This window comes from Neltuma alba, unplaced genomic scaffold (genome assembly GCF_004799145.2).
Source record: "Neltuma alba isolate B1F8T4 unplaced genomic scaffold, ASM479914v2 tig00007080_pilon, whole genome shotgun sequence".
NCBI lineage: Eukaryota > Viridiplantae > Streptophyta > Magnoliopsida > Fabales > Fabaceae > Neltuma > Neltuma alba.
Window position 1 is genome coordinate 17,148 of NW_021634663.1, and position 71,368 is coordinate 88,515.

Here is a 71,368-nt window from a genome sequence, read left to right on the forward strand (position 1 = left end):
TGATCTTTCATCTAAACTTTTATAAAAATAAATATTATCTTTTCTAATCTTAAATATAAAATCTATTTTGTAATACAAGTCTTATATTTAGAATCAGAAGTTAATATAATTTTAGACAAAAAATGATAAATAATTCACAACTATAGACCACTATTATAAAGTGGATTTTTTTAAAAAATTTTCACTACAGTTATAAACTATTATTTATTAATTTTAAATTTTTATAAAAACTTAAATCTAATTTGATGTACTAGTGTGAAAGGAAGAAAAGCGTGAGAATGAGGATAAGATCTATTACTGCGGGCGCGTCAAGTGTCGTTTCCTATCCGTACGATCTCTGGAAGGTTCGAGCCGCCGTGTCATTTCCTTGGAGGCTAAGTAGCTCTTCAAGAAATCAAGGCCGACCAACAAGGCACCAACAGAAAGCGAAAACAAATCTCTTACCGTTGGACAAAGCAGCCTGATTCGGGCAAACTAGAAATTGCGTTCATGTGTCCATGATCCATGCAACGCCGTCGTTTTTGTAACTATAACGGACAAGATGACGTATTGAGTGTGACATGCGTAAACATACGTCACTTCCTGCACTTTTAACTAATTTAAAGAGACTAGATAAATAAGTTAAATTAATTATTTATAATAACTAGATGTAATCTTTTTTAAAATATCTTTGTGAATATAGAACTACTATTATTATGAGGATTATCTTAAAAAAAATATAAATATAAGAAAAAAATGGATTAAAGTCTTATATTTAGAATCAAAATAAAAATTAAATAAGATCTTATATTACACCGGAGATAGTATTCCACTCTTTTAATATTATCAAGTGAGCCAGATATTAAACTGATGAGGAAAAAAAATATAAATTATTTATAGAGTTATTATGAATTATTTTTTAATTTTATTCTTATTTAATTTTTATTGAAAAGAGAGAAAGAGCAAAAAAAGATGAGAATAATTTGTAAATATTGGAAAAAGATAATGATGGCAATTTTTTTTACAGTTTAACTAATTCCTTGATATGCAAGAATAATTTACAAATGATTTAAATAGGAACCGAGGTGCTGTGGTCTTCATGCTAATTTATTTACTGAACTTATGAATTGGTACTATATAATAAAATGTGAGGATGTGACATAAGTTTGTTTTAGAGAGGCCAAGAAGAGATAATCTAGTTAGTAAAAAGTCAGGTCATAACTCATAAAGTCTTGAATTTGAATCTCATTATCAATATGAGGGCTTCATTGATAAATAGTTTGTAAGTATTTTTGTAAGAGCTCTTTGAGCTTGAAAGCATATCATGACTTTCGTGAGTTCTTGAAACCCAACTGATCTAAAATTTATATATATATATATATATATATATAACAAAAAAATATGTTTAAAGAGATCAAGCCATATCATAATTAATTAATTCATTGAATTTTTTTAATTTGTCCAAACAGGATGGGAGAAATTTTTTTCTTTTGGTTGTATTTTTTTAATATATATATAAAGGTTGATACTTATGTTTTTTTCCCGGGTCTACTTATTTCATGTTCAAATACAATTCATCGCGGGTGAAACTTGGAAGATTTTTTTGGCCGAAAAATAAAAAAGAAACTTGGAAGATTTTACGTGAAGTTGATATAAGAAATTACTTCCAATTTGATTATGTAATAATGCTCAAGTTATCGGCTTGATGTTCATTTCCATTTTTTCTCCGCACTCCATTTATTCAACAATAATGATTAATCATATATCATAGAATTATCTCTATTTGTATATAATAAAAAAGGCGTCGAAGATTTATAAATTATAATCCCATGGCTGGCAAACCAGATGCTAGGCAACATGTTTAAGTATTTAACCCTTTTAACTCGATAGTATCCTTCATAATTATTTTTAAATTTAATTTCTAATTATTATTACAAATTTTTCTTTTATTTAAGTTGCAATTATTATTATTGTAAAACCTGTAAGTTAACTCGGAGCTTATTGTTTTTATCTTTTTTTTTTAATGAAACAAGGGTATCATCCAAGTCATATTAGACTTGAGACTAATCCATATCAGTCTTGGAACGGTTAAGGAATAGCTCTCTCAATAAGTGTGCTTTTCGGGATTCGAACTCGTGTTCTTCTTTTACAAGAGTGAAGCCGCTACCATCTCAACTAACAGTTTGTTGGTATTGTTTTTATCTTTCTTAGTGTAATATAAAATGATGTTAACTTGTTCTTAAATTCATGCCAGGAATAAAAGGGGAAACAGGGCAAAAGGCAGATGCTAGCTTTATGGGTTTTGATGTAAAAGGTAAGTTCTTAGCATCTTATAGTTAATTAAGAATAATAATTCTATGTGTAAAATATTTTGCATATGCACTACTAGAAAAAAGACTTTTAACGTCGCAAACTAACAGCGGTTCAGCAGAAAAACGAAGTGGAAAAAAACGCGGTGGCATTTTTTTAAATAAGTTGAAGGGTATGACTTTCCATGGCGGTTTTTAAGAAAACCGCCGTGGAAAGTGTGTCTTCTAACCCCCTCGGCCGCTCGACTCTCCTCACTTTCTTTCTCATTTCTTCAGTGCGCCGTGGTCCCCCTCTGCCCCACCACCGTAAAACTGCCATTACCGGCCATTCCCGCTACTATCCCACCGTTTAAACTCCTCCATTGAGCTCTTGGAGCCTTGCCGCCGTGGTCGACTGCGCCTCCCATTTCCGTTGGTTCTTGCTCAGCCGTGGTCCACCACCGAAAACCGGTCATACCCTCCACTATCTAACCAAAAACCGGTGCGTTGCCGCCGTCCGCCGCCGCCTCACTTCGCGTTTGAAGCTTCTCTGCTCTGTGAGTATCCTTTCTTTCATTCTTTTAATTTTTCTTGGTTTGTTGAATGTTTTAGCCATGAAAATCTGTTATATATGAAATGGGTTGTTAGTTTTACATTGTGGTTGGCTTCTATTGTTCATTTTGCATTTTTATGTGGTTGAACCGTTGATTGGTGTTAATTGGTAGGCATTAGATGTGAGAAAACCTTAATTCCTTTTACATACTGTATTAGAAATATGTTTAAATGTTTGGAGTTGATTAGTTGTGAAGTTTTTAAATTTTTTTATAATTTTTTGATAATTTTTTGTAATAAATATAAGAATTTAGTGATAAATAATCTGTTAGTTATTTTGTGTTTTTTTCATTCGTTATGAATTTTGATTGATAGTAAAGTATTGTTTAAATAATCTGTAGAACAATGGATCGTAGTTGGATGAAAGCTAGGAGAATTAGCAAGGAATATGAGGATGGGGTTGAAAATTTCTTGAGTTTGCTCAGAGAAATGCCCCTAGTAAAGGAGATGGATTGTACTATTGTCCTTGTGTCAAATGTTTAAACAATAGTCGACGGAGTATTTCTGAGATAAAAGAGCATCTTATCTGTGATGGGATAAATTTGAGGTATACAAATTGGATATGGCATGGAGAAATTAGAAAGACTACACTGTCTGCAAATGAGAAGGTTGTGAATGAAGACTTTGGTGATAGAATTTCGGATATGTTTCGTGATATAAGGTCTGAATCCTCTACACAGTTTTCTTCCACCTTTGAAACTTTGTGTAGTGATGCAGAGACACCTTTATACCCGGGGTGCAAAGATGATTACACAAGATTGACAACCGTATTGAAACTGATGAATTTGAAGGCAAGAAATGGTTGGACCGATGCTAGTTTTACGGAATTGCTTGAATTGCTGAGTGATATTCTTCCCAAAGGGAATTCACTTCCGAAACGAATGTATGAGGCAAAAAAGATTTGTGTCCGATGGGTTTGGAATATGAGAAGATACATGCGTGTCCTAATGACTGCATATTATTCAGAAATGATTATGAAGAGTTGAATAAGTGCCCTAAATGTGGGACTTCAAGATACAAAATGAAGAAAGATGATGGTGATTATAATGAGATGACCAAAGGTTCTCCTTTAAAGGTTCTGTGGTATCTTCCAATAATACCACGATTTAAGCGTCTATTTGCTAATGCCACAGATGCAAAGAACTTGAGATGGCATTTTGATGAGAAAATATGTGATGGAAAGCTTCGTCACCCAGCAGATTCTCCTCAATGGAAAACAATAGATCAAAAATTTCCTCAATTTGGTGGCGAGCCAAGAAACCTTCGGCTAGGGCTTTGTACGGATGGAATTAACCCATATGGTAATCTTAGTAGCACACACAGTGCTTGGCCAGTGCTCCTCGTAATTTACAACTTGCCTCCTTGGTTATGTATGAAAAGAAAGTATATCATGCTATCTTTGATGATCTCGGGGCCAAAACAACCGGGAAACAATATTGATGTGTATTTGGCACCTTTGATTGAGGATCTGAAGAAATTATGGGAGGAAGGTGTTGATGTGTTTGATGCATATAAACAAGAGACCTTCAATTTACGTGCCATGATCTTCACCACGATAAATGACTTTCCAGCATATGGAAATTTGTCTGGATACAGTGTTAAGGGGCATAAAGCATGCCCGATATGTGAAGAAGGCACCCACTATATGCAACTTAAACATAGCAGGAAGACAGTATATCTTGGTCACAGAAGGTTTCTTAGTCGGTATCACCCTTACCGTAGATTGAAAAAGGCATTTAATGGCTCACAAGAATATGAAATGGCTCCAAGACCATTAACTGGAAAGAAGTTTATCAGCGGGTGGAGGGAATTAATGTGGTCTTTGGTAAGAAGAAGAAGAGAGAAAACTGCCAGTGAGAGAAATATATGGAAAAAAAAGATCTGTCTTTTTTGATCTTCCATATTGGCGAAGTCTTGATGTGAGGCATAGTCTAGACGTGATGCATGTGGAGAAGAATGTATGTGAGAGTCTTGTTGGTACACTTTTGCATATAAGTGGAAAGACTAAAGATGGAATCAATACAAGACGAGACTTAGTCGAAATTGGAATAAGAAATGTCCTTCACCCACAAGAAAGAGATGGTAAGAGGCTTATTTACATCCAGCTGCGCACACATTATCAAAAGAAGAGAAAAGAAGTTTCTGTGGTTTTGTCAATACTATTAAGGTGCCACAAGGTTATTCTTCTAATTTAAGCAAACTTGTTTCAATGCAAGATTTGAAGATAACGGGAATGAAGTCTCATGATTGTCATGTGTTGATGCAACAATTACTTCCACTTGCTATTCGAGACATTATGAAAACCGATGTGAGAAATACTATTACAAGAATTTGTATGTTTTTTAGTGCCATTTGCAGCAAAGTCATTGATCCTGCTGAGTTGGATGAATTAGAAAATGAAGGTTATGTGATCCTCTCTCAATTGGAAATGCATTTTCCTCCATCATTTTTTGATATTATGGTCCACTTGATAGCTCATCTTATGCGAGAGATAAGATTTTGTGGCCCTGTGTGTTTAAGATGGATGTACCCTTTTGAGAGATACATGAAAATCCTAAAAGGGTACTCTAAGAATCCTTATCGGCCTGAGGCATCAATTGTTGAGATATATGTAGCTGAGGAGGCAGTTGAGTTTTGTAACGCATATCTTGATAGGGTAAAGGCAGTTGGTCTTCCTCAATCTCGATATGATCAAGGGAGAAGAAGCAAGGGAACACGGGGTGTCATAGTGAGGTCTATGTCAAGAGAAGTTGTAATGCAGGCACATCTATACATTTTAAACAACACGGATGAAGTTTTGCCGTACTTAAATGCTCACAAGAATATGCTGAGGAACTTGAATCCAAGAAAGAGTGACATGCAATTAGCTAATGAACATAATAAGTCATTTGCAGAGTGGTTCAAGCGAGAAGTGTTAAAAGATGGCAATCCTTCTGAGACAATACAGAGGCTAGCTGCAGGGCCTTCTTTTGAGGTTTTGTGTTGGGGTGGATATGATATAAATGGTTATTCTTTTTACACAAAAACCCAAGACGATAAGAGTACTATGCAGAATAGTGGGGTGATGGTAGTAGCGGAAGCCATGCATTTTGCTAGTTCTAAAGACAGAAACCCAATGTTGGCGGCAATGTCCTATTATGGAATAATAGAAGAGATATGGGAGGTTAGTTATACCAAGTTTAAAGTTCCCGTCTTCAAATGTAAGTGGGTTAATAGTAATGCTGTGCAAGTGGATGAAGAATTTGGATTTGTTTCGGTCGATCTTGAGAGGTTTGGATACGGAGACGAGCCATTTATTTTGGCAAGTCAAGCAAAACAAGTGTTCTTCGTTCCCGATCTAGCAAAAAAGAAATTGTCTATCGTGCTTCAAGGTAAAAGGCAAGGAGTTGTGGAGATGATGGTGACTTAGAGCTTAATCTTGATGAAACCCCGCCTTTCACAGCTACTCGACCTAAAGCAGTTGAATTAGATTTGGTAGATGATGACTATGCTGTTAGAGATGATCATTGTGAAGGAATTTGGGAGGATAATCGTTGTAAGCCTCAAATGAATTTTTTGATATTTTTTTTGCTAAATATACTTAATAATATAGTTTTTTATATTAATTTGATATTTTTTATTCTTACATTTATTAATTCCTTGTTCTTTAAACAGGAAATGGACGGATCCGGTCAACAGGGTTCTGGTGATGACAACTCTTTTACTAGCCGGAGAAAGGGTAGAGGGCCAACCCATATGAGGCATTTAGCTTTACGTGATGAGAGCACACAGCCTATGAGGATTACAGTGGAGTTTGATGATGATCTGAAGCCTATAGGAAAGGATGGGGCTCAATTTACTAGTTATGTGGGTTATCTCGCACGCAGTAAAATTAGCATTGACATTCCTAACTGGAAGAAGGTGGACAAAGATTTGAAGAAACCCTTTGGGAGGATATATTGGTATATTGTGCATTGTTTTCTCTACTTGTTTCAATTATAGTTGTTTATTTACTTTATAACTCTATGCTATTATTGTATTGCATGCAGCTGACATTTGATATTCCTGCCACTAAACAAATGAGAGACCGTCTGTTGAAGCAAATTGCTGAACGGTGGAGGGATTTTAAGTCCATGCTTACAACACATTATATTAATGGAAAAAGAAAGGGTGAGCATCCTAAGAAACGATACCAGTTTATTAGTGACGAGGCATGGGAGAATTTTGTGAAGCAACGTGAAGACCCTGCATTTCAGGTTTGGTTTCTTCAAACTTAATTTTTAATCAGGTCATATTTTATTTAACTAAACTAATTTTGTCGATTTGGTTTCATTGTCATAGGCATTGAGTCAGAAGAACAAACAAATATCTGAGCAGAATGTATACCCACATACCATGTCTCGTGCAGGGTATGGTGGGTTGGAAAGAAGTATGATGGAGGAACGACTGAAGAATGCACAGATGGCTGCTGCTTCAGATCCTACTGGCTACATGCCATCTATTGAGCGTCCTTCTCGCCAAGAAAAATGGAAGGCGGCGAGGATTAAAAAGGGTCAATACATTACTCCACAGTCTGCTACTGTTGCTGAGAGGATTGTAAGTAATATTTAAGAATTATGCTTCATTAATTGTTTTTTTCAATTATCTTAAATTGAATTTGTTGTTTTAAATGATATAGGATACACTTGAGGAGCAATTATCTCAAGGTACATTCATCCCTCAAGGACGGATGGATATCTTGGCCACTGCTATTAGAAAGGCTGACCATCCCGGAAGAGTCCGAGGGGCCCCTAAAGGGATTGGTATTAAAGAATTTTTTGGCTCTGCTTCACGAAGAAGCACCAGATCATCCTCCGCTAACATGGTATCTAAAGAGGAGCTCGACCAACGACTACAAGAAGAAACAGAGAGAGTTCGAGCTGAACTAAGTCAACAACACATGGCAGAGATGCAAAAGATACGTGATGAATTCGATGCCAAGTTTCAACAGACTTTGATGATGATGGGTACGAGCGGATTCCAGATGCCCCGAGTATCTGAACCTTCCCAGGTAATAATCACACATCTTTTTAAATCTTCTAAAGATTCATTTGATCCATTTAAACTTATTTAATGTTTCTTAACTAATTTCATATTATGTTTCAGGTTCACCTGTGATAAAAAGCGGAAAGGGCAGTAATAATCAGACACAGCCACTGACAGTGTCTGACCCTGACCCTAGCCCTGACCCTGTCGAAGACAATGGGATGCCGTGTTCTCTCTATGTGGATTATGAAAATTCACCTGTTCATGTTGCTAGTGGTCGAGCATTCATGGGCACAACGATTCACGGCAACAAAATTCCGAGCAATCAAGCAAGGGTGACAGTAGAGAGGATTGTTCGTGGTCAGGGGGTACACCAGTGCCTAATCCTACTGATGAGGTTCGACTCTTGGCCCAAGCTAAAGGACATTTCATTTTGTGGCCAAAGAGACTTATTACAAAGCCAATGGTGAAGAAGGCGGCAGCAGAGAAGGCCACAACGAGCGCATCATCTGATCCTGTACTCTTGCCTCTTCCTAGTGATGTTGCGCTTATGTATTCCAGTTTGGAGGTTCTTCATTCCATGGTGCCAAACATGGATAAGCCTGTGACTTTCAAGATGCCGTTGGGGGTTGTGGGTTCAGATATAACATACGACTTCACCATTGACAAGAGGGACCTCGTTCAGTTCCTCAACTTTGAGGAGCTTGATATAGCCTTCATGCAGCTTGCTATTTTGTAAGTTACATATCATTTTCTTATTACATATTATATTTCATGCATGTCCTAATGTTTTTTACTTGAACAACAGGCATTTTAATCAAATCTGTCGAAACGGAGGACTTGAAAAAACATATGGCTTTATGTGTCCTCAAAGGGTGCAGAAAGAATTTAATACTGTGAAAGCAAGGTCAATCTACATTATGACCGCAATGAGTCAGACCAAAAAGCTAATATATTTTGCACCTTACGTGGAAGGGTAAGTGTATTATTGTATTTGAGATATACAAGTTGTATGTGTCGGGTTATAATTAACATGGTTTGCCTTTTGCAGTTATCATTGGACTCTAATTGTTTGTGCCCCTTTTGACAACAAAGTTTACTGGTTCGATTCACTCTGTGGAAGTCCATCCGAAGAAACCAAAGATGTCATCGACACGTTAGTTTTTATTTATATATTTATTACTTGTGAAGTTTATACAAGCATGCTCTAATATCATTTTCTCTTATAATGTTGATAGGGCTTTTCATACTTTTAATGTCGTGGTGATTAAACAAAATAGACAAGCACCAACATGGATTCTTCCACAGGTATATGTTGTTTTGAACTAACTTTTAAACATTTTTGGATGAATTAAAGTTAATGTTTATAATCAATAATGTCTAATATTCAATTTTATATCTTATTTTTTTAGTACCGTTGTCAACAAGGACATGTTGAGTGTGGATATTATGTCATCCGCTACATGAATGACATAATTGAGACAGGAACGACTGAGAAATTAGACGAGGTAAAGATGAGTTACATTGCATGACGTTCTTCAATTTATTTCACATTTTTGACTAAGTTTACTATGTTATTTTTGATTAACAGATATTTCAAAATACTGCGTCATATCTCATGGATGACATCAACTTGATGAGGGACACTTTGTCAACAACATTGGTAGAAAAAATTGAAATTTAGCTTTCAAATAGATAGGTTATTTCTCAAAAAATTCATTGTTAGATGCTTTCTCTCGGTTCCCTCTTATATTGTTCATGATTTCCATTGTACAGAGAAGTAGTTACTTCTATTTCAGAATTGTTGGACCTAGCCAATACGTGTTCCTTGGTAACCACTTAGTTCTATTATATTGGCCGGTTTCCCTATTTTCGAATTGTGTAAAAAAAAATTCATTGCTGTATATTAACTAGCTAATTGATCTTGTTCTGCGTGATCTGCACTGCCTACATTTGTTTGGAGCTGTAAACTGCAGGGTGGTAAACACGAAAATAAAGCAGAATTTAAAAAAAAAAACATTTTTAACGGCGGTTATACATATAACCGCCGTTAAAACCCTTTTCCACGGCGTTTTATTTATAAACCGCCGTGGAAAGTAAAATTTCCACGGCGGTTAAATATAAAACCGCCGTGGAAAAGCGGACTTTCCACGGCGGTTAAATATAAAACCGCCGTGGAAAGTCCACTTTTCACGGCGGTTAAAAACCGCCGTGTTTTCCTTACCTTTCAACGTCGCCTTTAACAACTACGCCTTCAAAACCGCCGTTAAAAGCCACTTTTAACCGCCGTTAAAAGCCTTTTTTCTGGTAGTGATGATATGTGGATCTATCATTCAATATGTACACACCTTATTGACCAAAAAAAAAAAATCATCTACACGCTTTGTATGTAACAATTAGAAAAATTAATTGAATTGTTAGACCAGTCATATTGTTTTGATCGTGCATGTTTTTTTTTTTGGCCAAAAGATCGTGCATGTTTTGAATAAGAGTATTTTGATGAATTAGGAAATCACTACAAAAGTAAATATAAAAAATGAGTGTGAATGATCAATGCTACTGCAGCTTGGGTAATGTTGCGGCAGACAAGTCTCAGATCTCCGCTTATAATTTGGGAATGGAAAATATAATTGCTTCTCTACTTTATCATCATTCTGCCTGTTTGATGAGGCAATTTTGTGGGAGATAAAGGAGCTTATCGGTGTAACAGGTCAGTTTGTAAATTTGAGAGGTGTTTGTCCTAACTTTTAACTAATCTGATTTATGAGTCAAAAACTGTTTTTTTAAGTACGATTGTAAAAACACCTAAAACTTACTTACAACTTATGCAAAAGTAGTTTTCAAAATTAAAAGACATATTTGTCTTTATATTTATGCTGTTTTATGCTTCTATTTATATATTCTTTATGCTTTATAATCAGTTTTTAGTTATTTATTTTTAATTCTTTTTAAGTGAAAATAACTTTTAATAGTTTTTATAATATTTTTAATTTTTAATATTATTTTTATTTTATATTTATATAAGTTATGCAGAGTATATCATCTAATTAATTATATAATATTATTTGGTTCAAAAAATTTCACACTATTATAATTTCCTATTTAAGTATATTTTATTCATTAAATATAAATTTTTGCTATTATAATAGTTTAAAATTATTATATTTTTTACATTCATAATTTTAATGCTTTTTTTATTATTTAATGAAATTTATATCCATTTCGGTCATTCTATGAAAGAAACTTATTTATTCAATCATAATTCAAACAACTTTTTTATTTTACAAATTAATTTTTATAAAAATCAATCTAAACACAAATTACATTACCGAATTTAATTTTTATGCAATCTCATTTTTTTAATTGTCAGGTTGTAAATAAATTATCTTTTATAGCGTTAATTTAAACAGACCCATTAGACCCATTTCAGAAACGTCCTCTTCGGGGAGCCAGTATGAAAGAATTATTTCCGGCCCGTTCTTTCAGGGTGACGAGTTCATCAATTCCCCAACCTTGAATGTTTAGTTCGAGCATATTTAAGTTTTGGGTCTCTTATCTCAAAACATGGAGCTGCATTTTTTTAAAAAATATTTTCGTTATGTTTTGTTCAACAGTTTCTTTGTTTTTTTTTTTTAACTAAAGCATAGACATCCTCCTATTCAAGACAATCCTATTCAAAACACTATTATATATAATGTGTGCCAACTTTTTCGCTGGGTTGTTTGGACTCTATTCAAATGGACCATATGCTTTTTAAATGTAATTGTTGTATTGGATTTTGAATAAAATTGACTTATAATAAACAAAAAAGAAGAAGAAAGCCTCCATCTTTATTTTTTTTATTACTTTATAATTCTATGTTTAAACTTTAAATTATATAATTATGATTATGGTATAAAACTAATTAATTTCATAATTTAAGCTCATTTAATTCACCTAACTTTAAAAACTAAAAATTCTCTTGCAACTAATTATGATGTGCTATTTTAAATTCGGAAAAAAATACACTTTGATAGAATTTCGATTTTCATTTTTACAGTTTCAAATCATAATTTTTTGTATCCATAATTTTATAAAGATTTGAACATAGTAATGAGTTTTGATTATGAATAATAAAATAGATAAAAAAAAAGGGGATTATAATATTAAAATCCAACATACCATATTTTACATGCTTATTTTGTTTGGACAGCAAGCACATTATTAGATATATTTTGAAATACACTTAATATGAAGCCTTCAGACAACTCCAATGCAAGGAACGAGAGTCTTGACTTTTCTTCAGGCTTTAGAGCACACTTCCTTCCCCATCACAAACCCGCCCCTCTTGCTTGTTCTCTTCTTTAGGTTTCTCTTCTTCCAAAGCACATTTTGGATGCAGATCAAAGTCACACTGGTCACAACAGTATGACCATGCGTGACCCTCCTCGTTGCAACCATCACAAATATAAATCCCCCGGCGAGTCAACACAAGTTCATGCTCATGAGACTTCTGTGCCACCTTCTCAGGCCACCCCTTTGGCATCTCCTCAGATGTAGCCTCAAGTTCTTTCACCCTTTCCTCAGTGAAAGGATAAGCTTCAGCACCATAAAGCGCAACAAGATTTCTAGCATCTTTCGTCAGGATCTGGCCGCCGGGTCCGATTGCCACCAACATGGGGATGCCTTGCGCCTTGAATTTGCGGCTCAGGAATGACTTCCTGGAGTCACCAAAGGGAAGAGCCAGCCATGGCATTCCAGCAAAGAAGTCATTGAACGAGGCTAGGTCTCTGTCACTGGAGATGAAGACGACTTCAACAGCACTGTCCTGCTTGGCCTTGATCTTGTGATATGATTCAATAAGCTTTGGTAGAAATGCACGACATGGTGGGCACCAGTGAGCTGAGAAGTACAGCAGTATGGTCTTCCCCACTAAATCTGACACTGGAATCTGAAAAAGAAGGAAAAGGACTGTCATTATCACAGAATGGTGACAGCAGAGGGATAAGGGAGAAGCAGCAAAATTGTAGCATGGTTCAGATGAAAATCAGTTCCAAGTGTCGTGGTCTACTTAAAATTTTCCCCTTCTGGAATGGCAAAACATAGTGAATCCTTTATTAGGAGAATAAACTAAAACTTCAAAGATATAACTTCTCATAGTTATTTCTATTCCAAGTGATATCAAAACATACGTGTACCTTGCAAGCAAGAATCTTAAATGCTTTAAGACAGCCAAGACATGAGGACGAAGATGAGCAATTACAAGATATTCAACATATCTAAGAAGCAACGGAGAAAAACAAGAGGTTCAATTATTTCCAAGAATCACACCTTGATTCCATCTTTCCCTATGAGAAAATCTAGATCCCCAGAAATCAGAATAGACTCAAGTGTTTGAGCTGCCTCTTTGGCCTTCTCTATCTCAGAGAGCTCTGCAAACTTTTCAGGAGTAAAAGGGTATGCAGCAGCCCCGTGCTTTTCAATGGCATCAGCCACATTGGAATGAAGGGTTTTTCCATCTGGTCCGATAACAACCAAAGCGGGAAAGTTCGATAGCTCGAAGTGACGAGCAAGCTTCTCACAGCTCTTGTCATTGAATGGCAATGCCAACAGGGGCAGACTTTTCAGTCCCTGTTTGAATGATTCTTCATCATCACGGACGGATATGAACACAATCTCAAAGTCCTCCCCCTTTCCTTTCAGCTTCTCATAAACCTCCACAACCTTTGGGGTAAGCTCGGCAAATGCTCTGAATGAAAAAGATGAGAAATACAGACCTACTGTCTTCCCTTCAAGTTGAGACACAGGTACCTGCAAGTAAATGGAAGGTAGAATTCAAACTCTATATATCCCACACGTGTCCAAAATTAATATAGGATTTACACGAAAAGGGAAACATTCTAAATATATATTTCGATGATTAGCTTCAGCCTTTAATTTCAAAAAACAGAAACTTACTTGCTTTCCATCAGAAGATATAACATAGTCACGTGACTTGAAGACCAAAAGAGACCTCAAGGACTGGTTCCTCTTGCCTTCCTCTTCTTGGTCTTTCAACTCTTTGATCTTTTCTAGCGTGAAAGGGTATGCTTCAGCTCCGCATTCACTTACAATTTCTGTTCCATTCTCCGTTGCCACTTTCCCATTCTCATCAAGGATCACAAGGAGCGGAATCCTCCGCATCTTGAACAATCCATTGAGGTGATTGCGTGTGTCGGAATCAGAAAATGGGATGGCAAGCCATGGCATCTTGGAAAAGTAACCTTTGAAGGCATCTTCGTCTTTATCAATTGACAAAAAGACTATCTCGAAATCACCTTTGGCAGAGACTTGATTGTACAACTCCACCAAAGTAGGGGTGAATCGTCTGCAGGGACCGCACCAAGATGCTGAAAAATATAAGCCAACTTTCTTCCCCTTCAAGCTCTCAATTTTGACCTGAAAAAACAAAGACTTCTTCGATACTCCATGAATGCGAGCATAATCATGTAAAATAACACCTATGAGCTACCATTCAGAATGAAACATTATATCTGTAAGCAGAGTTTTACCAGAGTTGACACTGAAAAAATCATTTCGCATATTATTTGTTTGATTTAACAGCCAGAGTATTGCATGGTCAAGAACTCTCAAGAGCAAGCTGGTCTATCACAATTCACATGTTTCGAAACTAAAAGAAATTCGTGAATCAAACATGGTTGGAGATACAGAAAGACAGTGATCGAATCTTACGCGAGGAAAGTATAGGCCGGAAAATAGAAAATTATATACCCTGGTCAATCAGAAGACTAGAAATCTAGTGTGAAAGCCGTTGATCAAAATTTCAGATATTACTGGAGTCTTGTTGACCTGTGATAGGTTAGTGAAGAAGCACAAACTTCGAGTTTTCCAAAGTCTTGTTGATCTATGAAAAGCACAGATTGCTTCAATTGATTAAAATCAGAGAACCACATAAGTACCTGATCGCCGTTGTTCCGAACCAGATAGTTTCTCTCCGAAGAAGAGAGTATAGATTGAATATCGTGGGCGACATTATCAACGCAAGCCATTTTTCTCACTTCGAAACCTCAGACCTTACAGCACCGGATTGGAAGTAACATTGGAGAAGGAGATTCGCACACAATGGCGCTATTTAAAGGGAAAAATAATCTGAGTACAAAAATGAGGCACCCTGTTCGGCATTTGTCGAATAAAGAAGGAGAGAAATTCTCCTTTCTTTCTTGTTTTCTTCATCACTCTTGGATTTCTGAATCGTTCGAGTCTTCAAGTTGATTTCCTTGGCGACTAAGTAAGTAGTTAGGCATTTTGTCTGGTCCAAGAAAATAATTAAGCATTTCTCTCTTCACATATTTTGAAAGTTTAGTAGGATTAAGGAAGGATTTGATATTATGTTTTCATGATTAATTGATAAATACTCTGTTTGGAATGACTTATGAATAACTTTTTAATCGAGATTTATGAAATACGAAGTAAGTATGTAAGAAAAGTTGTCTTAGTTTGTATGAAATGTGCTTATAAGTTATTCTAAATATGATTCCAAATGAGCCTTAAACTCATTTGAGATTGTGATTGAATCCTTTAAAATGACTTTTCAATTATAATTTATAAAATACAAAATAAGAAAAAAAATTTTATCTCAACTTATGTAAAAATACTCATAAAAACTTATCAGAAGCATTTACAAACAACTTCTATGGCTTCTAACTCAACTTATACCAAGCATTTTGGGTAAGATACTTTAAAATATAAAATTGTGTAAGTTTGAATTATGCATTTAGCATCAAAGGAAATAACATCCTTTTCAGTCTACCAAGGAAATTTTGTCAATAAATTTTATTACGTAAAAGATGTTTTTTATAACCTCCTATAGTCATATATATATTTGTCAAAATAGTAGGTGAACATGTCATTTCACTAATGCTTACTCGTCAATTTACTCAAAAGAACTTGTCAACAAGCTGCAATATGTAAAATGTGAGTCTTAGTAACTGAAAATACAAAATATAAAATTAAACTTATCATTTTTAATAACATTGACTTATCTCAACTCACTAGAGAATACTTATGAACAAGGTTCAATATAAAAAAAAAAATACCAGTCTTTAAAATAAAGTGATAGGTACACCCATTAAAACGACAAGCTTAAAGTTATAACAGGCACAGGGTGAAATTTTTTAATTAATAAAAAGCATTTTGATAATTGAGTATAAAAACATAATGTCAAATAAGTCTCAGTCTTGCAGTGAAATTTAAAAAAAAAAAAGATTTAAGTTGTAAATATGTTTCTTAGTGTTTTTTTCAATTGAAATTCTTCCTAGCTAAATACAGCAATGAGGATGACAGCTATTGGCGCCAATGTTTCGTCCTCTAGAATCTGCTGGCTGACAAGCTAGATGAAATAACACCGTTTCAGTTTGACCCGACAGTGCCCCTTCATATGTTATTGGGAAAATTCTAATAGGATCTAATGGAAGAGAAAATATAGCCAAAAAGTCCCCGGAAACTTAGCAATTGCTTAGAAGTCACGATATGAGACTTGATTGCAATAATGAAAAAGGTGAATAAACCCATTTGTCCCTAGTAATGCATATAGAAAAACGATGAAGAGAAAGAGGGAGAACTGATTTCCTGCATCTTTGAGCTCCTAAGCATGAGAAAGAAGAGATTGACAACAAATGAATCAAAGTCCAAGCGCCTTTTGTTTTCATCGTCTTGGCCGATTTGGAGGATTGAAACTTCCTTTTCTCTCCTTTCCAAAGAGATTTTGGTTGACAGATTGAGTTTGGGTATGGTTATATAAAAAATCATTCTGCCATTTAATTGTTGCAAAGCTTTTGTTTTTGGTCCACTACAAACAAATTAAGCAATGCAAAGCTTGTGTCTTTGATTTAGCGTGTATTAGTAATTTAAGTTGGGGTTTAATTATGAATGGGTAGGATAATAATGAGTGCTCTGTTTTTTGATATATTATGGGTGGGTTCATAGTGGGTTTGTTCTTTTGAGCATGATTGAGTAGGAATGAATGAAAAGGATGAAGGTTGGTGCGGATAGAAACTTTTATTACAAAATAGGAAAATATATTGTCAATGTAAGCTGCGATAATTACCAATATTACTGTTTGACTTGTTAATGACAATTGTCATGCAGCTTTTTAAGGACCAATAGGAGAAAATCTCAGTTTCAAAACAAAAAGGTTTATTATTGCAGGAGATACGATGAGGTTGGACAAATTGCTAAGATATGCAAGAACTCAAATCCTAGCTATGAACATGTTGTGGAAACCTTTTTTTTTTAAATAGATGTGGAGAGAATTTTTTGCAAACAGGACGTACCCACCAACTATTAGTTCAATATTAGATACATGTCCATGTGTTTTTTTTTTTGGCTAGATTATGAAATTAGTGTAATTACATGCATGTGAAGCTATGGAATGATAGTTCGCTATAAAATAGTATATTAAATTTTGATATGTAATTAGTTGTAATTATTTGTATTCTTTATTGTCAATAAATCTTTCATCACTTGTTACTCTTGGCAATATCACTTATCAATTTATTTATTGATATAAGTTTAAAAAAAGTTATTCAACGTTACATAATATCATATAATGTGCTAATATCTTGTGGACTAATGCTTTATTTTTTTGGTAAATGGACTAATACATTTTGATGACACTATGATATACTATCATTATTAAAAGCCAGTTATCACTAATATGAAATTATAAAACCCCTTGTTATTAAATGCATTTTCACTTGTCATTGGTGATAATGTAACTTGTTAGTGGTTGTACTATCATTTATCAATTTATCTATTGACATAAATTTAGAGAACTATGATTGCAAGTTAAATAATGCCATATAATGTAATATGATATCATCAAATTCTCTGCACTAATACATCCTGATTATAATGTGATTTGAAATTACTATTATTATTAACACACTTATTATCACTGATATAAAATTATAAAATCACTCATCATCAACCACATGTTCACTTGTTAATGGTTGTAATGTGACTCATCAATAGTAGCATTATCACTTGTCAATTTATTTGTTAGTATAAGATTAGTTATAATGCGATCTAAAATCATTATTAACAGTTATTATCACTAATATGAATTTAGAAAATTACTTGTCATCAGTTACACCTTCACTTGGTGGCATTGTCTTTTATCAATCTATATGCTCATATGAATCTTTAAGTTTTGACAAAATATCATTTAATTAAAATAAATTTCAATAATACATTCCGATTATAATTTGTCATGATATGACATAATATTTTTACTTTAAATCAAATATAACTGTATTGCAAATTTTAAATAAACAACACTGTTAGTTGCCAATGTTCCATGTATCACTTGTTAATATCTACACTGTGACTTGTTAATAAGGGTATTATAACCTCTTAAATTTTTTGTAGATAAATGTCATTTTCAAAATTATTCTCTATTTTTTTCCTTTGAATAACTAAACAACATAAAAATAAGGCATATATTAATATAATACAATAAAATAATACCAAATGTATTTTCAATCTGAGCTTGCTTTTTTCAAGAGCTTACTTCTAGTTGTATCATTATAACTCATTATGAGTTAGAGTTATATTCTAAAGAATAAAAGAATAACATCTCAAAGTAAGATGAGTTGTCACTTTAAATAACTTTATATGACATTATGTAATTTTAAATCATTTTTTTCAAATTTATATCAACTGACAAATTGGCATGTGATATTACCATGAGTAACAAGTGATGAAGGTTTATTGACAATGAAAAGTGCAAATAATTACAATTAATTACACATCATAATACAACATAATATTTCATGGCCCACTGTCATTCCATAGCTTGATATACATGTAATTACATTAATTTCACAACCCATCCCAAAAAAACATATGGGTTACATGTATCTAATACCGAACTAACTATTGGTGGGTACTATCTTGTCTACAAAAAAATTTCTTTACTTCCATTTACAAATAATAGGTTTTCATGACATTTCTCCGCTAAGATTTAGGCTTTTTCATGTCTTAACAGTATGTCCAACCTCTTTGCATCTCCCACAATAATAAATCTTCTTGTTTTGGTAGTAAGATTCCCTCTTGTTAGTCCTTGAAAACCTACATGACAGTTGTCATTAGTAACTCAAGCAGCAATATTACACTCTCCTATTTCGCAGTAATGATTTCTATCCACATCAACCTTCATCTTTTTCATCCATTTCTACTAAACCATGCCTAAATAAAGCAAAAACTACAAACCCACTTATAATATACTAAAAAACAGAGCACTCATCATCATCTTGTCCACTCATAATGAAAATTGAAACCCCAACCTAAATCATCAATACATGCCAAATTAGAGACACAAGCTTTGCATTGCTTAATTTGTTCATAATGGACCAAAAACAAAAGCTTTGCAATAGTTAAATGGCAATGTAGTTTTCTGCATATTTATACCCAAACCAAATTTGTCGGCCAAAATCTTTTTGGAGAGAAGAGGAAAGAAAGTTTTGAACCTCGAAATTGGTCAGGGCAATAGAGACAGAAGACGCTTGGACTTGGTTCCTTTGTTATCAATCTCTTCTTTCTCATGCTTACGAGCTCAAACATGTAGGAATAAGTCTTCCCTCTTTCGCTTCATCATTCTTCCTGTTTGCATTACCAGGGGCAAATGGGTCTATTCACATTTTTCCAGGGACTTTTTTTGTTGTATTTTCTTTTCCATGAGATCCCAATGCAATTTTTCCTTTGAATTTTTTTTTTATTAAATATCAGCCTGACAGTATAAAGAAAAGTAATGTAATCCTAAAGATTAAAAAAATAATGTTGAATGATAATATTTTTAACAAAAAAACAATATTACTATTTTTTAAATATTTTTGGATTGATATTAAATAAAAATTTTCAAATACTTACAGTTTCTTTGCGAATATTGTTAGGATAAAAATGATCCTTAATCCCGAAAATTGCCAACCACAAGACTTTCGCCACTTTTTCGTTTCATCATTCTAGCTTTTCTTGCAAAGAAAAGAAAATTGTTAATTTCACAAGTACTTTCTAATGGGTTAATGTTGATCCAACACTTCCAGATATTTTTGTCAGTGCATCTTATATCTAAAATATTTGTGTTATAAGTTTGTCTTTAAAGTATTTCAATGTTCAAAAAAATCGGACCAAACCGGCCAGTTTAGATCAGAAACTAGTGAATTGGCTAGTGGTCCAGTCTGGTTTAGCAACAAAACCAGAGGTAGATCGAATCGGAATGAATTGGATTAAACCGTTGCAAACCGGCCACAACGCGGTTAACCCATCGACTGAAGTGAGTTATCCAATTACAACTTTTTTCAGATTTGGATGATTCTTTTGGGGAAAAAAAAGAAAGAAAGAATGGAAGGTAGAAAAGAAACTCCATGACTCACTGGATTGCTTTTTCCTGTCAGTCTTCCTCTTTCAAGAACCCACTCATCTGCGTCAAACTCATTTGAGTGCTATCGTGATCTCAATCATCCTCCTCTAAAATTTAACTCGTGCTGCTTATGGAAGTTCAGGCGGAAGAGAAGAGAGAAGAAAGAGATCCACGCAAAGAAGAAGAGAGGAAGGAGTGAGAGAAGAAAGAGTGAAAAAGTAGCGTGCTACTGTCATATTCATGTCATATGAATTGATGGTACCTTACGTGAAGGTGCAGGTGGGGATGAGCATGAGGAAGACTGGGCAGGGTAGAACCCCTGCCTCATGCCAGCTCAACGGATGAGATAGCTGCATCTTCCTAACCCTGCCTAGTAGAAGTCCTAGTTATTTTGGATTAGGCTAATGCGGGTTGAGCAGGGTGGGCTTCTCTTGTCCAAATTTACCATTTGAGTCATGAAGTTTAAAATATTACCATATGTCCTAACAAATATCTATATTTTAACAATTTAACAATATCTATAATTTATTAGAAACAAGACAATAAAAAATTATAATTAAAGCCTTAAGGTTCAAATGATTTGTATCAATCTCCACAAAGTTGAGAAAATAACGAAACATTAAAAAAAAATATAAGCTATATTAACATATTCAATTATATTATTAACTTATAGTTTAATATAATTTATAGAGATCTATATATTACATTCAAATTGTTATAATTAGTATCATTTCATGATATATAAAGTAATATCAACATGAAAAAGTTAAAAACAATTATAGTACACAGCAAGATAATTTAGAAAAGTTAAACAAGGTGGTATACTTAAAAAAAACTAGAACTTTAAAAATATAAAGTCTAATAATATAAGGGAGTAATATTCCTTTTGGGTATTGAAGTATAATAAAATATAGTACATTAATATTACACTGTATATATATAATAATTTTGAAAAAATATATACTATAATATAAATAATTATATATATTTCGGGCAAGACCAAATGGGTAGGGCTACATGCTGTGCCCGTGGCCCTGCCCTACCTGTGATTAGCCCGACCCGAAAATGCCCTCTCTTTTTTTTTTCGGGCTGTGTTTTTTTGGGCTAGGCAGGACATTTTTTAGCAGGCTTAGGCAGGCACAGCAGGCTATTGGGCCTCATGAACGCCCCTAGGTGCAGGGATGAGGAGAGAGGTTGAGAAGTAAAAGTAATATTTGAAAAATATAGAAAAAAATTTTAATGAGTTATGCGAAGGGGTAGGATAAAAAAATAAAAAGGGAAGAAATTAATTAAATATATATAGACACTTGTGATGAGATATCCATTTAAAGATGAAATATTATTTTTTTTCATAATTAAAATATGAATAAATTTACATATTTTAATTAAATTATATTATTTTAATTATTATCGGTTTGACTTTGGTCTGACTCCGATCTAACCCACTAACTCTTGAACCATTCCAAGCGGTTCACTGACCAGGTTTTTTGAACCTTAGTATTTTGTTAAAAGCAATTTTTCTCTTAAAGTATTTTTTTTAGTAACAATTCTAATCTTATTGTTAACTTCACAAAAACTCCGTTAACTGAATGTGTATCTAGTATCTCAAAATATATTTACAATAAATCTCAACATCCTAAAGTAAATTTTTTTGTGTAATTTTGTTCTTAGTGTATTTTCTAAGTTAATTTTTTATCACCCTTTTTTATATTTTCAGTACTCATCTATCATATTTCTCATATTTTTAGTATTTATCTTTAACATTTTTAATAATTATTTTTTTAATTGTTCCACTAGTCATCTTAAATATGGAAATATGGAAGATGAATCCTAAAAATATGAAGAAAAAAAAAAGAGTGACAAAAAATTAACTGAAAAAATATTTTAAGGAAAAATCTTGTAAATACGGGATTAATTTACTTGGATACACAAGCGATACACTCACCCACGCAATAAATACAACAATTTACTAATGCAAAACTATATATACTACCTCTAGTTCATAATATAAGAGGTAGTTACATATTCAACTTGATTCTCAAATCAAAACTCTAATATGTTTTGTCTTTAATATTTATCCACTTTGCCTCTAAGATTCTCTATAGTAATTACACATGCAAGTTAAGGAATTTTTATCAAGATGTAACTTCAATACATATGAATGATGAGGATATTTTAGAAAAGATAATATGATTTTATTACAAATAACTAATTTAACTAATATTTATAAATTAATTATCTAACTTTTCTATTAAAAACCGGACGAGCTATGGTATATTGTAGATATCATGCCCTGATCCTGATACAACTGCTGTTTCCCACTTTTAGCTTCTTTTTTTTTTTTTTCAGTTTGATTCGTAATCTTGTATTAGGCCATACTTTTATCTCCCCATAACGCATAATAAAATAGATAAAAACATATTATAATTAATATTAAAACACAACATACGATATTATACAGCTTTTAACAGCGAGTGCATTAGTTATTGCACGTTACATATTTTGAAATGCACACAATAAGAAGCCTTGAGATAACATTCAGTGCTTGAGGTAAAAAGAAAGAAAGAAAAAGAAAGGAGACAACTTCTTCAATGCAATGAACAGTAATCTTCACTCATTTTCAGGCTTTAGAGCAGACTTTTCCATCACAATCCCACCCATCTTTCTGATTCTCTTCTTCTTCTTCCTTGGTACCTGCCTCTAGGATTTGAGCAGCCTCTTTGGCCTCCTCTATCTCAGAGAGCTCTGCAAACTTCTCAGGAGTAAAAGGGTATGCAGAAACACCATGCTTTTTAATGGTCTTGACCACATTGGAATGAAGGGTCTTTCCATTTGGCCCAATAATGACCAAAGTGGGCAAAGCAGACAGCTCAAAGTAACGAGCCAACTTCACACAGATCTTATCCTTGTACGGCAATGCCAACCAGGGAACACTTTTTAGTGCTTGGTTGAACGATTCTTCTTCTTCATCATCAACAGATATCCAGACGATCTCAAAGTTTTCTCCCTTTGCTTTCAGCTTCTCATAGACCTCCACAAGCTTTGGGGTAAACTCAGCAGATGTTCCGTATGAAAAAGCAGAGAAATACAGACCTATTGTCTTCCCCTCAAGTTCAGACACAGGTACCTGCAAGTAAAAGGAAAGAACAATTCAAACCTTGCCTCACTTGTAGAGTATTAGATTATTGAGAAATAGTTTGTCTATCCTTGAGCTAATTTGATAGGACTTGCCTTCAGAGTATATATACACCTTCAATTTATTCTTGAATAATTTTTCGCATCTTTTATTCTTTTTTTTTGTCCTTTTCTCTATCTTTCATTCAATTTTTTTTGTAATTATTTTTTCAATCTTCATTTTTTTTCTCCTTATTTTTTCCTTTATTTTTGTGTGTCATATTAGATTTTTGAGAAATAACTATATATTTCCTTCGCATTTTAACATAAAAGTTAAATAACTTATTTGCAAACATTAAAATACGATATTTTTATATTTACAATTAATATAATATTACCTCCGATCTTTAATATAAGAGTTTATTAGAGTTTTATTTGATTTTTATTTTAGTTCTAAATATAAGACCTTGATCTACTTTGTCTCTCATAGTTATCTTTTTTTTTAAAGATATTTTTTATAATAATAATAGTTCTAATCAATATACTTGATTAGTAATGATGTTTTAAGAAATGCAACACTTATTTATTACAAATAACTAATTTAACTAGTTTTTTAATATACTTAAATTAGTCAACTAGCTATTATACTAAGGATTAAAATTAATAAGACTTATCTTGAGGCTATATACTTTCAATTCATTATCAGCTTAGTGAATGTGGGATTTTTTCATATGCTAGAGTAAATTAAATAAAGTGACAGAAGAAAAGTTACTTGGTTTCCATCAGAAGATATAACAAAGTCACGTGACTTGAAGGCCAAAATAGACCTCAAGGACTGGTTCCTCCTGGCTTCATCTTCTCGCTCTCTCAACTCTCTGATCTTTTCTGTTGTAAAAGCGTATGCTTCGGCTACATACTCAAGTACAACCGAGATTCCATCTTCAGTGGCCACTTTCCCATTCTCATCAAGGATTATAAGCTGGGGAATCCCTCCCACCTTCAACAATCCATTCAGGCGATTGCGTGTGTCTGAATCAGAAAATGGAATTGCAAGCCATGGCATCTTGGAAAAGTAAGCTTCGAAGCCATCTTCTTCTTTATCAGCTGTCACATACACTATCTCCAGGTCACCTTTTGCAGAAACTTCATTGTACAGCTCTTTCAAAGTAGGAGTGAATCTTCTGCAAGGTGGGCACCAAGATGCTGAAAAATATAACCCAACTTTCTTCCCCTTCAAGCTCTCAATTTTAACCTGAAAAAAGAAGTGATGATGACGACATGAATTTTGTTTCTTAAAAAGCAAAAAACCTTTTTTATGTGCATGATCATGGAGGTTTGCCGAACAAAAAAGAATACGGCCGGCATAAATAAACATGTGAAATAATAATGCCTAGCTATTAGCTATCTTTCACAATGGAACAGTATATTTATGAGAGATTCTGCCAGAGTTCATATATACTCAAAAAATCATTTCGAGCTTTATTTTTTTGATTTAGCAGCAGAGTATAAATCTCATACTTATATCGAAAACCCCAAAGAACAAGCTGATCCATCACAATTCACATGTTTCGTGAATCGAACATGGTTGAAACAACAGAAAAACAGTGATCGAATCATGTTCAATCGGAAGACCGAGTCTAGTATGGGAAGGCTGTTGACCAAAACTTCAGATGTACTAGTATATCATACAGAGTCATGAAGAAACACACACAGACTTCGAGTTTTCCAAAGTGTTTGATAATTTTCCGGGAAAATGAAAGCAGAAATCGCATCAAATGATTAAATGAAAGGACCAAATGAGTTACCTGATCGCCATTGTTTCGAACCAGATAGTCCCTCTCTGAAGAAGACAAGATAGATTGAATATCGTGGGCGACGTTTCAACGCCAGCCATTTTTCTCGGTCTGTAAAACATCGGACGTGGTATTATTAGCATTGGCACGCAACTGAGGAAGTAACTTTTTTTGGACAAGGAGTTTCGCAATCAATAATGGCTATTTATAGGGAAAGAAAATCTATCTTTTTCCCACTCTTTCTGGAATGATTCTTCGTCGGTGTGATTCCAGAAACATAACTAAGCATTTCTCTCTTTTTCCTTTGAACGTCGCAGCTGGCCCACGTTGTTCATATATGTGCGACCATGAAACGCGGCGCCGGTAACAACTAGAAGGGGACAGTTTGAACAGAGGATCACGCGGTGGATATAATTTAAAATCTGATCCAATAATATGTTTCGAAATTTTATAATAGGACCAAATTATCATTGAGGATATGATATTATGTTTTCATAGTCGATTGCTAAATTATCCTTCTATACTTTGAAAAATTTCATCTTTCATTATCATCATCTGTAAGTAAACTTTGTTGCTTTAATAACTTCTGCTTTCAATATGTTACATCCGATCATTAATATAAGAATTAATTAAATGTTTAATTTGATTTTAAGTATAATACTCCAATTCACTTTGTTTTTAATATTTATCTATTTCTCTCCAAATAATCACTATAATGATGGCACATATTAAGAAATTTTTATCAAGGGCATTTTCAATATACATGATATTAATAAAGATATTTTAGAAAAGTCAATGCACATTTCTTACAATTAATCAACTTAATTAATTTTTTTAATTTTTGTAAATCAGTTATCTAGCATTCTAGTTCTTATATTAAGGACTAAAAGTTGTATTAAAGAAAACTTGTCAACAAAATTTAATATATAAATATTAATAAAGATATTTTAGGAAAGTCAACGCTTATTTTTTTTTTATGCAGTGTGCTTATTAAAATAACAAGTTAACTTGTTATTTTACTAATACTTGTCAATTTATTTGAAAGAACTTGTCAATTTAATATGTAGAATGTAGGAAGTCTTTATAATTCAAAGTGTGTTTGTGAAAGTGAAAAGTTCAACATGAAGAGCGTGAGTCTAGTAAAAAAAGAAGTGGTAAGTAAAACTTACTAAAATGAAAATTCTAATTAAAGTTTTAACGGGGCAATCGTGGGGGAGGATGAAAACTAGTAATTAATGAGTTAGTTGATAACTTATATTTAGAATTAAAAACTATTGAAAAAAAGGTATTATGAGATCTCAAAGAGGATATTTAATTATCAAAAAGTCTCAATGACAAGCTAACAGTTTAAAATTTTGTTTTCATTTTTTATGTTGAAACTTGTTATTACATACTTTTTAGTTGTTAACGGAATATTGGGTAATTAAATCCCTTCATTAGTATCTAATAATAAGCCCCACAAAATTATTTCTAGAAGAGGAAACATCTCTCTTTCATCTAAATGCTCCCTAACTGAAATACAATAAAATGAGGACTATTACCATTTTGATCCTAAATGTAAATCATTTTGTAATGCAGATTATAAAATCGCACTTACTTTTGTATTAAGAATGGAAGGAGTAATGCTTTTGGTGAGCACGTTTTAGTGTTTAAAATCTGCTACTTTTGTGCAAGACAAAATAACGGCTTTTCAGTTTCACATGACAATAGTATTTTGATACATATGTTTTTGCCATTTTCGGTTCTTTAATATAAAATCGCACTTATTTTTAAATCCAACTAGCATACTCGTCGTTGAAACTTGGTAATATGTTTACATCAAATCATTAAATATAAATAATCAATGAAATAAAATATAGAAGCGATATGGCACTTATAATTAATTAGTTCCATGGAGGCATCGACAACTTCCATTGGTTGTTCTTAGTTCATCTTTCCATGTTTATCTATTATTAGCTATTAATTTAGGTCAACAATATTTTGAAACGTGCCATTTATTGATTCCCCACTTATTTGTGTTTTGATTAATGTGTAAGTTCAAATTGTTTAAATCTCAGAATATCACGTGCACATAAACGACTTTGCCTTTCTAAATTAATGTTTGTAGTAATCAATTTTGTTCCAATTAATTTTTTCAAACTGAAACTGGAATCCTTGAATAATGAAAGTTAATTAGTGTAATATGATTTATATTTAAATAGGATTTTGTTGGCAAAAATATTTAAATAGAAAAAAAAAAGTTAGTTTATGTTAAACTTATTTGAATGATCTAATTGAAAACTTGCCTTCAAAAGGTTCAACTCTGAAAAAAAAAAAACTAAAAATCAAAAGTGGAAAAAGCTGACATGTTAATTATAAAATAAAATAAATTAATTTCACAGTTTTATCAAGTAATAATAGTTAATATTTTAAACTTGTTGAAAAAAGCATGACTTCTTAATTTTGCCCTTCACTGACATTAATAATTACAATAGAAATGTTGTCTGGAAATTAAAATCATGTTGATGCTATATTTCAAGGCCAAAAATTCTTATAATTACATCTTTACCCTATACCCTATATTTAAAATTAAGTAGGATTTTATTATTATTAACTAACAAAGAGACTAGAAAAAGTTATCAACTAATAAATTGACATACTACAACTTCATATTTAAAATATCCTTGTTTTTCTTTCTTTTTTTCAAGGGATGAAAAGGCAAAACAAGGATATTTAAAATATCCTTACTCCCATGCTGCTGATGGCAATTTTGTATTATTGATCAACCTCTGCCTCTGTGCCTAAGATGATAAGAGAGATCGGGTGCAATCTTTTATTGTTTGAGTAATTTTATCCAACTTTTTTATTAAAAAAATGTTATATATTTGGCAACATTTATTTTGGCTACAAAAGAGAGCTGACACCCAAAATAAACAAAACTAAGTCATAAGAAAGGAGATCCCACGGTGTCCTCAATTGAAATGGCAAGGTCGAAACATAAAAACTGCGGAGTGAAAGAATAATTGGACCTGAGATATTATGAGCCTAAAAATGGGCTTGTCATTTTGCCATTTTAACTTATCCAATGACCCCAATACATTTAGAATCAAAATAAGATCACAAATCTCTCTATTTAGAAAAGCTGGATGTGGGAAATAATCAAAGTGTTAGAAGGAACAGAACAGATTTAAACCAAAAATCTCTCTTGCACGCAGAGACTTTGTCAGCTGTAATTTGATTTCTCCATAACAGATTTAAACCAATAATTTGCCCTCATTTTAATTTTTTTCTTTATAATTTTAAATTATAAGTTTTGATTTCTCAATAAGAAAAATGGTTCTGGTTCTTATTAAAATACAAGAAGCAATCAAAACTTATGATTTGTAATTAAACGCACCAAAATCAAAATAAGCATATACTGTAAAAATGAAATATTGTATTCATCCAATAATTTATTATATATTTTCATTTGTGTGGTTGTTTTCAATACAATTAATTACATAGGACGGAGGAGTAGGAGAAGAGCGTGTGGGTGGGGGAGAGTTATGGAGGATGCAGAAGTAGGTCAAGGATGGGATTAGGATAGTTGCTGCTCTTAAATGCTGATTGTGACCAAGGTAAATCAAATCCCCCCTTCCTCTTCCATCCATCCTCACTGCCCGCCCCCTTCCCTCTTCTCTTCTCTTGTCTTCTCCTGAAAATAACACCGTTCAGAGAGAAGATGTCCTTTCAAGTTCAGCCACAGGCACAGCCACAGCAGCCAGTTCAGGTGTACCCTGCCACTGTCACCACCCAGCCACCTCCCCATCATTCCAATGGTTCCTTTGGGACTGTTTTCATTGTGCTGGCTGTGATTTTGGTCATTTCTCTTCTTGCTTGCTTTCTCGGCCGCCTCCGCAGCCGCCGCCGCCACCCTGAGAGCTACGGTGGTGGTCATCATGGCCATAAACCATACAAGCAGCAAAACATGAACCAGAACCAGAACCCGAACCAGAACTACCAGTTCCGACCCAAAGAAGGTGATGTTGAGCTTGGGTTTGACAAGAGGATCCCAACTACCAAACCCAACGGGCACAGGAACGGGCCTGGTCCTGGACTTGGGCATGGATCCCAAGGATCAAAGCCACCTTACTATGGTGGAAACGAAGGCAACGGTGGTGTTAATGGTGGTGAAGAGAAGGGATTTGAGATGAGGAATGGAAGAGAAAGTAGTATGAGAGAGCAGGGGCATGGGCCTCGGCCTGGACTTGGGTATGGAGGCCGAGGTCCGAGGCCACTTGTCTATGGCGGTTAATAGAGGGGTTTTGAGATGAAGAATGGAGGAGAAAGAAGTATGAGAGAGCAGGGGCAGGGGCATGACGCTCCTTATTAGTTTACCTTGTGAGTATAACACAACCGTTCCTATTATAGTATTGGCTTTCTCTTTAATCATTTTAATTCTCTACTTTTTTCTAGCGTTTTAGATACAGATGGTTTGGATTCTCTTTAAACGAGATGGTCCTAACCTGTTAAAATATACATAAAATAGGGGCCTATTTTATGTATATTTAAAGAGGTTAGGACCAGAAATGTAAAGAGAAACTCAACCAAAGTCTACGAATTATATAATTGTCTATGGTGTGATATGATGACATGATGTATTGAGGGTGTGTTTTGTTGGCTTTGTGTTCTATACATATGAATAGAAATCAATTTTATTGATTCGATAAAGAAGTTGATGTTTAGTTGTTTAGGTAATATTTTGTAGTGTAAATTATATTACAAAATGAGTGTCTTACGTTTACAACAAGAAGAATAATATTTTATGAGACTGTTGATACAGATATATTTAAGAAAAATAATATAATGTGAGGTTTATTATTTAAATTAAAGTGCACGAACAACTTTACTCTTTAAGGAAATTAATGCAAGTATTCTTAATGTCTCTTTCTTTTAGAAGGCATCTGTAGAATAATAAAATGTTATGTAAGATTTGTTTTAATTTGCCTCATTGGCGATGGAGATCTAAATGAGTGTACATTAAAACATAAGATTACCTAAATGATTAAAGTGAAATATGAATAGAGATTCGGAGATCACATAAAGAAAAATATGGTACGTACATGTACACACAAGACTAGTTTAAACGTGCAATATACTCAATTTTTTGTTTTATTTACTTTTTCTTTCAATCATTAACGAAGAACGTTCAAGCATGTTAGGATTTTTCGTACACCATCTTATTATAAGTGTGAGAACTAAATATTTAATTCATATATATATTAAAGAAATTTGTTATTTATAATAAATGTACGGTGATTTTTTAAAGTATTTTTTAATCTCATTAGAAACTAATTTATTGATGAAAACTCCTCCTTTTTTAATGGGGATGATTTGCAGGGAGAAATCATAAATTTAAAAAAGAAAATAGGTTGTTACTACCTTCAGTTCTAAATATAAGATTTAATTAGATATTCTTTAATTTGATTATAAACATAAGACTCTAATTCACTTTGTTTCTCGTGTTTATTTATTTTTTTCTAATAATCTTTAGAGTAAGTGTGAAAATATTTTTAATACATATAATTAACAAAAATATTTAAAAAATATCATTTATTTATTATAAATAACTAATTTTTTTTTAAATATTTACAAATTAGTCACCGCTCAGCTAATTTTGAGGCTTCGAAATGAAGGCGGTATTAATAATAACGAGATGGAACCTCATGCCGCTTAACAATTATTCTCTTTTGCCTGACAAAGATTATAACGGCAGTCCTACGATCCTCACAAGGCATTCACATGACGCTTTGATTTTACGGATTGGACTGACCATGAATTAATATAGACACAAACATATTAATGAAAAGGGTGATTTTTCGAAATTTTGTCATGTTCAAAGGCTTCCACCGACGGTATATCCCAGCTTTTCTCCCTCGCTGCATGAGGGTATCATACAAATAGATTTATTTTCATTGAAAGTGAGGGGGGGGGGGGGAATATGGGAGTGTGAATGATCTTGATCTGTTAAGGGTTGCTTTCGCTGCAGCTTCTCGAGTGAGGAGCATTTTGGACATTAGGAGCAAAAAAAGAGTAAGAGAGTCAAAAACTGCTTTCTGGGTTGCAAGAGTAAGATTCCCGCTGCAAAAGATATGATTCTGATTAGAATGATACAATTACAGCATACCCTTTTCTTTCCCCATCCAAATATTGCAAAGGGCAAATTGGTTAGCCTTGTCGTGTACCATGTGCTTCAAATTGCTCCCACATTACACAAACACTGATCTATATATATATATATATATATATATATATATGTAGAGAGAGAGAGAGAGAGAGAGCACAAAAATGAAGCATCTTTTTCCCTTCTCCATCACAGAACAAAACCTCAAAAAGCTAACTTCACAGAAAGCAAATTTGCAGTATTAAGAGGAGACACAGAAATGCCAGGCTTGGAGGTAGCAGCAGTGGAGGGATTCAGAACCTTTGACTGAGACTAAAGCTTGGGACTATGTTGTAGTATGGAAGTATGGCGATGATCCAACAAGGTAAATAATACTACCAGGAAAAAGGTGAAACAAACCCATTTCTTAAATCATTCTATCAGATGGAAAAATCTGATCTTTCTTCTTCTTCTTCTTGTTCTTCTCTAGATTTATTGAGTGGATGGGCTGCTGTTGTGTTGGGGGATGTAATGGAAGCAAGAACGAAGAGGAAAAGGAGGAAGAATATAGACTGGGTCGTAGATGTAGGGATAGTCACTATCAGCATCCAGTGAGAACCAAGGCTTGTGAGGCCCTTGCTCTGCTTCCTTATACAATGCCACTTTATTCTGGGTATAATAACTATTTCTGAAATTTTGATTCTGGGTTTGCTTATACTTTACACAAAGGAAATTAAAATCACTAACAGGATAGTAATTTGATCCAGTGTTCATGGAGACGTGGCAATATCAAAACAACCTCAATGGCTTTCCCAGGTAATTAAAGTTTATTCCTAAGAGTAAGATGGGGTGTGTTTGGATGACACCCCAAACCATGGTTTGGGGTGTCAATCACCCAAACACTCCCTCTAAAAACCAAAACCATGGTTTTGGGTCAAAACCATGGTTTTGACTCCAAAACCATGGTTTTGGGTCAAAACCATGGTTTTGACTCCAAAACCATGGTTTTGGAAAAAGCAAAATTTTTTTGCTTTTGGAAAAAAAAGGGAGAGTGTGAGAGCTTATATGATATGTATCTTGTTATTTTTTTTATAAACATATTTTTTGATAAACATATTTAATCTTATATTTTATAAATATATATACACATTAATTATTTATTAATTATATTATCTTATGTATTATTAATTATGTTGGTAAAAAATATATTATTAACAATTTTATTCCTTCAAATTAAAATATATCATAAAATCTATTTTTTCTGTAATTATCATATTAACTTATGTCTTTTTTTTAGTAATTTGTATATATAAAAAGTGCTTCTGATAATAACTATCCAAACACTCACTTCTCAGAATCACTTTTTTACAAAATCTATTCTTCACAGAATCTATTCTCTCCAGAATCACTTTTCCAAACCACGGTTTAGTTTCATCCAAACACACCCCAAGAGTAAGATGTTGACCCAAGTAGTAGATCACCTGTTTGATTTTCTTCCTCCGTAAATGACATAAATCTATTCTTTTTCATTTTTCCATTTATATTTCCTCTCAAAATTGCCATACTGGTGAAAGTTAAAGCTTTCTTGGCTTATAAATAGTGAATTTTTTATTGGTTTTATATAATATATATATTCATATATTATATAAAATCTGAAAAAGCAATAAAATGACAGGATTCAACCGGAACGCAAGTTTCGATCCCTATTATTGGTGGTATTATAGAGCTCTTCTCAGCAGAGACTGTAAGATCTATGAATCTTTATACTTACCTTTCATCATCTCTATCTGAAAGTTCCAAGTTTATGCAATTAAACCTTCATGTTTCACAGGTACCAAAAGATTCAAGGATCATAGAGTTGATAACTGCATGTTGCTGTCTCTCTATGAAAAATGAAGCCATTTCTGAACATCCACCGTTAGATTCATGCTACCCACAAAGCTTAATTTCTAGCATACACACATCTGCAGTAGAGCAGTGCATCTCTCACCCAAGCATTGAAGGATCCTCCAGTGGATCATATCCTTCAAATGAAACTCCAAAAGAACATCAAAGAGGTTTGGATTTCCAGTGCGGCACTCTAGAAGAAGATAAACCAGAGTTGCTCACAAGACCTCAAAGGGAATTCTATACATCTAAAAATCTTGTCACAGAGAGGAATAGGAGGAGCAGGATAAAAGATGGGCTTTATGCTCTACGAGCTTTGGTCCCAAAGATAACCAAGGTACAGAGATGATTATGCGACCCTGTGTGTGTGTGTGTGACAGATTATTGAATCTCCTTCATCTTGTTCAGTATTGAATCTGCTGATTTATTTCTGGCAGATGGATAGGGCATCCATTGTTGGAGATGCCATTGATTATATAAAGGAACTGCAAGAACAAGAAAAAGGACTTAGACACAAGATCACGGCTTTGGAAGAAGAGGATTATAGAAAGAACAAACCACAGTGGAGGAGGCCAATATTGAAGGAACAAAGAGGAACCAGAAGTTTGCATCTTGATGAGCCCATCCAAAATTCCTCTGATTCCACAAAAAGGACCCAGATGGAGGTAGAAAAAGAGAGTAATAGAATGAACTCTGCTTCACAATTTTTCAAAGCCATGAATGAAACTACATATTAGAAACTTATATTGCCATGTCTGTGGTTGTCACCTCATCACTAGCTGTCATCTCACATTCTCCTCTCTCCCCCATACCGCCATGTCATCCCCCCATCTATATCATCGCCACGTGTCCATCATTGTGAGCTGCCATATGTCATCAATGGCTGCCACCTCGCCAGCTCCCCTCTCTCCTATATTGCCATGTCATCTCTTCATCCATGTCATTGCCACATGTCCATCATTGTGATCCACCATGTCAATCACCAACCACCACCTCAAACGCTTCCTCTCTCCCATGCCGTCCATGTCACGTGGTCTCTTCATCCATGTTATTGCCACATGTCCATCATTGTGATCTACCATGTCATCACCAACCACCACCTCAACACTTCCTCTCTCCCATGCTGTCCATGTCATCGCCACGTGTCAATCATTTTGAGCCGCCACGGCATTGTCTTGTCCACATCATCGCCACGTCACAAATTGGCTCAATTTGTGAAAGAGTGTTGGTTCAAATCTGAGACCTCGTGCCTACATACTGAAGCTTTTGCCAGTTGAGCTGAGAATTACTTGTGAAATTTTTATGCAAAAATATATATAATATTTCTAATAACAAATACAAATACATATAATAAATATTATATGTATAATTTAATATATATTATATAATTTAATATATTATTATTTATTTGAATTAATTTTTATATTTTAGTAAAAAAATTGCTAACAATTTATATTTTTATTCAAATATTTAACAAAATAATAAAGTATATTATATATTTTTATTTTTATTTTATTTTAATATTTGTATTTTTTAATTTTATATAATATATTATTTAAAAATTATGAAATATTATATTTTTTATTTTATAATAATTTTAAAAAATAATTATTATATATTATATTATATTTTTTGTGACAGATTAGTGATGGAATTGCGATGAAAATTAGTGACGGAAAATTTCCACTATTAATTTCCGTCATAAAATATTTTGTGATAGGAGTTAGTAACAGAATCAGCGACGGAATTGTGACACAATTTAGTGACGAAATTTTATTTCGTCACTAATTCTTCACTAATTTAGTGACAGAATAAAATTTTGTCACTAATATGTCGCTAATTTAGCAACGAAATTTTCTGTCACTAAATTCTGTCGCTAATTTTAGTGATGGAATTTATGAGGAATTAGCGACGGAATCATCACTCGTTCCCTATACAATTTGTTTTATAAAATTCCCCTTTCTTTTCACCATGTCTAATTTTTGCAGCACTACATAAAATATTTTTATTACGAAATAAAACTGAGACCAAATAAATTAATCTTAGATTGTCATTTAAAAGTTTTCGTATGGATAAAGTGAGTTATACATGTCACGTAACTTACAGAAAAAGGACTATAAATGTGGTGGCAAGTAATCAATTTTGCTGGGTTACTCAAAATTCTATAAATTAGGCTCTAAATTTTAGTTTTCAACATTTACAGATTTTATATTTTGATATTTTTATATAATAAAAGTAAGATTATAAAGTTGTATTTCTCGTTTAAGAAATAATTAATTGGAATGTATATATCATGGGGAGAGAAAAAAGAATTAATGGTGGGGAATAGGGCAAGCAAAAAATTCATGGGGAGAGAAAAAAGAATTAATGGTGGGGAATAGGGCAAGCAAAAAATTCATATTTCATACGCTTGTGAGGAATCTTTTGTTCCTTCTTGGGGTGTTTTTAGCATTTGTGCTTTTAGTCGCTTCCCTCTGCTGTTACCAAAATAAAAATATATTCCCAAAAAGTTAACAATAAAATAATAACAATATACGAACAAAATTGAAAAGAGGTATTGCACACGTGTCAATTTAACCTTCTTCTTTTTTGTCTTTCCTCCTTATTCATAGCCTTCTCTTTTTAAAAAATAAAAGTTTCAAATTTCTTAATGAACAATATTTTATAGTTATTAAATGCTGCAATAAAATTTCTTCTTCTTTTTTTCTATTATTTTTGAAAGAGTTAAATTTTTACTAAATATAAACACATATCCTACCAAGATTCTGAGAATTCCAAATTTATCATATTATGAAATATCAGTTTTTTCAGGTAAATTTAACCCCCGAACTTGAGATGTCATCCAAACGTGGCAAGTGGCATTACCATTAAGATAGGTTGTTGTTAACATTTTAAACACATATATGAGTAGTATAAATTAGAATTTTTTGGGGACAAAAGTATAAATTAAATCAAAATGGTTGATGTTTAGTATTTTAAGTGGAGCTAGAACAAGGACAATATTCAAAAACTTTTGAGGAGTCGTAACTCATGAAACACAATTGGGAATCTTTGTTGCTTCTTGGAGTGTTCTTGCATTTGTGCTTTTATTCTTCTTTATCCATCAAAATTGGGAAAAAAAATACAATAAAATAATACAATCAACAAAAATGATTTTAAAAAAACACGTGGGCTTGCACTTGTCAATAATCCACAACGTTTCATGGTCCAGTTGGCATTTAAGAACAAGAAGCTAAACAGTTAGGTCCAAACCCATTAATATTAATTAATGTTATGATTAAATTGTGATTAATCTTTCAAATAATTAACACACGGACAGATACGAACTCATCGCTTCTCTCCCACTTTGCTAAAAGGCAAAAAGAGAACCATTAATAAGTAAACCTGATTAAGAATGCACTAATCCCCATCTTAAATTTAATCATGTTATACACACTTTTCTTTATATCTCTTCCTCAAATTATTCATAAACTAGAAACTTGAACTTTTACACAACACGCATACGGAGATACTATTTCAAATTATATTACTCATCCGGTCCTTAATATAAGATCCATTTAACTAATTTGATTAGATTAAGGAAGTTAGGTAAGTTGGTTAATTATAAGAAAAGTGACACATTTTTCCTAAAACACCATAATCATCTTTCTTAATATCCCATTTCCCTCTTCTATTTGATTATGGTTGAGGGAATATCCATAGGGGTAATTTAAAGAACATTGATAAATATGAGAAATGGGCCTTATATTTAGGACCAAAACCAACTTAACAATTGGATCCTATATTAAAGACCGGAAGAGTATTTAATATAAGAGGTATATAACTAATTTGAAAATGTTAAAAAATTAAAATCAGTTATTTATAATAAATATGTGTTGATTTTTTTAAATTGTGTTCTTTAACCAAGTGCATTATAACTAATTTTTGGTGAAAATATGTCACAATCAGTAAGAATATTTTAGAAAATATTATAAATGTAGGAGACAACGTGGAATGAAATCTTGTACTCCTTCAGTTCTTAATATAAGATTTATTTGACTAATTTGATTAGATTAAGAAAGTTAAGTGAGTTACATAATTATAAGAAATATGGTATATTTTTCTTGAAACACCATAATCATCTTTCTTAATATCTTTCCTCTTTCTTCTACTTAATTATGGCTGAGAGAATATCCACATAGGTAATATAGAAAAAATTGATAAATATGATAAATAAGTCTTATATTTAGAACCAAAATTAACTCAATAATTAAGTTTTATATTAAGGACCAGAGAAGTATTTAGTACCAAATCTAATTCTCAATTAACTTTTATATTAAAAACAAAAAAAATAGTATATGGAAGTAAGAGTTGTCGATAAGTGAAAAAAAATTAGTAAAAAACCATTATCAATGTATGAAGCACAGTAAATGACAAATCCTTTCTAACTATATTTACACTATAAATAAGAGTTGAAAATTAATATACCACCTATATATATATATGTGATATAACAGGATATAAACAGTGGAGTTGATTCTACAATACACACCAGGCCACAGCAAATAAAAGTAGATGCTTAGCAATCTTTTTTAAATGCTTGACCCGAAATTGATGAGTATTCTTGCACGCAGAGACTTTGTCAGCTGAAGCAATATATACCAAACCTATAAACCAAAGACCCTAATCTTTCACTTCCCAATTGATTAAACCAAAAATCTCTCTCTCTCTCTCTCTCTCTCTCTCTCTCTTCTAGACCTCTAAAGTAACAACAAACAGAATATATATCTTTACTTGGGGTTGTCGATCTCTTTACAAAAAGAAAGTGCCTCCCTTTAGGTGTGTATTGGATTAATTATTTGAATCCCACATTTGCATTTAACCTCATCTCACAAGGTAAATCAAATCAATCCCACTGTGCATTGCTTCGCCACTTAACCAAAACCCACGTATTTCCCTTTCTCTATCTGCACTCAAAGAACATATCGCTTCTCTAACTTATTATACTCATCAAATCCCTCCTTCCTCTTCCATCCATCCTCACTACCCACCCCCTTCCCTCTTCTCTTCTCTTGTCTTCTCCTGGAAATAACACCGTTCAGAGAGAAGATGTCCTTTCAAGTTCAGCCACAGGCACAGCCACAGCAGCCAGTTCAGGTGTACCCTGCCACTGTCACCACCCAGCCACCTTCCCATCATTCCAATGGTTCCTTTGGGACTGTTTTCATTGTGCTGGCTGTGATTTTGGTCATTTCTCTTCTTGCTTGCTTTCTCGGCCGCCTCTGCAGCCGCCGCCGCCACCCTGAGAGCTACGGTGGTGGTCATCATGGCCATAAACCATACAAGCAGCAAAACATGAACCAGAACCCGAACCCGAGCCAGAACTACCAGTTCCGACCCCAAGAAGGTGATGTTGAGCTTGGGTTTGACAAGAGGATCCCAACTACCAAACCCAACGGGCACGGTAACGGGCCCGGTCCTGGACTTGGGTATGGATCCCAAGGATCAAAGCCACCTTTCTACGGTGGAAACGGAGGCAACGGTGATGTTAATGGTGAAGAGAAGGGATTTGAGATGAGGAATGGAAGAGAAGGTAGTATGAGAGAGCAGGGGCATGGGCCTCGGCCTGGACTTGGGTATGGAGGCCGAGGTCCGAGGCCACTTGTCTATGGCGGCGGCAGAGGAGGCAACGGTGGTGCTGGTGGCGGTGAAGAGAGGGGTTTTGAGATGAAGAACGGCGGAGAAAGAAGTATGAGAGAGCAGGGGCATGGGCATGACGCTCCTTACAAGTTTACCTTGTGAATACAACATAACCGTTCCTATTATAGTATTGGCTTTCTCTTTTAAGCATTTTAATTCTTTACTTTTTTCTAGTGTTTTAGATACAGATGGTTTGGATTCTCTTTAAATGAAATGGTTCTAACCTGTTAAAATATACATAGAACAGGCCCTTTTTATGTATATTTAAAGAGGTTGGGACCAGAAAATGTAAAGAGAAACTCAATCAAAAGTCTACGAATTATATAATTGTATATGGTGTGATATGATGACATGATGTATTGTGTGTTTTGGCTTTGTATAATATACATATGAATAGAAATCAATTTTATTGATTGGATAAAGAAGATGATGTTTAGTTATTTAGGTAATATTATGGAATATGATACTTTTCTTATCCTAAATGTAAAATTTATTTGGTAGTGTAAATTATATTACAAAATAAGTGTCTTAAATTTACAACCAGAAGAGTAATATTTTATAAGACTGTTGATACAGATACCTTTAATGAAAATAATATAATGTAAGGTTTATTATTTAAATTAAAGTGTATGAACAACTTTACTCTTTAAGGAAATTAATGCAAGTATTCATATTGTCTCTTTCTTTTGGAAGGCATCTGTAGAATAATGAAATGTGATGTAAGATGATTTGTTTTAATTTGCTTCATTGACGATGGAGACCTAAATGAGTTTACATTAAGAAATAAGATTAGCTAAATGATTAAAGTGACATGTGAATTGAGATTCCGAGTTCAGATAAAGAAAAATATGGATACATACATGTACACACAAGACTAGTTTAAACATGCAACATGCCCAATTTTTTATTTTATTTACTTTTTCTTTCAATCATTAACGAAGAACGTTCAAGCATGTTAGGATTTTTCATGCACCATCTTATTATAAGTGTAAGAACTAAATATTTAATTCATATATATATTAAAAAAATTAGTTATTTATAATAAATGTACGGTGATTTTTTAAAATATTTTTAATCTCATTAGAAACTAATTTTATTGATGAAAACTCCCCCTTTTAATTAATGGGGATGGTTTGGAGGGAGAAATCATAAATTTAAAAAAGAAAATAGGTTGATACTACCTCCAGTTCTAAATATAAGATTTAGTTGGATATTAATTTGATTATAAATATAAGATTCCAATTCACTTTATTTTTCATATTTATTTATTTTTTCAATAATCTTTAGAGTAAGTGTAAGAATAGTTTTAATACATATAATTAACAAAATATTTAAAAAAATTTCACTTATTTATTATAAATAACTGATTTTTTTTTAATATTTACAAATCAGTTACAGCTCAGCTAATTTTGAGGTTTCGAAATGAGGGCGGTACTAATAATAACGAGATGAAACCTCACGCCGCTTAACAATTATTCTCTTTTCCCTGACAAAGGTTATATAACGGCAGTCCTACGATCCTCACAAGGCATTCGCTCTGGGGTTTTCGAGAATATATGCCGTACCCTTCCTCCCCTGTACGACCAGCATTCCTCAAAACACAAGTGGAAATCGAAATATGAATCATAAAAGAGGCCAACAGGGAAGGGGGGGGGGGACAAGAACCTGTACACACACATATATGCACAGTGAATTATTCCCTCCAAACAATCAAATCCCATGTGACACATGACGCTTTGATTTACGGATTGGACTAACCATGAATTAATATAGACACAAACATATTAATTAAAAGGGTGATTTTTCTAAATTTTGTCATGTTCAAAGGCTTCCACCGACGGTATATCCCAGCTTTTCCCCCTCGCTTCATGAGGGTATCATACAAATAGATTTATTTTCATTGAAAGTAAAAGGGGCAAAAAAAAAAAAGAAAAAAGAATATGGGAGTGTGAATGATCTTGATCTGTTAAGGGTTGCTTTCGCTGCTGCTTCTGGAGTGAGCAGCATTTTGGACATTAGGAGCAAAAAAAGAGTAAGAGAGTCAAAAACTGCTTTCTGGGTTGTAAGAGTAAGATTCCCGCTGCAAAAGATATGATTCTGATTAGAATGATACAATTACAGCATACCCTTTTCTTTCACCATCCAAATATTGCAAAGGACAAATTGGTTAGCCTTGTCGTGTACCATGTGCTTCAAATTGCTCCCACATTACACAAACACTGATCTATATATATATATATATATATGTAGAGAGAGAGAGAGAGAGCACAAAAATGAAGCATCTTTTTCCCTTCTCCATCACAGAACAAAACCTCAAAAAGCTAACTTCACAGAAAGCAAATTTGCAGTATTAAGAGGAGACACAGAAATGCCAGGCTTGGAGGCAGCAGCAGTGGAGGGATTCAGAACCTTGACTGAGACTAAAGCTTGGGACTATGTTGTAGTATGGAAGTATGGCGATGATCCAACAAGGTAAATAATACTACCAGGAAAAAGGTGAAACAAACCCATTTCTTAAATCAGTCTATCCGATGGAAAAATCTTATCTTTCTTCTTCTTCTTCTTCTTGTTCTTCTCTAGATTTATTGAGTGGATGGGCTGCTGTTGTGTTGGGGGATGTAATGGAGGCAAGAACGAAGAGGAAAAGGAGGAAGAACATAGACTGGGTCGTAGATGTAGGGATAGTCACTATCAGCATCCAGTGAGAACCAAGGCTTGTGAGGCCCTTGCTCTGCTTCCTTATACAATGCCACTTTATTCTGGGTATAATAACTATTTCTGAAATTTTGATTCTGGGTTTGCTTATACTTTACACAAAGGAAATTAAAATCACTAACAGGATAGTAATTTGATCTAGTGTTCATGGAGACGTGGCAATATCAAAACAACCTCAATGGCTTTCCCAGGTAATGAAAGTTTATTCCTAAGAGTAAGATGTTGACCCAAGTAGTAGATCACCTGTTTGATTTTCTTCCTCCGTAAATGACATAAATCTATTCTTTTTCATTTTCCATTTATATTTCCTCTCAAAATTGCCAGACTGGTGAAAGTTAAAACTTTCTTGGCTTATAAATAGTGAATTTTTTATTGGTTTTATATAATATATATATTCATATATCATATAAAATCTGAAAAAGCAATACAATGACAGGATTCAACAGGAACGCAAGTTTTGATCCCTATTATTGGTGGTATTATAGAGCTCTTCTCAGCAGAGACTGTAAGATCTATGAATCTTTATACTTACCTTTCATCATCTCTATCTGAAAGTTCCAAGTTTACGCAATTAAACCTTCATGTTTCACAGGTACCAAAAGATTCAAGGATCATAGAGTTGATAACTGCACGTTGCTGTCTCCCTATGAAAAATGAAGCCATTTCTGAACATCCACCGTTAGATTCATGCTACCCACAAAGCTTAATTTCTAGCATACACACATCTGCAGTAGAGCAGTGCATCTCTCACCCAAGCATTGAAGGATCCTCCAGTGGATCATATCCTTCAAATGAAACTCCAAAAGAACATCAAAGAGGTTTGGATTTCCAGTGCGGCACTCTGGAAGAAGATAAACCAGAGTTGGTCAGAAGACCTCAAAGGGAATTCTATACATCTAAAAATCTTGTCACAGAGAGGAATAGGAGGAGCAGGATAAAAGATGGGCTTTATGCTCTACGAGCTTTGGTCCCAAAGATAACCAAGGTACAGAGATGATTATGCGACCCTGTGTGCGTGTGTGTGTGTGACAGATTATTGAATCTCCTTCATCTTGTTCAGTATTGAATCTGCTGATTTATTTCTGGCAGATGGATAGGGCATCCATTGTTGGAGATGCCATTGATTATATAAAGGAACTGCAAGAACAAGAAAAAGGACTTAGACACAAGATCACAGCTTTGGAAGCAGAGGATCATAGAAAGAACAAACCACAGTGGAGGAGGCCAATATTGAAGGAACAAAGAGGAACCAGAAGTTTGCATCTTGATGAGCCCATCCAAAATTCCTCTGATTCCACAAAAAGGACCCAGATGGAGGTAGAAAAAGAGAGTAATAGAATGAACTCTGCTTCACAATTTTTCAAAGCCATGAATGAAACTACATATTAGAAACTTCAATTTTTTCTAGCATGTTTTCAGGTGCAGGTTGAAGTGAACCAGATTGGGAAGAGAGAGTTTCTTGTGAAGATACAATGTGAGAAGAAGAGAGGAGGGTTTGCAAGATTGATGGAGACTATCCATTTGTTTGGACTGCAGGTAACTGATGCCAATGTGAACACTTTCGGTGGCGAAGTAGTGAATATTCTGACTGTTAAGGTAAGGGTCTAAGAAATCAAAGCCAACAGTAATTAGTAAATATTATGCTTTTTTTATCAAAAGATTGGGTGTTTAGACAGTTAATCACACATTGGGACTTTTTTTGTTCCATACACAGGCAAATAAGCTTGATATTCACCCAGACATTTTGAGAGATTATTTAACTAAGCAAGCTGGTTCTCAAGAAAGAGGAGTTGATGTTGAGTTCACGAAGGCTTAAGAGATCCTTTAAACAATTGTGAAAGTTTAGTTTCAGATAGTTAACAACTAGTTACTTATCTGTAAATCACCGGACATGCTACAGTTTAATGAAAAATGTTGAAATCAAAGCATGTGGAAGCAACTGTGAATTTTGTTATGACGGAGTTGGGTAATAGCTTACAAGTAGTCTATTAGTTTCATGAAGAAAGATCATATGAAACTAACATGACTTCCAGACCTTTCTCTATTTTGGAATATAACAGCAAGATTACAAAATGATTAATCAGCCCGACCTAGCATCATATCATAAGGTCGATGTAATTCAGGAGGTCTCATTAAATGAATGAGATATCTAATGATACAAGTAATAAATAGATAACCTCAACAAGTTTGCCTTTTTACAAGCCTTTGAACATCCCCAGTATTTGATAAAATAAAATAAAAAATGGGGGAAATAAAGTTGATGAAACTGAGGACAGAGGCAAATGATGGTTCGACGGTCAATCTAACGTCCCATTTGGCCACCTTTTTTTTTCTTCTGGGTGAAGAAAATGCTTTTCCAAACCCAAAAATTAAGTGCTCCAGGAGAATGTGAAAACCATGGCATTTGGATAAAGCACAAGAAGAGTTTCAGCATTTTCAGCATTCTGAGTGCTGCTAACATCCGTTTCCTCGTATGAGTATGCCCAGTGTTGCTACTATGCGCTTGCCCTCATATTTGGCCCTACTAACTACTAAGTCCTTCTACTTGCATTGAAAGCCCGGCACTCTGACTCCCCGCTTGAAGTGCCCTTGAGCCATGAATGTTGTTGTCCAGAAAGCTCTACTGAAGAACAGCAATCTCCACTGTCCCTATCAAATTCAGATTCACTACAGCTGTCAATGGCCATCTTCCTGAACTTCATAATAGCGTCTTCACTATAGTGGCCATCATCATAAATGGTGCTCTGACCATATTTAACCCCATTTGATAAATCACATGATTCATCTTGACTATCCAATGCTCTTACCACCTGATAAGAAAATAGATAAGCTTAGTTTGACATAGAAATACTGGACAATTAAGTAATTGTGTCAAAAACAGTTAATGTATACCAAAAGTTTCGGTTTCTTGGTATTACCTGAACCATACGAGGCCGTTTTGGAGCAGAATGGCGAACACATGCTGCAGCAGCTTCAATCATTCTGCACATCTCGCTCTCCACAAATTGCTTGTTAAGCCTTTCGTCCTCTAATTCGCTGAAGTCTCGGGTCTCAATAGCACGATGAAGAAGGGGACGAGCCTGCATATAGTGGCAGGGTATGTTAATCTGGACTAAAAGAAAACACAACTGCTTCCGGAAGTTGAATGTGTTGTATTATAAAAAATAAAATAAAAACTCAAATTGATTCCTTTGGTGCAAGAAACTCCGGAATGATATATTGGGTTAAATGCAATATGGGAAAATTGTAATTTCTAAACAATAGTAAGAATGATGGACACGTCTGTGGGTTGCTAGGCCCTTCCTATTGCTCCTCAAAAGCAAAATTTAAGACGGTACCTAGATTTTTAGTTGGTCTCCTGAATATAAATTCTACAAAAAGGGAAAGATTACTTGGATATATTTCTGATGCCTTAAAATTGAATCAACAGAAATATATATTCTTTTTTTTTTTTACTAATTACGCATGATCTACTTGGAGAGTGGATTTGAAGGTGTTTCCTTGAACATATGTACAAATAATAGCATCAGTTTGTCTCTAGTCATGAACAAAGCATCGCCTACATCGATTTTTTTTTTTTTTGACCAGACGCCTATATCGAAATTGAAACACCGTTCCTAGAGGAAATAAGCTTGTGTTAATGGCCGTATTATGTGTTACTCTTTGCTTCTTCTGTTCACACAACTAATATGCCCTAGAACCAAATAAACACAATTCCAGGACAATAATTTTAAAAAGACATTATTTTATACGTTATTTACGATCCAGAAGATTTCATTTTCATTCAAATGGATAGCAGAGAGACAGGAACAAAGAAGAGGAAAACAAAAATTTCGAAGTTTACTTGATAAATTAAATACAAGGTTCCTGCATACCCACTCAACCAAACTTTCTTCTCCCACGGGCCGCGTCTGATCGACAGGTTTCCTCCCTGTTATGAGTTCAAGGAGGACAACTCCGAAGGAGAAAACATCTGATCTATCGGTCAATTTTCCGCTTGTTGCATACTCTGGAGCCATGTACCTGTGAAGTGAAGGAGAAAACATCAAATCTATCCGGCAACATTCCACTTGTTGCATGTTTTGGTGTTACTAAAGTACATTTTCTATGCATTATATCCCTTCACAGATAAGAAATTTAATCATAAAATACACCTTAAAGGCAGTTTCAAAACCCTTAAAAGACAAGCCAACTTATTGAAGTCTACCTGACTTCTACAGTGAAAGTGATGAATTAATTAATTGTGAATTTGTGATCATAAATCTAACTGTGGCAGATGAATACTGAGTAATGAACATCTCCAGAACCCATGCTAAATAAAGTCCACCAATTGTTTTTCATATCATCATAAATAAGGGGAGCTTTTTCTTTCTATTGTCCTGGAAGGTATTTCCTAATGAAAGCTAGTGCCAGAATTTACAGCTTTATGTTGAGACAAATAAAACCTACCCAAAAGTCCCCATAACCCGAGTTGATACGTGCGTGTTATCATCGTCATGTAGCCTAGCAAGTCCAAAGTCTGCAACCTGTGTTAAAAGAACATCAAACTAGAATACAGAGCAGCACATTTTTGGTAAAAAATAAAGGTATTCACTAACATACCTGTGCCTCAAACGCATTATCCAAAAGTATGTTTGCCGACTTAATATCTCTGTGGATAATTTTTGGGTTGCCTGGAAATAGATCAGATATTTATCAGCTCCAAAAAGCTCGCAGTTGCCATGGGCAAGGAAAAAAATTCACGTAACAGGAAAGATTAGCGATCATTTAACTTGTGCGTGGAATACATATGCATAGCAAAGCCAATTTCTATCTGCTCTTTTTTAATTAAATAAAAGGTTAACGTAATTTTTAATCCATCATGTTTATTCTCATTTTAGTTTTTACTCCTCAAGTTTCAAATCATAGGTTTTGGTTCCTCAGGTTGCTTTTCACTTAAAACATTAGTTCCTATAATTCAATGGAACCAAAAGTTATGATTTGAAACTTGAACAAACTTGAGGGATTAAAAATTATATTAATCCCTTAAATAAACAATGAACACGAAGGTGGTCATATAGTTGATGAAACATATGGAGAGAAGATATAAAGCGATTCAACAATGAACTCCTGAAACGTAAAATGAACTTTTTAAAATACTAAACCTTAAAGGAAAGTCATTTTTGTACGACAGAATACCAGTATAAAATTGCAAATCTATTAATGCTTACATATTTCTGCAAATGTCATCAAACATCGTGCACAACTAAGAGATAATATTGCTGTATTCAAGGTATCAAATTGTTTGCTTTCAGACATTACAAATTCATAAAATTATAATTGTTTACAGTCAGGCACGTGTGTGTGTGTGTGTGTGATTGTTTACAGGGATAAGTTTTTTGTGTTAGTTGACGTCCAGCGGGAAAAAAAAAATCAGCAGATGGAGAGAAGTTTCCCAAGTCTTACAGGCATAAATAGTCGTTATAATGAAATGGCAATGTATAAAAACATCCTTACAGTCTTCATGCAAATATGCTAAGCCTTTTGCAGAGCCAATTGCAATCTTCATCCTCTTCTCCCAATCTAAGACTTTCACTCCTCTGGCTGTCAGTAGATAAAAATAATCCAGAAATGAGAATCAAGCTATAGATAGAAGAAACATAAAAAAGTTCTACGGAGTAGACAAGAAAGAAAAAAGGGAACTCACATTACCATGCAAGTGATATTCAAGAGTTTTATTGGGAAGGAACTCATAGATAAGCACTCTTCGGTGATCAGCTATGCAATAGCCAACTAATGATACCAAATGCCGATGATGAACTCGGCTTATAATTTCAACCTCTGCCCTAAATTCCCGTTCACCCTGGCCGCTGCCAGCCTTAAGCTGCTTCACGGCAACTTCTTTTCCATCTGAAAGCCAACCCTTGTACACACGACCAAATCCCCCCTCCCCTATAATATTTTCACTAGAAAATCTCTGAGTTATCTCCGTGATCTGCTCATAACTAAAAGATATCTGACCATTATTCCAGGGCGAGTCTGGACTCGCAAAATGTTGCACAGCTTCTGCTTGATTCCCACTTTTACTGCTGGGAGAAGTTGGAGCTTGGGAAGTATAAAAACCCTCTTGTGCATAATTCGCTTTCCCAGGCTGCTGGGCATAGTAAAACCCTTCCCTACCTGATGACCAAAACCTTTAGATAATAAGTGCTGAAGAGCGAAGACCATTTCATCTCCAATCTCAAAAGGTGAAGTAAAAGCTTGTGAACAGTGAACAATTTCAAACACCTCTCTTCAAACAAAAAATTAATTGAAACTGAATGTAAACAAAACAAATTTTAACCCAAAATCTGTTAAACAAAAGATCATGAATAATGTTATTATAATCTTCAGGTGTCAAACGAAGCACAGGAGAGTAGTAGCTTGCCGCAAACCTAATACCTGGTTTCTTATATAAGTTTGGCAGCGTCATAATGTGTAGCATGGGCCACTTTTTGTTTTTTCTTCCTCTTTACCACGAAAACAATCAACACCGCGAGCAGGATAAAACCGAGAACTCCGGCCACAGCATAACCAATGTAATTGTCTGAATTACCACTGCTGCTGCTACTTGTTGACGACGAGAGAGACATGGATCCGCTCGAAGAACCGCTTGAGCTTGTGGTGGAAGGTGAGTGCCGCAGCGGAGGAGGGCTCCACGTCCTTGGCGGCGGAGCAGAGCTAGGTGTGTTTGGTGAGCCAGTGGCAACTGAAGGGGAAACAGTACTTGAAGGAGGTGGTGATGCGTTGCCGGTAGCTGATGAATTATTTGGGGGTCCCGGTGTCAGTGGTGCAGACGAGTTCTGCGATAAAGGCGGAGATGAAGGTGGAGTTGGATGTGCGGATGGAGGCGGAGAAGATTGATCAGGTGGAGGTGGGGATTGTGATGGTGGTGGAGGTGACGGTGACGGTGACGGTGACTTTGGGGGAGGAGACGACGGTGGTGGAGACCGTTGAGGAGGAGGAGGAGACGATGGCGGTGGTGACCGAGATGATGGCGGCGGTGACCGTTTAGGAGGAGGAGACGATGGTGGAGGTGGCGAAGATTGTGGTGGTGATGGAGGCGGTGACGATGGAGGGGGCGAAGAAGAGGGTGGCGGTCGTGATGGAGGCGGGCTTGATGAAGGCGGTGGAGAACTCGTCGGAGGAGGCGGAGAACCCGACGGAGGCGAGGTCGATGGAGAAATTTGTGGCGTAGAATCCGTACTATTGGACGAGGAGGGAGAATCAGGCGATGAAGCCGTATTCTCGGTGGACAATTTAAAAGAAAACGATATCCCACTTGATTTCGAGTCAGAATCGACGTTGGAGCTTCGTGAAGCCATTTCTGATTCTGAGATCAGAAATTTCCCAACGCGATTCCGAGAACGACCGGCCAATCTAAACCTACCTCGATTCGGCATTCATTCCAAAGAAAAGCAAACGGGTGTGAAAATAAAGATACCAAAAAACAAAAAAAAACAGAGAAGTGTATTCCAATAAAAACAGTTTCCGGAGAGCCAAACTTTGGTTTTCCAAATGAAAACAGAAAGAACAACAAAAACAGAGCAGAAAACTAACAAGGTGGCTGGAAAAGCAACTGGAATTGTGAAAACGAGAAGCCATCTGGGCAAAGTAATTGAAGCATAGGCCCCGAAAAATTCTCGCGTTTCTAATTATAAGAAGAAGATAGTAAGGCTGTTTGTTTTCATAATTTTGGCGCGTTTTTTAATTTGTTTCTTCTCTTCCAGTCGCTCTGTGAAGTGTGAAGCAAGCCAGGTGGTCGCTCTTGCTTGCTCTGTTTCACTCCTTAACTTTCGGGTTACCGCGCAAAGTGGACCGGGTCGAGCTCCCCCATTGCAAGTTTATAACCGCACAGGATCCGACCCGTCAGATCGCGCTCATAATCGGTGGGAATTAATAACCATGCTTGTGAACTGATTTTTTAAATTTTGAAAAAATTAATTTTTTAGTCCTTCAACTATTTACTCACTTATAACTCATTCCTTTAATTATGATTTAGAACGACTCAATCTCTTAATTTTTAACTTTCTTATGACTCAATTCCTTATCTTTGCCTTTTTTAATATTATGATCCTTGTCATCTCTAACTAATCATGAGTCATCCTATGTGACAAGAATGGGTAAGAAAATCACTTCCAACTCAGCACCATATAAGCAACAAAGAGGGAGGACCGGAGAAGACAGTGAAGAGGGAAAAATAAAAAGAAAACACACTATAAACCCAATACAGGAAACGAAGAAAAATCTGAATTGAGTTAAGCAAGACATATAATCACACCAAATTAAAGAAGAAGAAAAAAAGAACAAACATTCAAATTGCGAACGACCACACATATAGAAGACAGCCCACCTATCATACCTGTCCTCCTCTTGCATCTTCATGTTTTTCGAAATGACGAACCAAATGCCATCTCCTATTATCACGTGTTGTGACACTTTTAACCCATTCATCGTATTACAACTTTGATTTCCCAGATTTTTCTTAAAAACCCAAAAAAGAAGAAGATTGATTTTAAAAAAAAAATCTTCAAAAATGATATTAGACATGCCGGAGCTGATTGTCCTCTCATTTCATGGTAGCGGGTCTTGCTCTTACAAATGAAACCAAAGAAGAGTACTTTGCTGAAAAAAGTCTATAGCATTCGGCCACATATATAGGATGACTGTACTGGGCTCTACAATCTTTTAAAAAGTTTGCAGCATTTTTATGGTGGGTTCTCAGCAGTTCAGATCCTTCTTCATCACCTGTACAGGGTTCGTTGCGTCGTCGTCGTCTTCTTTTTCCCCGTCGCCTTTTTTTCCCTCTTCATCACCTTCTTCGCCGCTCATCCCATCTTCTTTGGTTACGTGGAGCTGAGTTGGAGGTGCCATTCTTGCCACAGAGGATGACTCGTAATTAGTTGGAGATGACAATGACCATAATATAAAAAAAAATACAAAAATTAAGGGACTGAATCATAAACCAGTTAAAAGTTTAGGAATTAAGTTGCACCGAATCATAGTTGAAAAACTGAGTTATAAGTGAGTAAATAGTTGAAAGACCAAAAGAATAATTTTTCCTTTTATTTTTAAGGACTGAAAAATATGTGTTGTTTAAATGGGAAATAGTGTTGACTATTATTTTACTTGTAAATTTCTTTTATGTAACTGATAAATGCTCGTAGTTTGACCGATATGTTTGTGTTACATAGATGATAAATTATTTGAGAGTAGCCTTCTTTTACAAATTAATTTATGAAGTTGGTCTTTTAGTATAATTATTTTTTTCTATTTTTTCCAAATGGGGATAAAATGAAATTTTTTGGGGACTAAATTGTATAGAATTATGAAATTTGTGGGTCAAAGCATAATTAAAAGAATTTAAGAGAAAATAATGGTACAAAATTTATATTTTTACAATTTATGGTCAAGTGCAAATACGAGCTTTATCTTCAGTCGAGAATTTGAGCTGTGCTGATATGTTTTTAATATTTTTAATATGGTTGATCTTGAAAAATAGGAGAAAAATGACTTTTCAAATTCCGGAGGGTTGCCCATTTTTATTTTATTTAATTTTTTAAAAGTCATCCTATCATCTAAATAGTATTTAGATAAAAACCAAATCATAATTTTAAAAATAATTTTTATGATATACGAACTAAATATATAAAAAAAATTTGTTCTGATTTCAAAAAAAAATACTTTTTAAAAGTATTTTTGGAATGTTCCAAATAGCCCTGTCACTGAGTGCTTAGATAGCCTTTTAGTTTAATAGAAACAAAATTTAAAATAAATCTTATTTGCATAAAATCAAATAAATAATATTATAAATGATAATAACAAAGTCTAAACTTATAAATATGTTCTCCACAGTACTGGCCAAATTCTACTTAACAATGGGAAACATAATATATATATATATATATATATATATATAATATTCAGAATACAAGTTTTTCCACTAAAAAATAATGAAACAATTAAAACCCTAACTTAAAGCTTGACTAATGCAAATCCAAGCTGATCATCAAATCTTCTAAACGACCATAATTGAACAACATCACCAACTTGAAAATTATTACACTTCGCAATATCGTACCAATGATGAGTCAGATTATACGTAAAACAGCCAGTCATTGACCATCTTTTCAAAACTAGGTCAAACTCTTCAAGTTTTGGATCCAAAACCAACACAGGAATGCCCTGAAGCTTCTTAGTTTCTGCATCTTTCGTCATTAACAACTCTGATTCTTGAGGTTTGAGAAAATCTTCAGCTTCCATCAAGATCTTGTTCTTTGGAAACGAAAAGCGATCATTGGTTTTACACAAATCACTCTTGTAAAGCTTCTTCTCTATTATCATTCTGATATTATAGCCTCCATTATCGTCGATCCTTTTCTTGAGCTTCCATGGCAGCATCAATGGCGAACGGGTGATCAAGTCCAGCAATTGTGGAGGTTTCGATCGATTCTTCTTGTTTACAGGAAGAAGTTTGAATTCAAATGGTGAGATACGATCATTTGATGATCCTTTAAATGAAGGAGAAGTGTTATTTTCATCAAGAATCTTTCTCTTTTTGTTGGTTCTCCAGCTTTGTTCTTCTTCTTCTTCTTCCACTTCCATCATCGTCTTTCTTGATATCTGATTCTCGGTGATAAGCTCTGTTTGAGACATATCGATCTCTTTAATTATCTCTCTCTCTCTCTCTATGATTCTCTTCTTCTCTATGCTTTTCACGTTATTTCTCAGTTCTCTTTTATCTCTCAGTGAGGGGTGTGAACTTCAAGTATGGGGCTTGTCCCATATATATGTATATGGAGTGAGGGAGATAGAGATGGGAGGAGAGAGAATTTAAGAATCCATTTTCAAACAAATCTTCGGAGGTGATTTGATTGGTTAAAGAAGATTTAGTAGAATTTTTAAAATTTTATCCATACGAATATTTGTTATTAAAAAGATTTATATGCGAAAATTTGATGGTAAAAATTTGAGTTAATGGATATAAGTAAATGGGCTTATATGAGTTTTATGCTTGATTCAATATTAAGAAGAAATTCACTATTTAATATATGCCATTGAGATTTTATTTTAATAACAATAAAAGTATTTAGATAATTTTATATTTAAGATAATTGCATATTATTTTAAAAGTAAATACATAGAAAAACATATTTTAAAACAAAATTAAGCGTTTATTTTTATGTGAGTATAAATTGAAAAGAAATTGAAAATGAGGGTCCTTAAAATATTTCAGGATTAAAATTAATTAATTAAAAATAAAAATTTAAAATAATTTATTAACAATATAAATAATAAACTTAATGCGATAATCAATATTCAATCTCATTTCATTTAAGTATGCGAAATATAGAACAAAATTAAGTGTCTTCCTATTGAAAATATGTTTTTAAATTGTGAAGATATACTATTTGAAAGAATTTTAACTAAGATATATATATTTCGCACATTTGAATAATAGAGCTTATTCTGGTAAAAAGAAAGAAAGAAAATGAAAATATATCATATTTAATATATGCATATGTATAAAACATCGTTTATATTAAAATTCTTTAAATTTCGTGCGAATAATGTTAAAAATAAAAAACCAAATATTTTTAAGAAGTTAATTCGAATTAAATTATTAAGTTTGCTTTATCTACATTTTCAATCAGATAGTTATTTCCATGAATTTGAGGCTAAATGAACATTAAAATCACAAAAAGCTATTTTTTCCCATAAATTTCCCAAGAATTAATCAAAACGATGCTTGAGAAAATTGAAAAATGTTTTTAAAATTTTATTAGATAATTGTAAATAATTTTGAATTATATTTATATTTAAACTAAATCATTTAAATATGAATAAAATCAAACTAAATAAAGGTCAATCGGGCATGCAAATTTTTTAAGGAAAAAAATTAAGTAAAGTTGTTTTTATCCATTATATCAAGTTCTCCCATCATATGTTGTCATGTGTCTTTTTTCCTTTCATACATGTGAATTTATAATTAAATGTCATAAAATACTTATATTTCAAAAATAAGACATGTAGTCATGTGTAATTGAAAAATTTGATATAATTGATATAAAAAACTTGATGTAAATATTAGAAAAAATTACAAATAAAGACCCCCAATATGTAAAATTGTGATTTGGGACTTTGAATTTGGAAAATAGCAAATAAGGACCCGATCCTATTTTTGCAAATATGAAATGTGGGTGAAATGTCTGAAATGCCCTTTAGCCAAATTGTAATTTGGTCTATTGAAATTGTCATTCACTAAAGTGAACTTGTCATTTCTCATAGTCAACTCGTCATTTGGCATACTCTCAGCCAACTTGTGATTTGGTCTACTAAAATTGTTATTCATTATAATGAACTTGTCATTTCTCATAGTCAACTTGTCATTTGGCTGAAGGGCATTTCAGACATTTCACCATGATTTCATATTTGCAAAAATAGGACCAGGTCCTTACTTTCTATTTTTCATATTGATAGCAATTTTACATATTCGAGAGTCTTTATTTGTAATTTTCTCTAAATATTATCCAATTTTCATTGTGATTATGCATTTTAATGATTATTTTATAAAATAATAAATTTCAGCCATTCAAAGTTTTATCTAATAAAATTAAGAAAACTGGTAATATGGGATGAAGTCTAACTAATCAAAAATAGCAGGTTAGGGTTGGCTTGCAAATGACACTTTTCAATTGCACCACCAAACTCACGACCCACGGCTAATTGGCTGGCTAACCTGCATTTATTTTTCATTTGTTTTCAATTTTTTAATTATTATAATTATAGTATTATATTTTATATCCTATCTAAAAAATTACAAAAATCTATATAATTTATTTGCTATTTTTGATTAAGTATTTAACGAAAAAACAAAAATTTCATTATTCTTTACTTATAGTGTATAAAAGAAAAAATTTAAAAAGTAGAATTTTTTTAAAAAATAATTAGAGAACAAACTCAATGCATATAACTCGCATATCTATTACTACTTCCGGTCTTAATTATAAGATCTCATTTATAAATTATAATAGAGGTTTTATAATTATAATTAGAAGTAGTATTTCAATTGCACTCTAAATCAAACTATTTGTCTATATGTACAGATTTTACAAAATATTGATATTTTCTGTATACAAAAATTTACTAAATCCTTCTCACAAATAAAATTTTTTGTAAAAAACTTTTCCTCAATTTTTCCTATTTTTTGGGCTAATAAATTTATCGTTAATAAAAACCATTATCATTCATATTAATGTCCTAAAAATGCTTTTTTTCCCCGGTATGCTATTCTTGACAGGATTAGATGAGCATAATTGAGAAACGGGGCAGCTCGACCTTCCAAAAAGAGCCATTTACAAAGCCTGGACCTTATATTATAGATGGACTTTGGCTGACCCACAGGCTTTTAGGCATTTTTACAAAATTTTATTTTATGGATAAAATTTTGGAGATAATTGATAATTCTTAAAAATTGTTAAATTTGCTTTGTGGTGAGATTTTTATCTGAAAATTTGAGTAATTCTTCTATTATATGGCTTGGATAATACTGACCACTTTTAAAGTTCATTCCAAAAAAACTCTATTTTTCTAACACCAAGTCCTTTTTTTTTTTTTGTCAACAGTATAATCCTATATTTTTTAATTATATTTTCAAATTGAGCTAATAGGGATCTATGGGATTCCTCATCTTTGGAGAAAAATACTAAACAATAGTATCATCATTAACATGATCTTCATCACTAAAAATAATAACGCATGTAATATAAATCAAATTATTATCTAAAGTTCAAAGTAGCCAATTTTTTAAAGTTCAAATGAATAAATCATGGTGCTAAACTAAATAAGTGAAACCGTTTTATGAAATTCAATTTAAAAAATAATAACAACTAAATATTTGCAACATTAGTATTCATATGAATAATTTAAAAAAATAAATTTAAAATGTGCCGACCTTATACAGGACCAATTCGTTTATAATTTAAAGGGGAAAATCTTAAGTCTCATCCTAAAAAAAATTTTGTGGTTACAAGTTACAAGAGCACATACTCATGGAGTTACTCATGCTCTGAAATACTTCCTACACCCAAGTCATAAAGAAAGTGAGAAAGAGAGAAAATGAGATAATACTACCTATTCTCAATATAAAAATAAGATAACTAATTTAAAAATATTTAAAAAAAATAGTAAAATTGTTTACTTGTAACAAATATATGTTAATTTTTTTAAATTATCTTATTTAATTATGTGATTAAAAAATTATAAATTTCAGAACCGAATTGAGGTGATATAACTCTTGAATTAAAATCTAGAGTTTGCAGGATTCTTGACATGACTCCTGAGTTCGGATTATCCCATCATGTCTTTCAATACCTTCAGTGTATCAATCCAATAAGTGTTCAAATGGATAATCCATCTACACAGTAAATAGTTTGTATGGGGTTTAAATTTAACCTTTTCACAATTTCATTTTGATAATAAAGATTCTCCACTCGTTACCGGCAAAATACTGTAAGAGCATCAACCTCAGTTTGATATTCAAAATTCTTGGAAAGACCAATTCCTTGAATCTGGTTATTCAAATAACGAAAACCTCTCTATTATTTTAATCTGCAAACCCCATCCCATTACTATAACCAGCAAAATATTTCGTGGGGTCCTCCAATATTGTCGGCGCATCAATATTCTCAACCTGACATGCGAAATCCCTAGGATGATTACTCTCTTGAGCATCTTCAATTTCACGATCCTCTTGTCCATAATGCAACATATTTTTCTGACCTATTTAAAATGATTTAGAAGTTCGATCATGATTTATGAAAAACGGTATAAATATGTAAAAAGCATTTTATCCTGTCTTGAATAAAACGTGTTTATAAATAATTTCTAGTACTAATCCAAACAAAACTTATGTCTAATTCCCACATATCCATAAAAATAATTAGAAGTATTAAATTTGTCATGAAGTTTAAGTGATGTTAATATTACTCATATAAATTATTCTAAATTTCAATATCATGTTAATTTCTACTTTTTTTTTTTTTACTATCCTTGTTAAATATTGATATATGTGAACAAATATTTAATGGCCGTTAACATTATCAAGACGTTTGATAAAATTATCAAAAGCTTCTTATATACAACAAGAGTACTTCTCAATCTAAAAGATTGTTGGGAAAGAGCAAGAAACTAACTGTTTGACATGAAAAACTGAAAATGAAAAATAAGGATTGTGATTGAGAGTGAAAAATTATATTAAAAGAGTGTTTAATATGAGTAATTGTTTGATATATACCTGGTATTAGACAAATCCATATATGTGGGATTGAAAAATACCATGAAGGAATGTTGTATTTTCCAATCCCATTTATATGAGATTGTCTAATCTCATGTGATAAGAAATTATCTATACTAAACATCTTTTCAATATATGTTTTCAATCCCAATCCCAATCTTCACTTCTCATTTTCAATACCTCGTACTAAACAGAACTTAAATACCAAGTTTGTCTGGGATATACATAAATAGAGAGAGGGTTATTCAGTTCATCAATAATATAAAAAGTCATCAATTCCGATTAGGATTGGTTTATTGGTTTAGTAGATTGATCTTTATGTCAAAAAATAAATAATGTAAAGAGTAATATTTGGTTTCTTATGAAGTTCATGTTTTGCATTGGTTGGTTCTCTTAGCTTAGCTTCTCATCTTTCCGCCCCCCAAAAAAAAAAAAAAACTTTAGCTTCTCACCTGAATTACGGTTTAATTAATATTAATAGGTAGACACGCGCGCGCGCGCACCCCAGTATTTGTGCCTGTTCTGTGAAAGATTTTTCCATTTTGCTGTCATATTCAATTTTTTCACCGTACCCATATTTCCAAATTTAATGCTAAATTGAATCTGCAGTTCACTTGTTAGATAATTCATGATGGTGTTTCCCAATTTTGAAATATTCCCTTCGTATTTTTATTCAATTTAAAATATGATTATTGCGGCATCATTAACTTAATTAAGTACCCGTTACTATTATTATTATTATTATTATTAAATGGATCAATCATTCATGAGGACATCTCAAAATCTCAATTAATCATCAAGTTTAAACACATCTAAATTCTTGATTAAAACTAGAATATTAGGAACACGTGATTTAAAGAAAAGGTAATTAATTCATTAAACTATTTTGAAAATAAAAAATAAATTTAAATTAACATCTCATTAAGTAACTTATAACGCGAATCATTTTTTTAAAAAAAAAAAGGTTACCTTAAAATACCACTTTGTTCCTATTTATAGTAAGTTACTTATACTCCAAACCCGTAAACCAAAAAAATGTATTTAAATAATAATTTTTTTCCACCGGTCCTTATTAAAAAGAGGTATTAAAACTATGTTTTATATTTTCTTCCACTTATTTATTTTATCTTTCTCTTTATGTATTTATTAACTCAACAAAAATAAAATTTTAAAAACTAACTAATTATCCTACAAATGATTTATAAATAAAACGAGAGCGGTAGAGATTCGAAACTAGAGTAGTAATAGTATAAAGATGGTAGCAGTTTTTTTTGTTGGGGATAAAGTAGCAGTAGGTTTTTGCAGTTGCGGCTAACATTGGCGAAGTAATGTGAAAAAGAAGTAAAGAAGAAGCAGTTCAGTTGGGGTGACGAAGCTGCCGCGTGAACAGTTAAACACGTGTTGCGAGTGAACGCATTACAATGCCCTTCCCCTTCCTCCATAAATACCCTTACCCTTTTAAAAACAACCTTAATTTATTTCACTTAGTTAATGATTACCCCATTATTAGTCATCTTAATTACCCTCTTAACCCCCTCACTTCCCAAATCCCAACGACCTCCTTAACTAAAACCCCTCCCAACCAAATTCAAAAAAATCCCCATCCCCCCAACTTTATGTATATAACTCCAACATTCCTCTCTCACTCTTCAATTCAATTCAGGTTAGTTCAATTCAATCTTCACTTTCTCACAAATTACTCACAGAGGCTTTCGGATTTCATATCACGAAGTGAGATTAATCCAAACCTTTTTCAGCAGCAGCAGCAACAACAATGGCTTCCGTGTTGGCCGCCTCTTCTTCTTCTTCTCCTGCAGTCTGTGATTCCCTTGACGTTTCTGCAGAATTTGCGCTCGATTTTAGCGCCAAGCTTCGGATTGAGGAACCGGATTTGAATAATGGGGGTGAACAGGAGGAGTTTAGCTTTGTTTGTGGGGATTTTTCTCATCAGACTCTGGCTTCTGCTGATGAGCTCTTTCACAACGGTCAGATCCGTCCTAAGTTCCCTCTCTTTGTTGAAGAGTGCGGCGGCGCGTCTCCTCCCCGTCCGCCGTTGAAGAAACTCTTTGTAGAGCGGCGGGACGTTTCGTCAACGGCGTTGGTGGCCTCTGAATCCGTCGAATGGAAAAGAGCGCCGCCGGTGGGTTCGTACTGTAGGTGGTCGAACAAGAAGACGACGGAGGTTTTGAACCAGAGGTGCGAGAAGAGCAATTCCACAGGATTCTCGAAGCTATGGAGACTCCGAGACTTGAAGCTCCGGAGCAACAGCGACGGGAAGGACGCTTTCGTGTTCTTGACTGCCAACAGCGGCAAGAAGCGGACTAGCTCCTCCACGACGGAGGCCGAAAAGGCCGCGAACGTTAAGAGGAGCTCCGGCGAGGGGAAAAATGACGCCGTAAGGAAATCGAAGAGCAAAACGGCGTCGTGGGGACTAGAGAAACATTACGTGATGATCAGAACGAGGAAGGAGAGTGATAAAAGAAGATCATACTTACCTTACAAGCAAGATCTGGTAGGGTTCTTCACCAACGTGAACGGATTCAGCAGAAATGTTCATCCTTTCTGAGATTTCGTGGAGCTTAACATGATCGAATCAGGAAAAGAAGAAACTGGAAAACTGATTAGTTTGTAAGTAATTAGTTTTTTTGTTTTTTCTTCAGGTACAGGAATCTAACTTTGATTAGGGGAAGAGCGTTTAGGTGAAGGGATTAAAATCCTTGAGAAGAATTGAGAGGGATTTTTTTTGCTCTTCAAGAAGAAGAGTTTGTAATCTCCTCAATGATTATGTAAATTCAGTGCTTCTGAAATATTATCATGTAGTGATGATGGTATTTTATTACATCAAATCGGGGAAAGACATAAAAAAAATATTAAAAAGTTCATAATTTGTGATGTGTTGTGTTATTTAATTTTTGAAAAATTTTAACTTTTTTACTTGGGTATTTCTTTAATACTTAATTAGTGACATTAGCAAGAAGATGACCGTTGCACTTGAAAGAGTTACAGTACAAATGCATATATGATTAAACTGTAACAACATAATTTAGTAATTTTTAAATATATAAATTCATAAATTTTATAGGATTCTTGGTCAAAAAATTTTAAGAGAAATTATAAAAAAAGACCTTAGAATTGCAAAAACGAGCAGAAAAGGACTTTTGACAATTTCACTTTGGGTTTTGATAACTTCATAACATATTATTATTGTCAAAACCCAAAGTGAAGTTGTCAAGGATCCTTGTCTATGTTTTACAATTCCAAGATTTTTTTTATAATTTTTCCAAAATTTTATAGGATTAAAGTGCAAATCTAGTAATGGAAAAAAAAAACTTTATTTTATTGAAAAGTGCAAAAGTTTTTAAAATAGTACCGAAAGGCTACTACTATTAAATCAACTAATATTAACCGTTTAAAAAAAGATATTAGTTCAAAAAATAATATAAAAATACATATGAAAATTTTAAAATGATACAAAAATATTATAACTATTAAGTTACAACTAATATTGTAGGTTGCCCAGTATTTTTGGTCCCAATGAACTTTGTTTGACATTGTAGATCTTCTTCAAGACACAGTGGCTGCCAGAGACCTTTGTTTTTCTGGTTTCTTCACCGTTGATGGATGTTATCAAAAATTTTGGACGCATTAATTTATAACGGCAATGCTTCTAACTCACAGTTCATTAGTTTAAAAAAAAAAAATCATTAAAGATGAAGAAGCCAAAAAAACAAATGACGGTGGATGAGACAGTTGGGAGGAGGGCAGGTGCAGCCAACTAGCCATTCTGTCGTGCAAAATAAATTTCAAGTAACCGAATCATATTTAGCAAATTAATAGTTAAAATTAGTTAAAAATAATAAATAAATTAAATTTTTTTTAAAAATTTGTCTTTATTTATTAAGATAGTAAAAAAAGAAACAATAAATGAAAAAATGATAAGAGAAAATTAGCAGTTAAAATTAGTTAAAAATAATAAATAAATTAGAAATATTTTTTAAAAAATTTACCCTTATTTATTAAGATAGTAAATAAAAGAGGCAATAAATAAAAAAAATGGTGAGAGAGATAGAGCACTGAATATAGTTAACTAAGAACAAAATAAAAAAAAAGTAATAAATATTTAGACAACTCAAAAATAAAATTTATATTTTAGATTACATCGCTTTCTAAAAATAAGATTACCGGGGGAGTACTCCACAGTGGTGAACAGGGCATTATTATTGTTGGGAGCGAAAACATTGTGTCATGCACATGGGCAGTAGCAGCTAAAGAGCAACGTTGATTGATTTAACGGTGGTGACAATTTGACATCATTTTTAAAATTTTAGGTGTACTTTTTTGGTGAATAATTTTGGATGTAAATTTGTATCAAAATAAAATATACGGTGTTTAGTATCTATAACAAAATATTTCATGGGTATACTTGCGCCTTAATTCAAAATTATACCCTGTCTAGCTTTATTTTATACTCCCTCTGGAGATGTTTGTAGTTTAAAATTATACTACTTCTGGTCCTTAATATAAAATCTTGTTTGGTTTTTATTTTGATTTTAAATATAAGACTCTAATTTATTTTGTCTCTCACATTTATATTTTTGTTCAAAAGAGTCCTAATAATAGTAGTAGTTCTAGCCAATATACTTAATTAGCAAGGACATTTTAGAAAAAATAATACTTATTTATTATAAATAACTAACTTAACTTATTTCTTTAATCTCCTCAAATTAGTCAACTAATTTTTATAATTAAAACAAGAAGTAGTACAATCGGATAGATAAAGTTCCAAGAAACATACCTTTATCTATTACAACAATTAACGTTCAATTGAAATTCTAAAATAATAATTAAAAATCCAATGATTCTCATGTATACTGTCCACCCGGCTGGCCACTGATTTCTAACGTCCATTAACAAACAGTAACTTGTAGTCTAATAATATCAAACAACAATTTTTTTATTTTGGATGTGATGGGTGTGTGCACTGTGCAGTATAATTAAAAAAAATTAAGAAACCATAAAAATGAATTAAAATTTAAAACCGGGTTTTTAACCTTTACTGCGAGTTGTAATAACCAGTAAAGCAGCTGAAAAAAATTTAGTAATATTATTTTTCAAATCATATACAACCTTTATCCCACCCAGTCGGAACAAAAGCTCAGAATGCCAGGATGAAATTATAAAATAGGAAAAATTCTAAAAAAAAAACTGTTAAATTTTAAAATGACAAATTAAGAATTATTACACAAATATGTTGTTATTCGTTTTTTTGAATATAATCATTTTCTTTACAAATGTAATAATCAATACTAATTTGAAATTTAAAAATTCAATAGTTATTTTTTTGAGATTTTCCCTATAAAATATTACTACTACCTTTCTTTCTCTCATAAAAACATTCAACGATCAAGAAAAGATAATAAATTTGGAAGTAACAGGAACTTCAAAATTTGAACTGCAAATGTGGGATATAAAGTATGAATGAAGTACACCGACCAAATTCACAAAGGGGCCGTCCTCCCACACTTTTCTCAATATAAAACATGGAAAGGCTCAGTCACTCACAAGACACACCCTCCAAGCTGCTTACAACTATTGCATGCAGTTTATTTATTCTTGACAAAAAAACCCTATTAGAGATAACTATACTTTTCTTTTTCATTTTTGATTTGGTACTTATGTTTTTTTTTAATTAAATCATTTAATATTCTCAGTTTCTCATGTTTAATATATTTAATTCAATTTAATGGACTCTCATTTACAGTTCACCACAAGCTGTTTACATTTTTTTAATTATTATTATTATTATTATTATTCAATTCTGATAGCAAATCCAAATGTCTACAAAATGCATTACTACATTTATCTTTACTAATAATAACAACAAAAACTTTGTAGTCTCGTGGCTTTGTTTCAGTACTATTATAATATATAGGGAAAAAAATTAAATTTTCTGTTTAATTTATGTGATTAATTTGTGATATCATTCTCATTATCTTGGACCAATTTTTAGGGTTATTATGAATACAAATTGTCCCTGTTTGCTCTTTTGAATACAGATGGAATGATTATTCCCTGTTTTATTATTTAAAAAAATTCACTTATATTGACCGTGCAAGTTTATGGCCATGTTCATATACCATTTTCACTCGTGTGATTTAAATCATTTAAGACTTGTATGACAGCTTGCGGGAAGTAAATCTAATTAATTAATTTAAAAAGATTAACAAAACTAAATAAATTATGTTAAAATATTTGTATTTATTGTTTTTTTAAAATTAATTTGCTTAATTTATAAACTGATAGATAATCTAATGATATACAACTATTTCAAAGAAATCATATAACATGTGTTATAGTTAAGTAATTTAGTTAACTTTTTAAACATCTTCAAATTAGTCAGTTAAGTCTTATATTAAAAATAGAAGGCATTACAAGAGGAATAATATGAAAGAAAGAAAATAGATGAGTTATTTTTCAAGCAGGAGAAATATAACAAAAACATTCTCTTCCTTCATTTGATTTATTAAGCTACGAATATACTACCTCCGGTCCTAATTATAAGAGCTAGTTGACTAATTTGAGAAAATTAAGGAAAGAAGTTAAGTTAATTATTTGTTATAAATAGGTGTTGTCTTTTCTAAAATATCATTACTAATCAAGTGTATTGGCTAGAATTATTATTGTTAGAAGAACTATCTTGGAAAAAAATGCATAAATATTAGAGACAAAGTGGATTGAAGTCTTATATTTAGGACCAAAATAAAAGTCAAACGAGATTTTATATTAAGGACAGTAGGTAGTATACATATATAATCTCATTAATATCTCATTTTTATTCATTTATATTAATATAAATATGCATTTATTTATCTTTATTTCTATATTTTTAATTTTCTATTATTTACTTGTAGATACCTTTTGTTTCTATTTTCAAAGATAATTTTGAATAATTTTTAATTGTCATTCATCTTGGTGAGTGATACCGCGGGCAACAAATGATTCAATGGCATGTCATAAATCATTGTGTCATATCTCTCTTCTTCCATTCATTTAATCACTCATCCAATCACAGACAATGCCCGAATGGCACGGGTCCCATATGTTACAACATGTGGGTTCAGGTTAAAAATATATGTACATTGTAACATAAGGGTCCCACAAAAATAGGGCCCACTATCATATGCTTTCTTTTTGAGTTACCACTACCATATGCCTTCCCACGTCCCTTTTCCCGCGTCAGGCCGTCACTTAAGCTTTGTTTGGTTCACCGAAGAGAGGGGACGGGAGGTGAATTAAGGAGAGCTGGAGAGGGGAGAGGGGAGCAAAGGGTATGAGTTTTGTTTGATTTGAGGGAAAGAAAGTGAAGGGGAGATTTTTCATTTGGTCTAAGAGGAGAATGGAGAGAAGCTAATTATAAATTAACAAATATATTCTCACGTCTTTGTTCAGATTTTTTATTTTATTTTATTATGATATTTATATCATTATTTTCTAATTTATGAATATAAAAAAAACCAGATACCTTGAGACACAACAAATAAATTATAAATAATCACATATCAAAATAAATGTCAATAGAAAATATATTATAATTTTTAGCATATTATATAAATTATAAATAGATCTATACTACAATTTTTGAACTACATCATCCTTAATTATACAACGTACGCAACCTCACATAATTAGATAATACATAGAGTTTTGAGGAAAAAAAAGTAAAATTGAATTAAAATAAGTATATATAGACACACATCAACGAATTTGGAAGATTAATAGCAGAGAGCGTGGAAAGATTTCAACGACTTCAACTCATATAAACCAATAAAAAATAGTTTTACATAGAATAAAAAGTTTTTTGTGAGAAGGATAAACTTGAAACATTAAAAAACTAATATAGATAATTTAATCAGAATAAGACATAATATTTCTCTCTCTTTCAAAAAACCCCAAATTTAGAAGAGAACAAAAGGAGAGTTGGGAAGCACTAAAAGACAAAAAAAAATTCTTCCCTTCTCTCTATTTTTTTGAATCAAACACAATTTTCCCTCCTCTTCCCTTCCTTTCCTTCAAAAACCTTCTAACCAAAAAGTGTGTCAGGGATCCAAATTACAAGAATTTCTCTCATATCAGGCAAAGCCATAATACTGAGACAAGGAGATATATAAAAGAAACCCTTATTTGGTCGTCTTCTTTTTCTTTTTCTTTTACCTGAAAACCCTTATTTAGTCTGCTTCTTACAACTAAAGGTCAAGTTGGTTTCCCCGCGTCACAACACAATACGGACCAAGACAATGAGCTTTTAGTACTAAACCCACTTTACCTCAACCACTGAACTGACAATTTTTTTACACCATCTAGTACCTGCTGGCTATACAAAGGGCCAATAAATGCCTATCAAAAGGGATGCCTTGATGAGCTTTTACTGTCTCTTTGTAATAACTACCGTGCGCCAAAATATTGTTATGTATACTGAACATGTCAAGAAAGTCGAGAACTTTTTCAGGTCAAGTAACTAGGACATAGCTGTCATGATAACTTCTGCCAGTGTATCTTGAAAAGCAAGACCTGTGTTATATGAACAAGGCCATTTTCAGCGCAAGTCAAAGATTTCAAATCTCAGATTGGAGTTCTTGTAGACATTGGAGCATTGCTCATACGTGGGACTCCCATTATCTGGGTCTTTGTGTGGATGAAATCCTGTCTCTGGGCAGCATTTTAGAATGCTCATTCCATCAGGGTCAGTTATCCGAAACAGTCCACAGCTCCTGAGCAATGTCACATAATTAAGCTGTGTGTAACTTATTTATCGAGAAACAAGAACATTCAAAAATTCGAAACTGATCTATTTGTACCATTGAAAAGCAACATAATGCTGGTATAACAGCACAGGAACAGTAAGAGGTTTCCAATGGTTCAAGAGAAACTACAACAACAACCACTTCACTTTTTATAGCATGTCCAAATTACTATACGCTGTAAGGGAACAAAGACAGCTAGTTTCGCTAAAAATTTGCTACACTTCTTCCCAATTGGATGTATGTATTAACCGCATTTTAGATATCCTGTTCTTATGTTTCCCAATCCATCTGTGCCACCTTCAAGCCAAAAGGATTTAATCAACTAGTGAAATTTTGGACTAAGATGTATCATAGAAGAAAATGATCAGACCTTGAGGTATCTTTAGGAGCCAGCACAATGGCGAAAGCCTCAGGAACCATCACCTGAAATTATAATACCAAGCCGTCATACTTGATCTAGAAGGCAGAGTTCATAATTTTTCTTTTTCTGGTAACCATATACTTCAAAATTTGAACCATTTTGGTGAATAGTTGTGTACATTATTAATATTCAAGTAGACTTCGGTCTTGTGCATTACAAGGGGTTTGAGAAATTAATCAGACTATTCATGACTTAAGAATAGTGCGGCTTGTTATAAATTTTATATTTTCTATCATTTGAATATTGGTATAAAATGATCATCAGGAATCTATTTTCTCATTAAGCCAGAAGGAAATGAGTTGCAATAGCATGTCATCAGATAACAAGGCATGGTTTCCGATTTCACACAAACCCTAACCAAAAGATTAAAAACAACTAATCATTAACTGTGGTAGAAAACAACTGCGAAAGCATGTACTTCCCACATAATATTTTCATCCTACTGGTGTTTCAGATGGCCCTAATTTCTTCTCAATCACCAGAGTCACAACCCTCAAAATAACCTCTTTCAGCAGTGTTAAAAATACATTTGCTTTAATTCTAGTTCATATGGGATGCTGTAATTGAGCTGCCATTCAGAAAGGAGGTAATGCTTCTGAATTCTGATAGTCATATGAAAGTGAATCACAGGGCAATACAAACGCTTCTACAACAAACAAGTCAGAAGCATTAATGTCAGTCACCTGATAAGAATATTGAGTGTGCAGATCCACTGATGACATGAAACAATTTTGAGAAGGATGGGTCTAAAAGCATGCAGAATAAAAATAAGAGTTAGAATTATGAAGCCAACGGGTATAGCTAAACTCATGCAAAGAAACTTTATATTGAAAAATAGACAAAATAAAATGGTTAATTAGCCGTAAAAGGAAAAAAAAAAATCCCCATCCTGCCTTAAAATCACATTCATATGCTAATTAGTTTAGAAGCTTCAAGAACAACACTGCCTTTTGTAAACATCACCAGAGGAAGAAGAAAAAAAAAACTGCCTTTTGTAAACGAATATGATGCTGGAAAAGTTGAGCTCTGATGCCGACTGAAATCTAACAAATCTACACAGGAAGTAATAGAATTAATTAATCAATCTTGAAGAGATTGAAAAGTTTAGGTGATTCTGGTGGATCTAAACTTGCAGAGTGCCATCAAAACGGGCAGGTTGGGCCACCAAAATGGTTCCAGTGGAAGTAAAAAAAAATCAGAGATGCCAAAATGACAGCATGGAATATATTTTAAGAACATTGCTGTCAACATTCACCAAACCCCCCCCCCCCAAAAAAAACAAAAAAAAAACTGTTATCAACATGCAAAAATAAATTTAATAGCAAAAAGAACAAAGAGAGATACATGGATCCATCCCACAGGCAAAAGGGATCTTTCATTTAGAATTGCAAAAACTTCCTCCTCGTTTGTAGCTTGACACTGTCATTTAATGCTGTAAGTCAGCAACAAGCAGTAGTGAAACCATAGCCCATTAAGTAAGATAAAATAACAGTGCAAAAGTAGCTCCAAGATACTCACAGAACTGGAAGTTGATTCCTGTTTGGCACAATCAGAGTGGTCATGTAGAGGGTTCCCTTTGCCTGGATGATTGAAAGAAATAATTAATGACAATCTAATATTTGAGAACGTATTCGTCACTTTAGTTTCCACATTTCTGTTTTTTTTTTTTTTAAATACTAGCTGGTTTCAGTCTGTAAAATGTCACAGCATACATTTAAAAGCAACTAACCATACAGTCTAGAGCGACAAAACATCGCACCAGCATTCTAATTTTCAGCTAGTATAACGAGGAAAAAAAAAACATAAAAATAAGACATATACATGTGAGAGAGAAATTCCAGCATAATGCAGATTAACGAATGGCATTAATATTTCCAAATATATATACAAAGAAATTTTAGAAATAAAGTAATTAGGCCAGTGATATGAATAGTTCTGCAGTTTAAACATTTTATAAAAGGCTATGAGCATTTATGATGAGACAGAAATAAAAAATGGATTTATATCGACTCTTACAAGGAAGGCACCTAGTATACCACATGTTTCCAGATCCTTCTCTGTATTTTCTTTAGCAACCTCAAGAAAGTCCTCCATTAACCTCGTTGACTGAAAAATATGAAATGAGCACATATTAGTTACCCATACACAGCAATAGTCATGCACTCAAAAGGTGTGTTCTGCTAATTATGTGTGTGTTCTGCTAATTATGTATGTGTTCTGCTAATTATGTACAGATAGAGCCCTGCAGCATTGCAAAATAGAATATTTATAGTTCTAATGTAGGGGCTTAGAATGCAGTCCAAGTTCTTACAATATGGACATCTCGCATGGTCTTAGATGAAGTTGACTCATTTCCTGACTTTGGGCATCCATGTTCTGAATCAACCGCTGTTACATGAGATGATTCTGCATCTTGAGGCCCTCTCTCCACAAAAGAAAGTACAGGAGAAGGCGAACTCTGAGTAGCTTTATGAACCATGGAGTATTGACCAGTTTGCTTCATAGAAACTGTATAGCAAATTTCCAGCTGACACCAACTACTCGTTGAATCCACAATTTTGGAAGATGAAATCCCAGCATCAGTGTTCATTATGCTGCATTGCACCTATATAGAATGAATTTTTGCACAGTAAACTAAAACTAAAACTAAAACTAGAAGTGTTATTATACATGGATAACCTGTGCATATTGCTCTAGAAATCCTAGAATAAATATGCATTTTTTGCCTCCTAAAAGACCACAAAAGGAGGAGGAAGAAAAAGAAAAGAAGCTGGAATTTAATACATTTTATCTATGTTTTCTGCAGCATCACACTGTCCAACCTATCACATAAAGTTCCATAACATAAAAGAGCAGAAACAGTCTATACGTAGGTGTAGGACATAGAAGGAAAAGAATGTTAATACCACTGCAGCCATATTATGAGGTAATCTAGATCATCAGATGCAGACAGAATTCACACAAAAATCTTGAAGGACATAACGGAACTTTCTATTTTATGCAGATCCCCCAGCAGAGACAGTGCCCAAACAGTGATTAGATCATCCATTTAGAGGACAAGAAGGAGGCAAGGAAAGGTTTCCTTCAATTGACAAGGAATAAGTGTGATGTTACCTTAACACCACTTACACTCTATTCAACAGACTTCATGAACATCTGGGAGATTGAAAGAAACTCAAAAGGAGAGATAATCTTCACAATTTAGCTTGCAATTCCTCCTACATGAAATCAATAATTCATTGTTTCAAAGAATCGACATTAGTGACCCAAATAGATACAATTCTTACATCCAACACAGATAAATAAGTCCTATAACAAGACTGCCTAACTTAAACCAATTGAATTTCAGTAATATTGCCAACTACAAGTGCAATATCGACCAGACCATGTCACCCCACCAGGAAAGATAATAAAGGATTCGGCTTCAGGTCGTATAGCTATACACACACAATCAATGATCTGTTCAGACCGCTTTGTCTTGGAATGAAATAGAATTTGTAAATTTCTTAATCACCAAAGATGATCCACATGCATAGTTCATTTCAATTATTTGTCCGTTTTAGGCCAGGCTTTCATTGCAATCGCTATATATCAAAAGAGACAAAATCAGAAAGCAGGAACTACACGGGTTGTATATGCTAACGTGTTACAGTAAGGCGTGTCTACTCCTGCCCAAGACAAAAGATTTTGCTGCAGAGATTAACCTTCAAATTGAAAAATCGAACGAATTTGACGAACCTCTATCGTCTCAAGGAAAGGGAATAGGAATCCCGTGCTCATCAAATAGCAATCAAAGCAGGAATTATTAGTATAAGAATCAATAAATAAATAATTAACTCATGCAGAAAATAATTATTATAGAAATTAACGAGCCAAGCAGAAAGTTAGGATCCTGGGCTTAAATAGAGGCTCCTCCAAAGGAGGAAAAAATTCAACAACCTAATTGATCGAGTAAGGAGGAAAAAAATTAAGAGCTATAAGAAAGCTAAAAACAAGAAGTCTACTCATGAGCGAAAGACGATGAGCTTACCCGATGATGAATAAGCTGATTACAGAAACTAAGGAGTGTGAGTTGACAAAATCAGACACGATTAAGCAAAATGCAATCCTTTAGATTATGTACGAACTGTGAAGTACAGTACTGATGGCGCAAACCGCATTACCGCACCTAAAAAGGACCGCCATGTTGTAATCTATATTTAATCTTTTTTACAAAATCTAAATAATTAAATATCTATTTATATTGAAGTAAAAAAAATGTTTGTTTCTAAATTAGTATGAGGATAATATAGTATTTTTAATTAGAGAGTTTAATAATAATTTAATAATTATTTATATTAAATGTATTTATAATTAATAATAAAGAGATGATGAATATAGTGATCTGCAGGTAATTAATGAGTTTCTTGAACCATAATTTTACGGAGTGTTGGTTTCTATGACCGTACTCCTGACCTGGTGAATGGCTAGGCCACAAGTGAGGCGAGTCTCTGCTATTTGAGGGCGGGGGTTCGAATCCTCACTTGTTAAAAAGGGTAAGGGGAGGGCTTACTTGTCGCCCGGCCGAATCGGACTAGTCGATCGCTCGGGTATAACTGGCCCAAAGAGGCTGGGGCCCAGAAAAGGCGCGGTTGGATACCGGATGGTTTATATCAAAAAAAAATTTAAATAGAGATAAAAGTAAATAAGTGAGAAAAAATATAAAACATATTTTTAATCCCATTTCGTTAACAAAGGTAAGTATGAAAAAAATTATCAACTTATAAATAAGAACAAGATGATAGAAATTTTCAAAAGGGGCATATAACACTTCTAAATAATAGGAAAAGAAATTATGGAGATATTATGAAATGACCAATATGTTTTTGTGTGTTGCTCAAAAATGATGTCATTATTCTGTATTTTAAACTTGTTAATTATGGTTTAAAGTCTTGTTATTTCCATGTCAAATTTAGTGATTTCCCCAAAGGAAATATGCTTTGATTCCAGAAAAGGATGTTGTCATTTTGTATTTCAAACTTGTTAATTTATGTTACAATTTTGTTATTTTCATATCAAATATATTCATTTTTCAAAAACTAACACAACAACATATGGTCATTTCCTCGCATTTTCATTATTTTAGTTTAGCTTTTTCTTTCCTATTATTTAGAAGTGTTAGCTGCCTTTTTTTAAATTAGTTTAATATAATTTTTAGTCTCTTAAATTTGTTTTTATTTTGGTTTGTTCCTTCAAGTTTTAATT

The 71,368-nt window shown here is 33.3% G+C and overlaps 9 protein-coding genes and 1 pseudogene across 9 annotated transcripts; 4 read left to right on the plus strand and 6 right to left on the minus strand.

Moving 5' to 3' along the window:
• Positions 1-12,001: 12,001 nt before the first annotated feature.
• Positions 12,002-14,967, minus strand: LOC114751732 (probable nucleoredoxin 1). The gene is made up of 4 exons (XM_028940399.1): positions 14,822-14,967; positions 13,821-14,300; positions 13,194-13,673; positions 12,002-12,813 (listed from the first exon to the last, which is right to left on the minus strand). Exons 1-4 carry the CDS (start codon positions 14,909-14,911, stop codon positions 12,172-12,174), a joined length of 1,692 nt encoding a protein of 563 aa, XP_028796232.1. The 5' UTR covers positions 14,912-14,967; the 3' UTR covers positions 12,002-12,171.
• A 7,933-nt stretch (positions 14,968-22,900) lies between these two features.
• LOC114751734 (probable nucleoredoxin 1) lies at positions 22,901-25,210 on the minus strand. The gene is made up of 3 exons (XM_028940402.1): positions 25,200-25,210; positions 24,167-24,575; positions 22,901-23,407 (listed from the first exon to the last, which is right to left on the minus strand). Exons 1-3 carry the CDS (start codon positions 25,208-25,210, stop codon positions 22,901-22,903), a joined length of 927 nt encoding a protein of 308 aa, XP_028796235.1.
• Positions 25,211-31,811: 6,601 nt separating this feature from the next.
• Positions 31,812-33,932, plus strand: LOC114751735 (transcription factor ABORTED MICROSPORES). The gene is made up of 5 exons (XM_028940403.1): positions 31,812-31,981; positions 32,076-32,124; positions 32,984-33,052; positions 33,140-33,532; positions 33,633-33,932. The coding sequence occupies exons 1-5, from the start codon at positions 31,812-31,814 to the stop codon at positions 33,930-33,932; spliced, it is 981 nt and encodes a 326-aa protein (XP_028796236.1).
• Positions 33,933-38,276: 4,344 nt separating this feature from the next.
• Positions 38,277-38,976, plus strand: LOC114751736 (RNA-binding protein FUS-like). The gene has a single exon (XM_028940404.1). It carries the CDS (start codon positions 38,284-38,286, stop codon positions 38,974-38,976), a length of 693 nt encoding a protein of 230 aa, XP_028796237.1. The 5' UTR covers positions 38,277-38,283.
• Positions 38,977-41,242: 2,266 nt separating this feature from the next.
• On the plus strand, positions 41,243-43,405 carry LOC114751737 (transcription factor ABORTED MICROSPORES-like). The gene is made up of 7 exons (XM_028940405.1): positions 41,243-41,346; positions 41,455-41,575; positions 42,026-42,094; positions 42,182-42,574; positions 42,679-42,906; positions 43,009-43,185; positions 43,304-43,405. Exons 1-7 carry the CDS (start codon positions 41,243-41,245, stop codon positions 43,403-43,405), a joined length of 1,194 nt encoding a protein of 397 aa, XP_028796238.1.
• A 715-nt stretch (positions 43,406-44,120) lies between these two features.
• On the minus strand, positions 44,121-47,796 carry LOC114751738 (proline-rich receptor-like protein kinase PERK12). The gene is made up of 8 exons (XM_028940406.1): positions 47,656-47,796; positions 47,281-47,563; positions 47,086-47,172; positions 46,192-46,262; positions 46,039-46,115; positions 45,465-45,612; positions 44,508-44,669; positions 44,121-44,399 (listed from the first exon to the last, which is right to left on the minus strand). Exons 1-8 carry the CDS (start codon positions 47,794-47,796, stop codon positions 44,121-44,123), a joined length of 1,248 nt encoding a protein of 415 aa, XP_028796239.1.
• A 221-nt stretch (positions 47,797-48,017) lies between these two features.
• Positions 48,018-49,119, minus strand: LOC114751739 (vegetative cell wall protein gp1). The gene has a single exon (XM_028940407.1). The coding sequence runs from the start codon at positions 49,008-49,010 to the stop codon at positions 48,018-48,020; it is 993 nt and encodes a 330-aa protein (XP_028796240.1). The 5' UTR covers positions 49,011-49,119.
• A 2,463-nt stretch (positions 49,120-51,582) lies between these two features.
• Positions 51,583-52,263, minus strand: LOC114751740 (B3 domain-containing protein At2g32645-like). The gene has a single exon (XM_028940408.1). The coding sequence runs from the start codon at positions 52,261-52,263 to the stop codon at positions 51,583-51,585; it is 681 nt and encodes a 226-aa protein (XP_028796241.1).
• Positions 52,264-58,676: 6,413 nt separating this feature from the next.
• Positions 58,677-59,468, plus strand: LOC114751741 (uncharacterized). Its single transcript, XM_028940410.1, has one exon. It carries the CDS (start codon positions 58,677-58,679, stop codon positions 59,466-59,468), a length of 792 nt encoding a protein of 263 aa, XP_028796243.1.
• Positions 59,469-65,068: 5,600 nt separating this feature from the next.
• Positions 65,069-71,368, minus strand: part of LOC114751729 (AMSH-like ubiquitin thioesterase 2) — a 6,836-nt pseudogene continuing 536 nt past the window's right edge.

Excerpts from the sequence above, each read along its gene's own strand:
- LOC114751732 (XM_028940399.1), bottom strand. The coding sequence starts at position 14,911 with ATGGCTTGCGTTGATAATGTCGCCCACGATATTCAATCTATACTCTCT. Across the intron at positions 13,674-13,820 it reads TATCTTCTGATGGAAAGCAA|GTACCTGTGTCTCAACTTGA; the intron begins GTAAGTTTCTGT and ends ATTTACTTGCAG. Across the intron at positions 12,814-13,193 it reads TAGGGAAAGATGGAATCAAG|ATTCCAGTGTCAGATTTAGT; the intron begins GTGTGATTCTTG and ends CTTCTTTTTCAG.
- LOC114751734 (XM_028940402.1), bottom strand. Across the intron at positions 23,408-24,166 it reads TATCTTCTGATGGAAACCAA|GTACCTGTGTCTGAACTTGA; the intron begins GTAACTTTTCTT and ends TTTTACTTGCAG.
- LOC114751735 (XM_028940403.1), top strand. The coding sequence starts at position 31,812 with ATGGGCTGCTGTTGTGTTGGGGGATGTAATGGAAGCAAGAACGAAGAG. Across the intron at positions 32,125-32,983 it reads AACCTCAATGGCTTTCCCAG|GATTCAACCGGAACGCAAGT; the intron begins GTAATTAAAGTT and ends ATAAAATGACAG. Across the intron at positions 33,053-33,139 it reads AGCTCTTCTCAGCAGAGACT|GTACCAAAAGATTCAAGGAT; the intron begins GTAAGATCTATG and ends CATGTTTCACAG.
- LOC114751736 (XM_028940404.1), top strand. The coding sequence starts at position 38,284 with ATGTCCTTTCAAGTTCAGCCACAGGCACAGCCACAGCAGCCAGTTCAG.
- LOC114751737 (XM_028940405.1), top strand. The coding sequence starts at position 41,243 with ATGCCAGGCTTGGAGGCAGCAGCAGTGGAGGGATTCAGAACCTTGACT. Across the intron at positions 41,347-41,454 it reads TATGGCGATGATCCAACAAG|ATTTATTGAGTGGATGGGCT; the intron begins GTAAATAATACT and ends GTTCTTCTCTAG. Across the intron at positions 41,576-42,025 it reads ATAGTCACTATCAGCATCCA|GATTCAACAGGAACGCAAGT; the intron begins GTGAGAACCAAG and ends ATACAATGACAG.
- LOC114751738 (XM_028940406.1), bottom strand. The coding sequence starts at position 47,796 with ATGGTCTTCGCTCTTCAGCACTTATTATCTAAAGGTTTTGGTCATCAG. Across the intron at positions 46,263-47,085 it reads AGCATATTTGCATGAAGACT|GCAACCCAAAAATTATCCAC; the intron begins GTAAGGATGTTT and ends ATCTATTTCCAG. Across the intron at positions 45,613-46,038 it reads CGGGTTATGGGGACTTTTGG|GTACATGGCTCCAGAGTATG; the intron begins GTAGGTTTTATT and ends TTCACTTCACAG.
- LOC114751739 (XM_028940407.1), bottom strand. The coding sequence starts at position 49,010 with ATGCCGAATCGAGGTAGGTTTAGATTGGCCGGTCGTTCTCGGAATCGC.
- LOC114751740 (XM_028940408.1), bottom strand. The coding sequence starts at position 52,263 with ATGTCTCAAACAGAGCTTATCACCGAGAATCAGATATCAAGAAAGACG.
- LOC114751741 (XM_028940410.1), top strand. The coding sequence starts at position 58,677 with ATGGCTTCCGTGTTGGCCGCCTCTTCTTCTTCTTCTCCTGCAGTCTGT.